The 70,050-nt window shown below is 44.5% G+C and overlaps 5 protein-coding genes across 10 annotated transcripts in view; 2 read left to right on the top strand and 3 right to left on the bottom strand.

Annotated features, from left to right (window-relative positions):
- The window catches only part of LOC144125400 (uncharacterized), a 21,007-nt gene extending 6,468 nt beyond the window's left edge, over positions 1–14,539 (top strand). For 3 of the 6 annotated variants that reach the window (XM_077658755.1, XM_077658752.1, XM_077658756.1), the window contains exons 4-15: positions 1–459; positions 2,166–2,206; positions 2,297–2,375; positions 2,651–2,796; positions 2,916–3,065; positions 3,330–3,446; positions 3,540–3,607; positions 5,218–5,352; positions 5,641–5,846; positions 6,643–6,788; positions 7,443–7,503; positions 10,941–14,539. The exon at positions 1–459 is cut by the window's left edge and continues 97 nt beyond it. In XM_077658755.1, the coding sequence (XP_077514881.1) occupies positions 1–459; positions 2,166–2,206; positions 2,297–2,375; positions 2,651–2,796; positions 2,916–3,065; positions 3,330–3,446; positions 3,540–3,607; positions 5,218–5,352; positions 5,641–5,846; positions 6,643–6,788; positions 7,443–7,454 (1,559 nt within the window). In that variant the 3' untranslated portion in view covers positions 7,455–7,503; positions 10,941–14,539. The remainder of the gene's footprint in view (positions 460–2,165; positions 2,207–2,296; positions 2,376–2,650; positions 2,797–2,915; positions 3,066–3,329; positions 3,447–3,539; positions 3,608–5,217; positions 5,353–5,640; positions 5,847–6,642; positions 6,789–7,442; positions 7,504–10,940) is intronic. The other 3 variants (XM_077658753.1, XM_077658751.1, XM_077658754.1) reach the window with 1 other exon arrangement.
- Positions 14,540–21,275: 6,736 nt separating this feature from the next.
- Pa1 (PTIP binding protein Pa1) lies at positions 21,276–22,356 on the bottom strand. Its single transcript, XM_077658750.1, has one exon. The coding sequence runs from the start codon at positions 22,232–22,234 to the stop codon at positions 21,731–21,733; it is 504 nt and encodes a 167-aa protein (XP_077514876.1). The 5' UTR covers positions 22,235–22,356; the 3' UTR covers positions 21,276–21,730.
- Positions 22,357–22,545: 189 nt separating this feature from the next.
- LOC144125398 (SH3 domain-binding protein 5 homolog) lies at positions 22,546–51,824 on the top strand. The gene is made up of 9 exons (XM_077658749.1): positions 22,546–22,646; positions 25,443–25,505; positions 26,918–27,046; positions 29,518–29,685; positions 32,502–32,632; positions 33,953–33,995; positions 35,174–35,381; positions 39,604–40,067; positions 44,079–51,824. Exons 1-8 carry the CDS (start codon positions 22,602–22,604, stop codon positions 39,993–39,995), a joined length of 1,179 nt encoding a protein of 392 aa, XP_077514875.1. The 5' UTR covers positions 22,546–22,601; the 3' UTR covers positions 39,996–40,067; positions 44,079–51,824.
- Positions 51,825–54,342: 2,518 nt separating this feature from the next.
- LOC144124250 (progranulin-like) overlaps positions 54,343–70,050 on the bottom strand; it is a 343,413-nt gene continuing 327,705 nt past the window's right edge. The window contains exons 2-5 of the mRNA XM_077656892.1: positions 59,579–59,684; positions 56,755–57,598; positions 55,780–55,883; positions 54,343–55,130 (exon numbers count right to left, since the gene is read on the bottom strand). Of these exons, the coding sequence (XP_077513018.1) occupies positions 54,478–55,130; positions 55,780–55,883; positions 56,755–57,598; positions 59,579–59,666 (1,689 nt within the window). The 5' untranslated portion in view covers positions 59,667–59,684 and the 3' untranslated portion in view covers positions 54,343–54,477. The remainder of the gene's footprint in view (positions 55,131–55,779; positions 55,884–56,754; positions 57,599–59,578; positions 59,685–70,050) is intronic.
- Positions 61,405–69,780, bottom strand: LOC144125397 (uncharacterized). The gene is made up of 7 exons (XM_077658748.1): positions 69,491–69,780; positions 67,873–68,037; positions 66,270–66,342; positions 66,110–66,178; positions 65,983–66,015; positions 65,833–65,895; positions 61,405–65,748 (listed from the first exon to the last, which is right to left on the bottom strand). The coding sequence occupies exons 1-7, from the start codon at positions 69,772–69,774 to the stop codon at positions 64,702–64,704; spliced, it is 1,734 nt and encodes a 577-aa protein (XP_077514874.1). The 5' UTR covers positions 69,775–69,780; the 3' UTR covers positions 61,405–64,701.

Genomic DNA, 70,050 nt, shown 5'->3' with positions numbered 1-70,050 from the left:
CGCCGTCACGCATCTTCTCGCAGCAGGCCTCGCCGCAGCAGCAGCAGCAACACCAGCAAACCAACATAGCTGCCGCTGCAGCTGCACTCCTCTACCAACAGCAACAGCAGCAGCAGCAGCAACATCAGCAACAACATCAGCAACAACATCAGCAATACCAACAACAACCACAGATGCATATTCGCCCGAGCGGAAGCACTTTGACCTTGGAACCCGAGACTGCAGTGCAAGCAGTGCAGCAGTTGCTCGAGGAGAACAGTACCTTGAAGGCAGAGCTGGACATGTACTATGGCAAGGTGTCGCGGTTGCAGCGGCTGGAGCTGGAGTTGCAGAAGCTGCAGGGCGACCACGACAGTTTGGTGCAGTCGACAGAGAAGCGCGAGCGCCTGCACACAGCCATGCAGTCTCGCCTTGAACGGGAGCTCAGCAAGTCTCAGGAGGTGGCACGTCGACTCAAAGGTGGGCTTGCTGTATCTTTAGTTCAATGGATGGGTGGTTGCAAGCGTACCAAAATTCTGTTTCTGCAGAGCAGAGGTTGGCTTATGGGACTAATGGCAATGGACTGTGTTCAGTGCAAAGACGACTATCTAATGTTTGTCAAACACTGCATACCTCACCACAGGGAGGAGGTTTTAGGATTAAAGCGGGGTGAACACACAAGGATTCACTTGTATGAGCGTGAATTTGACTTCTCTGGTGGTTCTGTGCAAACATCGTTACCAGTCTTGTTTCACAGCATGTGTGTGTTGTAAGTGTGAATGGTCTTACAGTGAATGGCCTAAGCTAGAGCCTTGGTTTTCTGTTAAGATGTCGGCATGTTGCCGGCTGTTAAAGCAAAAATTTTTGTGGTACTTTCATTTTTTTTTTTGCATAAGTCAATGTGTCGCTTTGGTTTTGGTCCTACGAAAATATTGAAGCTTACAGCTTGTGGTCATGTCCCTGTGCACTTTATCACCTTTAATGTGCTGTTAGGTTATGGTTGAAGTGGACAGAGCTTCTCTTACAATGACAGTATTGAACAGGACATTACAGGTTAGAGGAATTTCAATTTAAACTTGGTGCAGAAAATTGTGCTGAGTGTAACGAAACAATGTTCTGCGATGAAACTGACACCGGCAGCTTATTCCCGGCATACGGCTGCACATTTATCGTTAAATTTCATGCATTCCTTTTCTTGTAAGGTGCTTGCAATGTCTAGTTACTTTTTGAGGGCTGTTCAGTACAGCCTTTGATGTAAAAAAAGTTTATGCTGGAAAGAGGGCCAGGAAAAACTAGACGAGTGGAACAGCGGCACCTCTATAGCATGGCAGCCCATACACTTTTGTATCCATGCATGCAGGAGCACTATGTACAGTTGTGAGCAATATGAGAGGGAACGAAGTTTTCGCAAGAAATTGCGAATTTTCTGATTATTTCTGCACTAAATTTGAGAATGACTTTTGGACATTATATGCCAAGAGGAAGACCAGTTAGAAAAAAAAAAAACTGTGCTCGTCACATAATTACACAGTAATCAATGAATGAATGCTCAAACTTAGTTCCGTCTCGTGTTGCTCATGATTGTGCTGTCATGCTCAGTATGACTTGCAACATTTCAGGAGTGAACCTGTTGTGGATTCCGCTTTATAGTAAAATAATGCGCCCTTTATACAGAGCACCCAGGTTGCTTAAACATTTAATGCGTGTTGTTCTTTGGATAAACGGTTAAGTGCACAAATTCCCAGCAGTGCTGGGTTGGCAATGCTCCTGTGTTGCAGTTCATATTGAGTGCAATAGTACATACTTTTGGGCAGAAAAACAAAGCAGTTGTCCATCTGCCCTGCAGCTGAAGTCGCATGTTTCTGGTTCTTTGTATATTTCCAGTGTGCAGTCACTATTGCTCTCATTTATCGTGTTTATCTTTGGAATTGTAAATGAAAAGTGCATCTGCAGATTACATAAACATTTTTTTCTGCCATTTCTGAGGAAACTTGCATAATTGGGCGCTTTGGACAATGTGCTTTCCTTTATGGGTAAAAATTTCGAAGCCTTAAAGCCGGTTTGCAGTCCCTTGAAGTTGTTACACTTTTCATACTTAGTACATTCACACTGCAGTTCAGTGCTGACCTATATGGGCAGCTCTTGTCTAGAACGTCCGACTGAGACATTTGTTTTCACTTGTGCAGAACAATTGGATGCTACCCTGACACAGATGTCGATCCAGTCGGTGAGTAGCGCTATCACTGTCAGCAGGCAGTCTTGTCTTTTGGCAATTTTCGAGACTCCTCAAACTCATTAAATGTTTTGAAACTTGCAGCTGCCAGAGCACAGCGATGCCGAACTGAAAAAGGAGGTCGGCAGAAGAGACGTACTTATTGCACAGCTCCTTACGCAGAGTAAGTGTGCTTATCACGTTTGCCATGCCTATCAAATTTAATGCCAACTGAGTAAGTGTTATTCCAATGTCCACATTTTGGAGCGAGTGCTTGCATCCTCAAGGCCTATTCACTGGCATCATGATGCAATGGACTAGACTACCAGTTAATTAAAAGAAATTTTTGGTACCCTTCAAGTTCAGTTTATTGGGAATTGACTGCATTAGTCTGGTCGACGTAGATATCCAATAAAGCTTCAAATGCCACTAATTCTTTTTGTGTCTTCGTGTGTGCAGACAGAGAGCTTACGGCGGAGAAGGAACGCAAGGAGATTGAACTCCAGGCACAACGAGCAACACTGCAAGAGCAGCGCAATCACATTGACATCCTCGACAATGCCCTGAACAACGCACAGGCCAATGTGGTCAGGTTGGAGGAAGAGGTGAGGACCAAGTTTTTGCCAGAGTGCCTCCACACTTGAAACATTTAAATTTACGATGTCACTATGCACTTGGGCTTGAGAACACGTGTCATCATGCTTGTTTTACTTCCTTTGCCCAGTGCCGCAAGAAGCAGTTCTATGTGGAACGGGCCGGTCAGCTGCAGAAGCACCTGGCTGACATGCAGATGGCAAGCGAGCGGAGACTTCAGATGGAGAAGCGCTTCCGAAGCCAGCTGGAGAGAGACGTGGAGAACCTCACGGCTCAGAAGGTTGGTCCCGTTCCGGAGACAGCAGTTTGAGAACATTGTTTGACGAGCGATGTTTCGAGAGTTTATGGCAGATACGATACCTGCCATAGTATACTGTGTGTTATTATAATGCTGGCTCGGTTTACCACTGGTGTCTCATAATTTGCTTGCTGCTGAAGAGCAGCATTGTACATTTTACCTGATGTCTTCTAAGACATCTCCATAGGCATTTCGGCTGTGTTTAGATGAGCTGAGTGTAACTTAGCTGTGTATGGGCTTTTTCAGATTGATGGTAAATCTCAGGGGAATTCGAGAAAGGAAGCAGAAGACATGGAGATGCTTAGGAAGACCTTGCGAGAATATGAGGAGAAGATCATCAGCCTGGAAAACGAGGTTGCAAAGGTGAGTAGTTTGCTCAAAATGTGAAAAGGCTGTAGAGCCTGCCCGGTGTGCGATGGTATCTGAAGTCCTTGTTTTCTCTGTCACCTCTGTCAGTGGGAGCAGAGATACCTGGAGGAGAGCACAATGCGCCAGATAGCCGTAGACGCTGCCTCGGTACCCAAGTGAGTATTTTCACTGTGTCGAATCTTGTTCTTGCATTTCCTGCCCCCCAAGTTTCAATTACGGTACTTTTCAAATTTTTAAAGATGGTGAAATAGGATGTCCTGTGAACAGTTTGTTTTGGTTGATAGGCAGAGCTGTCTTTAACTAGCCCAACTGCTGCTCTATTACCGTCTTTAAAATGCTTGTTTCATTTTGCTATTCTGGGCTGCACTAACTTGTCATGTTCTTTGCACCAGTTTGCAGTACCGGTGCTGTTTTTGCAGATTAGCCATTTCGGTGTGAATCGGACATTTTAAACACTCTTACCAGCCCTTGACAGCTGCATGCATTGGTTAAAACAGAAGTGGCCAATATATATACACGGCATTGCTGTCATTATGTTTATTTACTTATTTGAGATACCTCGGGGGCCCTTAAAGTTGAGGGCTTTACATGCGGGGTGGGCTTTTTAACATGATGTTAATGGAAGAGTGACTCGGTCTCTGACTTGAAATGAACCGGGTTTGTGTGAGGAAATGAACCGGGTTTGTGTGGGCGATGGCACTTTTGGTAAGATTGTTCCAGTCCTGGGCTGTTTTGGCAAAAAAGCAGTGAAGATTGGTTGTGGTGCAAGCTCAACATGAATAGACGGCCTTATGGTGGCCTGCAGTTGATGCCACTTCTCAGTTAGTGCTATAATATTAGAATCTGCTTAGTGGACTAGGTTAGCTGGAGTATCGCGTTCTAGCCACCAAAACATTCACTTCAGAGGGAGACCGTGGAAGTTGAACGAAAAGTGCTTCGCCTTGTGCCACTAATGCAGTAATGACTGTGAGGAAATGGGCAAGAATAATAGTGATCGTGTATGTACACTGTTCAAGCAAAATTGTGGCAGAAAATAGGAAGGATGTGAAAAAAAGGAAGAGGTCTTTGTGACTGAATGTTGGGGTGGTGAAAAAAAAGCATCTTCAGCAACGTTCCCACTCAGGTGAATTTTCACTGCACACTTCAGCATGGCAGTACACTTTGCTGCTCTTTAAGAGAACCCAGCTGGTGCAATAGGAACTTGCAGAATGATGGTTTTCGATGAGGAATCTTGATAGACACATATTTAAGGCAGGAAGCCATGTGACCTTCAGCAGGAAGGGGATGGAGATGCTGGCAGCCCAGGCCTGTTTCAGTCTCTGAAGCTTGAATATGCCTTGGCATGAAATTTTGAAGCTGAACTTGGTTTTACGCCTAATTCTATGGCCTGCTGAGTAGCGTATAACAATAGATGCCCCAAAAGTTTCGCATTTAGTGGTCTAATTTGAAGTATGCTTACCAAAGAGTAGTGAAAATCTGTATAAGAATAGCAGAAAAAGAAAAAAAAAAGCTTTTTACTTAGTGCAAATATGTCTGTGGTCCTTGAGGTGCAGCATTGTGTTGTACTTCACTTGTGCTGAAGCAAGTCGCTGAAGGTAACAGCAGGACATATTGTTTCGAACGTCTTGGCACTACCGAGGACATTCAGCAGTTTGACGAATTTGCAGGCACCTGTCGAAGCAAAAATTAAGGGATGCACTGAAAATGCATTTGTGACTGTGTAGTTGTTGGCCTTCCTAAACCCTGCTGTTCTCTGTGATTGCAGGGATGCCAAGATAGCAGCGTTAGAGCGCACCTCCCAGGAGAGCGAAAAGCTGATTGCACAGGTCCGGTCGGAGAAACTCAAGCAGATGGATGAGCTCTACGCCTCGCAGCGCAAGTGTGCCGAGCAGGAGGGAAAGTAAGTTTTTCCTGCTTTAGAGTCTCCCTACATTTGTTTGTCCTGGCCGGTGCAGCCAGCATAGCAATCGCTGTCACTTCTTCATCCCCAAGGAAGGTGATACGTCTGGGAAGTTTGTTTCCATCAGCAGGCTCGGTATTCTCTGCTTTTCTGTCTTTGGTACATGTGTAAGTTGTAAGCAGGGAGGAGTTTGTGCTAGCAATGTGGGAATTAGTGGTTTGATTCTTCTCATCCTTACCCCTGCTCTCTCTTTCTCTCCCCTCTGCCCTTCTTTTCCAAAACGCTTAGGCTGAAGGATCTGGAGTCCCGGCTTGCGGAAAAGGACGCCATGATCAGGGTGCTTCAGCAGCACTCACAGGAAAAAGATGCAGTGCTGCAAAGTGCGGTCATGGGGCGGCCGCGGCATGCCCGTGCGGCTTCTTCTGTCACCCTGGGCTCTGCTGCGGCAGGTGCAACAGCAGCGCACCGCAGGACGGGCAGCAAAGATGAGATTGGTGAGGACGCTGTTCTCTCTGTGAATGCATCAGTTGGAGATGGCCTGCAGAGGCAGCCATTGTATATGGCAGCTTAGAATTCAAAACGCGTGGTCCACTGCCGCTGTGATGTCATTAGTTTGACGAATCTAAAGTGCATTTCTTAGTAAAAATCTTTCACTGGGATGTCGGGGGGGCTGAGCGAGAGCAGATCCTGAGTGGCAGTGTTGGAGCTAAAGGCTTGCGGAGTTCAAATCCAACTTGTGAAATGCTTGTGCCGTGGGTGTAGCACAGTCGTTTCAGCTCTAATAGAGCCATATCAGTGTCATTGAATATTGTGAGCCCAAGATTTGTTTTAGTTTGTATTCTCCATCCTTCCATAATTCTAGCTTGTCTGTTTCACTGTTAGCCCGCCACGATGGTTCAACGGCTTTGGCATTTGGCTGCTGATCTCAAGGTTGCAGGATTGAATCCCGGTTGCAGTTAGATGAAGCTGATATACAAAAATGCCTGTGTGCTGTGCAATGTCCGCGCACATTAATGAACCCCATGGGGTCTGAATTAATCTGAATCCCTCGGCTGTGGCATCCTTGATAGCCGATGTGCTGCTTCGGTACGTTAAACACCACATACCACATGTTCGTTTCTGTGCAAAATTTTACCCTGTGAGTATTTGCGCAATAATTTGTCATCTGTTCTTCCCGCATGTATTTTCAAGTGTGCCAAAGAGCGATATTTAATTTCCCCTGTTTGTTTGTCATTGCTTTCCACTGTGTTGCTGTGAACGGTGCTGACAGCCTCACTGATTGATTTGCAGGCTCTTCTGGTCTCTCTGCCGTGGTTGCAAGTGAGGCAGCAGCTGCTGGGGCCACAAGCGCTTCGGTCTCGCAATCGCAGTGCTCAGATTCCAAGAAGAGCATTGATGAACAGTTGAAGGAGTTTGGGTCCCGACTCTCCAACAAGGTCAGCGGTGTTTCTTTATTTTTTCTTTTACTTCCTGCTCCAAGTTGTTGCTTATTGTCCTGTTGATGCTATTTGCTTTTTGTTCAAGCTCCAGGTTAAACTTCCATGTTTTGATGTGTCAGCCTTAATTAGTTTGATGATATTATCTGCAATGGCACAATAGAAACCCTGGTCAGCGAGTTTTGGGAATTACTATCATAGGAGCTCTCTCTTTGGCTCTTCTTCATATGCTGGTCAAGTCAACATGATGAAGCTAACACGATGAAAATGGCTTGCAGACTGTTATTGCATCAGGCTATTATCTGGTACAAGAGTCGATGGCATTGCCAGCAGTCTTCCATGTTCCCGCACTTTATAAACAAGCGGTAGCTTTGGTACATGGCTGAACAGTCCAGTGCTGTCTTAGGAGGGCCTTTCTAAAACATACAGCCATAGTGTGAACATCAGTTTCCTTTAAGGAGCTTAAAACGAGAATCAAACATCATAACATCTAAGAGTCTCCATGCAGTTTTTCATCCCTACTAGCCTTCTCTGGAAGGGAAGTTTTTCTGCCAGTTGCGTCAGTATTGTTCCAAGTTTTGCAGCAGCATTGATGGTGGGGCTGCAGCTTGCTTCTACAATACCATCTAAGCGTCCTTACCTTTTGCATTTCAGTTTTTCTTTTAAAACTACGGCAACATTGAAAGGCATTTTGACTCGTGTCGAGGGAAATGAGGTAATTTGGCATGGTTATGAGGGGTGAATGACCAAGCCCCGGTGTGTGTGTCTGCTTACCTGTGTGCCATTGTTATGTGCTTTAACAGCCTGAACTGCTTACTATTTTTTACGCTACTTTTTTTTTGTGTGCGCTTGTGTGTGTGTGTGTGTGTGTGTGTGTGTGTGTGTGTGTGCGTGCGTGCGTGCGTGCGTGCGTGTGTGTGTGTGTGTGTGTGATGTGTTGTGTGTGTGTGTCGAGATTTGTGGATGCAGTGCATTCTAATGGTGCAACCCTGTTTGTTGTGTGGCAAGGAAGATATGCTGTGTACAGGTGTTCAGACCTTTGCTTTTCTAAGCTGAGAAAGCAGGAAACTAATTTATAGCATGAGCTGCACTGTTCCCTTCTATCGGTCCTACCATTTGCATGGAATTTGCTTTTGTTGTTGAATAGGACTGAATAGTGTCTTCTGCATTTATTGAATAATGAAGTGTCAGAATTATCAGTTTCATGTGCGAGCCATATGTTTGGCTTGTCATACTAATAACTTACCTACATGACTAGAATTTCTGACAATGCATAAAGGGGTGTTCTGTCTGCACCCAGAGGTGTAGACTACTTTACTACGCTTTTATCTGAACAGTTCGTGAAGTTGTTGGCCCCGAAAAGAAGAGCTTATGCAGAACACTTTGCATGCAAGCATGACAGCTGGTTTTAGCCCACATGTGTTTTACTCATGCCCAGGTAGGCTTCACTAAGAAGAAACAGTGGTACTGTTTTCTAGTCTTGAAGATGTGAAACACTCTTGTTGGTAAGATGACAATGCATGATTGGCCAAGTACCGCATTTACTCGAATGTAACGCGAGTTTTTTTACCGAAAGTAGAAAGGAAATGTCACCCCCCACGTTACAATCGAATACTAGGTTTAAAAACTCGAAGAAGAGCACCAAACACACAATATTAAAATCATTTCCTGTGTCAAACGTGAGCGTTGATCGTACTGGTCATTTGATCACTCACTCCAGCTCGCCGGTCAACCAGTACGCGAACCACAGGTCACAACTACTAGGACAAAGCGGCAACCTAATCGTAAATGTAAAAAAAAAAGACACCAGTGAGAACAAGCCAACAAAAGTCGACGCCAACTAGAGTCACTGGCGCGATGAGAGGGTACCACTTCTTGACGAATGCTCGCAACCTGTTGCGAGGTTGTGTGGCCTCCGTGACCGCAAAATGAAACAGCCATCTCGGAGGCACCGAGCGCTCGCAATCGCCGCCAAGACGCCAGCAAAGGAGCGAGCGATCCCACTGCCATCTGTCTGTTAATCTTTGCAACTGATGCAAAAACGTGGCCACATGACTAACAGGCAGCAGGGCATGGAGCAGCGCGCTTTGTTCGCTCTTTCTCGAGTGTAGTTGTGTGTTCCGTGCTTCGAGTCTTAGGCCTATCCCCATCAAACGGTCGAGTTGTCTTCAAGCGGAATGGCGTGCTCACGCGCTCAGTATACAGCTGGCTTCAAGCGCAACGCTGTTCTGCTTGCTGAGAAAGTGGGAAATTCAGCGGCTGCAAGACGTCTGGACGTCAACGGATCGACGATCAGGGGATGGAGGAAACATTGCGAGGAATTGTTTAACTGCAACAGCCTGCGAAAAGGCTTTCGGGGGTCCAAGAAAGGCCGCTTCCCGGAGTTGGAGCATCGCCTTGCAGAGTTCATTAGCGAGCAACGTTCCTGACTACTTGGAGTAAGCATTAAAATGCTTCAGTGCAAAGCACAGGAGCTTGCGCGGGACACGGGTTTGACCCAAAACCAGTTTAAGCATCACGAGGCTGGGTGCAGAAGTATATGCGAAGGGCCGGGTTCTCCCTTCGACGCACGACTTCTATTTGCCAGAAGCTGCCTGGGGACTTCGAATCAAAACTTCGAGAGTTCCAGCGCTACGTCATCGACCTTCGTCGCTCTACCAACATGCCACTTGGACATATCGGCAATGCCGACCAGACCCCCGTGTATCTGGACATGCCTATGTCCAGAACAGTGCACAAGTCTGGTGAGCATGAAGTTTGCCTTAGAACCACAGGCAACGAAAAAAATCGGATTACCGTTATGCTGGCATGTTTGGCTGACGGCCGCAAGCTCCCTCCATTCATCATTTTTCGCCGGAAGACGATCCCGAAGGAAACTTTCCCGAAAGACGTTATCGTGCGCTGTCACGAAAACGGTTGGATGGACTCAAATCTTGTCATAGATTGGATTCAAAGCGTATGGGACCGAAGGCCAGGTGCATTGCTGCATCCGGAAGCACTATTGGCTCTGGACTCTTTCCGAGGTCACCTGACACCCGGCGTCAAACAAAAGCTACAGTGTGACCGAACGCATCTCGTTGCTATACCGGGTGGCATGACCTCCATTCTCCAGCCTCTGGACATTTGCATGAACAAGCCCTTCAAGGATCGCTTGCGACAATATACTGGTAGTGGATTGAAAGCGGATCAACAACACCTGCAGGTAGGCTGAAATGCCCAAGCGCATCTACCGTTGCCCACTGGGTTTCAGCAGCTTGGTACGGGCTGCCTCATGATTTGGGCTACCGCGCATTTAAGAAATGCTCAATTTCAAATGCTCTAGATGGAAGCGATGACGACCTGCTGTGGGAGGCAGCTAGTGACAAAGAAGAGTCGAGCTGTGATGATGACAGTGACGGCGACAACTGCAGGGAGGATGAGGGTGTATAGGAATGCCTGTTTGGCTTGTATTTCAGTAAAGTTGTCTTTTACCCTCAGAACTGTGCGATGTCGGTTCCTCGTGTCATATTTGGGTTTTTTCGGTTTTTCTGTCGCACGCCCGAAGTCTACCCTCGCGTTACAATCGTAGCTTTTTTTTTCCCTTTTCACACCCGAAAAGTCGACCCTCGCGTTACAATCGTGGTCGTGTTACATTCGAGTAAATACAGTATCCCAAACCACCACATGTGCTGCACCATGCCTGCCTCTGTAGATTAAAGAATGTTGGCTGTACACTGTGGTATCAATGAATATCTCACAGGCAGAGAGTAGTAGTGTGGTTGCCAAAGGATATTATATATTCTTATTTATTATATATGGTATTATATCTCCTTATTTATCCTTATGTATTAAGGATATATATATATATATATATATATATATATATATATATATATATATATATATATATATATATATATATATATATATATATATATATATAAAGGATATTAAAGAACACTGTTTTTTTGCAGTGGTCATGCTTACAACATTCTTGAAACGCTCTTCAATGCTCATGCTACTGCTGGAATGAAAAAGAAAGAAAGACAGGCCTGCAATGAACCTCTCGTAATGGAGTGTGATGCATATCCAGGGGGGGAAGAAAAAAGTCGGAGAGGGCTTGCATTTTTTTTTTTTTTTTACCGTCTTCATGTTGCACATTGCTCTTTTCAGGAATCGATAATAGACACACTTCGGCTTGACAAGGAACATACTACCACCCGGCTTTGGAGGGTCTGAGACAGAGAGCCATCTTCTAAAAAGCCTGCCAACTGCTGCCATCACTCACTCATCTGCTGCTCATTCCTGCCTCATGAACTTTTTCCTCTGCACTCACATGCCTTCGTTTCTTGGGAATCACTCCACATTGTGCGTGCACCTTCTCGTGATGATCCCGCCTGCTGCACCTGACAAGGCTGGCTGGCTGGCCTGCCACTTCCACTGGTTGGTCTAACGAAGGAAAACAAAAACGGGCTATCTCGATGATTTTAAGTAAAAAAAAAAACTTGTTTTTCTTTTTGTTATGTTTGTGCAACGAGAGTACTCTTTGCAATAGTGTGCAGAGTTCCTTGTTTTTCTCTGTCTTTCCATTTTTGCATTGCACTCGAGTTGTTTGCAGACATGAATGAACACTCCACTGTCCAAAGGCAGTCTTACATTGCCCTATACTGCTGTCTTCGTTTTCTTTTGTTTGCTTAATTGAATTACTGTCTCCTTTTGTGACAGTTTCTATACTGCGTAGTCTCCCCATTTTCATGATAAAATATAGTGGATATGCGAGGTCCCAAATTTTATCAGGATGTTTGCATCACCTCTAGAAGAAGATAATTGAGGTAAAGACTGCTTTGCACCTTGCTTCTAAAGAGGCATGCTTTCTTTTTTGGGGTAGTGCCATTAGACAAACTTATGACAAACATTTTTGAATGCTTGACTTGTCGCATCCTGGCATCAGCTGCAATTTTAATGAACTTCTGTGCCTTTGTCGCCCCTGACTTAGCGTACTGTACAAAAGATGCGTTGTTCTGTTAAGGTGGGTACTGGGCTGTGGCTTTCAACGGTGTGTGTGCCTTTAGTGTGAACTGGTGCCTTTGCTCTAGAAACGAAGAAGCTAGTCAGTGTTTCTTGGTGCCAGCAAAAACAAAAGTGCTATGATACAAATGTCCCCCCCCACCCCTCGATCCTAACCCTCCCTGTGCTTCGGAAGTGGATATTCGTGGTCCATGTGTGCAACCTTCTTTTCTTTCTTCTTCCCCGGTGCTCTCCCGCTTTTAGCCTGAAGAAGAAAGCAAAAGAAACTAGTGTTTGGCAACAACCATTTTTTGTTTGTTTGATTTGATTTAGCTTTAGTTGCACATTCTTCATTTGTACCTGTGGTGAAGAGATTGTGTCAGCATAGTAGTAGTGCATTGCAGATCTGCTGCCTTGAACAAGCTGGCTTTTTATGGATGGAGGCCGTTTCCGATGGACAAAGAGCACGGGGAGGGGCTTGCATCAATATTGATTGCCTGTGTTTTTAATAAGCTGATCAGCAGTTACCTGCACATACTCAGTGGCCCCTTTTTGGTGTATTTAATATTGCTTCTTCTATTTTCTAATAGTCCTTTTTTTTTTTTCCTGGTATGATGTGTAGTGTGACTGCATTGATGCATATCAAGAAGCGACAGATTGGTGTCTTTCTTGTGCCTTTGCATTGTTGACAAATGTTCTACAGAATATTTTAATATATGACAAACAAAAGTCTTACTTTGTTCGAGGAGACTACATGGTTACCTCTGTCTGTGGTTACTCAGACACCGTAACAAAGCAGTTATTGCTATTCACTGTAATATAAGCCAGTGTGCTGGTGGTAGGGCTGTCACCTGTTTCACGCACAACGTTTGTGGCAGTCACTTTTTAAAGCTTACATTTACTAAGTGCCCATGCCATTTCCGGTGACATACCCTGCCGTTGAGCCTTCAGGCAGTGCTGGTTGGCGTCTACATATGTGAAACAGTTGTGGGTGTCATTGCACAGCAAGCACTGAGGTATAGCAAGCATTTCTTGTCCTGAACAAAAGAATCTCTTGCATATTTTGTCTACACAGCCGTTCCATTCCCCAAGCTGCTTGTGTTGACTGGTGTACTGGGTGAAGAAACAGTGGGTGCTTTTGCACTTGGGGAAATGCTGCCCCCTCCCCCTTCTTTTTCTGCAGGAATGAATGACTGACTGTTGTCAAGTACAATTGTGCTGCAAATTTTTATACAGTATTCCACTCTTGATTGTAATTACCTCTCTGTGGTAAATTTTTTCTGCAAAATTTCAAAATGTTAAATCGTGCACCAATTTGTCGTGCATGTATTTACATGTGTGTGTGTATGTGCACGTGCGCACACTTTTTATTCTTTATATTGTAGTCAATTGAGTCTCAAGAACAAACTGTTGAGCCCTCTTTGTTCAGGATGTTTCTGTAATCTTTGCTTTTGTTGCTAGTTTTTTTTATCTGGGAGCTCTTTCAAAGTGGAATACTGTAAGGGCTGTTGTGCTTAGTGGATTATTTACATTTGTGAGCCAATCAAACTGCGCCGGCACGTCTTGTCTTTAGCAAAGTTGGACTAGGTGAGCCAGTCTATTGTCTGGCTACTTTATTTCATCACCTTTTGGAGTCTGCATGTACTTCCGACAATACCTTTGGAAGTACCTTGTTGCTCTGGCAAAGACTGCATCTATATTATTGTTTGGCTTTGTGGTGTATATAGAGTACCTTGCGAATATCTGTGTGAAAATGTGTGTGCGTATGGATGGCGTCGATAAAAGAGTGGCTGGTGTATCGAGCGCTGTGTGCTGGACGCACGTGCTAAGATACCCAAGAATGAGGAGAGGCATCTTTTTTTTTTTTGAGTGTGTGTGCGTGTGGCATAAACAAGCAAACGAAAATACCCCTGTACTATTTTTATTCTTTGGAGCGTTCTTTTGCTTTTTTGTTTTATCTTCTAAAAGGGAAACAAAACCGTAGTGTAGTAGCACCGGTGATGTGCACAAAAGTAGCAGTGTCAGAATGGGCTACATTGTTGTACTGAGATGTATGTGAGGTGCTGGGAAAGGCTAATTGCAACTGTGTAGTCTCTGGAGTGCTGATCATGTGGTACAATACCTTGAAGAAAGCATCAGCGAAAACCCAGGTTGGCTGTTCTGCATAGAATTGTTTTGGCCGTTCTATGGACTGGAGTCGGCACTACAACTTCTTTTTTGTACCACCTGACACTGTTGCTGCTTGTGCCGCTCGAGCTGGTGTGAACGAAAAGAAAAAAAAAATGCCCTCCTTTCCACACATGCCCTTATACTTTTGCACCTGGATGTGTTCACTAGCGGGGGCTTGTTTACTGACCTGGCATCTGCGAAGTTTTGTTGGGTGTTCACAGCCCTGCTTTCTTTGTTTTCCTGTAAAGCCCCATTCTGTTTTAATGATGCTTTTATGCAGTTCAAAATTTATATTTTTTTAACCTTGCACTCTTACAATTTATTAGTATGCCTGCTGTGCAATGTTTCTGTTGCTGCAAAGAAAGATATCTTCTAGTCCTGGTGCCATCTACGATGTTTTGCAAGTTTTTTTGTTGTATTTTTGCTCCAAAGTTTTTTTTAGCACACAGAATGTGGGTCATTGGCTGTCTTATTGTTTTAGCAAGGCCATTTTGTGTATAGCGAATATTCTGCACTGCTTCACAATTTGTTCAGTTTGTGCAGAAGTTAGCCTCTTTATATATAGATTTGTGACAAATAAAAAATGAATAAAAGAAGCGCATTCTCCTGCTTCGTTACATAGCAATCCTTTTCCATTGCAGCCTTGGTACAAGCACCTCATAAAGCACTCTTGCACCACTTGAAGCCTTGTGCGAGTCCTTAGGGGCTTGCAGCCTTATGTGCTTCTATTTGCAGCGGTAGAAAAATACAAACTGAATGCAATGCGAAAGTAGTTTGAACTGCATGGTGCAATTCTGCTCATGTGGAAGCTCTCAATAGCCCTTGTAACAGTCATTGACAATTACCCTGCAACTGTCTTCTTGACCAGTACACCCACAATTAAGTACCCTGAAATCCTGAGCACAATTAAATTTAACAGTCGATCTGTCTTCAAGAGATGGAAGAGCTCTGCAACAATCTGCAACTGCAACAACCTGCTTACACTGGTTGTTATGCCACCAGAAAACTGGCAGATGGTTTGAAGTATTATTCCAAATATAGACTGGCATCACATGAAAGTAATTGACTACAATAAGTCAAAATTTGGACAAAATTGCGCTACTTCCGAAAGCAGTTTCATATCTTCAGTGTGGCATCTTGCATATTCCACATTTCTAGCGCATTGTGTGTAGGGAAATAAAACTACAGTGTTGGTGGCTGCTAGTTCTGAAAGGCAGAGAGTATTATTGCAATTGGAAAAATTCCTTGAACCATTTTGAAATGCATTACTGCTTCCTGCTGAAGACATGCACTATGCCAGAAGTAGCACACATTATGATCCATAGCGCAGTAACAAAACGGGACAAACACAAGCGCTAAACTTCCACTAAGGCTTTATTTGGTGCACACAGAATTTATACATGAAGAAAAGAACGATACCTGTCAGATTAGACAACATAATTTGTGAACAAAAGCTTAAAAAGCGCATGCAACACATTTCACCGGTTGGCATACAGCTCAGAGTCCAAAAATGCCATGTCTTTCTTTGTCAGCGACAATGACGGACTGCTGACGCACCTTTCAGGTCCAGCTCTTTCGATTGCGGCAGCCTCTATAATTTCCCTTGTTAATCTATCCGCATTTCTGCCAATCACCTCGCATTCTTTAAAACCAGGCTTGCATTTATGAGCACGACAGTGCCGTGCCAAATTTCTGGACAGTGCCACTGAGCACGGCACTGTCGTGCTCATAAATGCAAGCCTGGCTTTAAAGAATGCGAGGTGATTGGCAGAAATGCGGATAGATTAACAAGGGAAATTATCGAGGCTGCCGCAATCGAAAGAGCTGGACCTGAAAGGTGCGTCAGCAGTCCGTCATTGTCGCTGACAAAGAAAGACATGGCATTTTTGGACTCGGAGCAGTATGCCAACCGGCGAAATGTGTTGCATGCGCTTTTTAAGCTTTTGTTCACAAATTATGTTGTCTAATCTGACAGGTATCATTCTTTTCTTCATGTATAAATCCTGTGTGCACCAAATAAAGCCTTAGTGGAAGTTTAGCGCTTGTGTTTGTCCCCTATTTTTGTTGCTGCGCTATGGATAATAACGCATACCCACTAGCCCGAACCATCACCTTGTTAAGCACACATTAGTATGCCTTTGAAAAATTTTTATCGCAAAGGCTTTTCCAACAGTTGAAAATAAACGTAAAATGCAACCGCTGCCAGCTTGTGCATCAGCGGCCTTCTGATGCATGTACATAGAATAATGCCAGGAAATGCATGTCCATCCTGAAGATGTCTTGCTGTTGACTTGTCAAGCCTAGCAATTCATCAACAAGCCAGCTTGATTTAACCAACAGCTGATAAAAGACAGCTTGAACTCCAGCTAATTTTTGCTCCGAGTTGTTAAAGCAAGTGTATCTAAGCGTAGCAGCAGACATCTCTTTGATCATTCCTGGATTGTCTTCAGGGTGGCCCTGTGGTTCAGGCTAGCCGTCTCTACACGCTGCAGGACAGTGCATGGACGGAGCTAATTTACTTGCTTCCGCATTGTTGGTCCATGCTGTGGCAATTTATTGCTCATACTAGTAAGCACGAACTGAGGGTTCAGTAAAAGTTTAACTTTTGTAGAGGGCATTTACAGCGAGAGCCGTTACTGGCACCCAACCCCAAGTGGTTGTGTAACAACTCCGTAGCAGTTGTAGAAATCCGCAAGCCAATCTAAAAGAGAAGAAGCATAGAGGGCAAAAGCCAAGCCAAGAGTGAGAAGAAGGGGGAGAAATGGAGGCGCTTGTTAAATGTCTTAGCTATGCTGTGGCGTAGTTTAGCCAGTCTTTTCTGTACTAAGCACCGCAATTTATAAACATCATGTGGAAGTAAGTTTGCATTAAGCTTAAATGGATGCTTACGAAACTATTGCCCAATCAAGAAAAATACGAAGTGTTTTCTTAGCAGCATCTATTATCTACAGCTTATTCCTCTCACATGTCCAAGCCAACATAATACTAAACAACACTCGAACATAATGTATAGGCACAACTTTGTTGAAAAAATTTGATATCAGGCACCAGCCACCCAAGTCAATAAAAGCCTCTTCAGGCGCTGCATCCACAAATGTGGACGAGACCTAAACCTAACCATATTCTCGTACATACAAGCCAAACTTCCACCTTTATATTGCACACCCTAAACATTAAGATCCTGCCTGTCCTGTTTGTGCCTCCATCTCTTGCAGCTGCAGTTAAATGTGTTTGTAAACAAGAAGTAAAGTAGCCGTCTGCATATTTTATGACAGGATAAAAACTAGCTTTTACTTTGACATAGTGTTTCAATTGATTGCGAATGATGGAATTCAACAAGTGAAATGAGTAAATAAGTCGATGTGCAAATGACGTTCCAATATTTATTGCGGCAGAGAAAGGAAAAGTGTCATAGTGGACTTTCAGGGTTTTGCATCCACTATTGTGGACAGGACACCTTAATGCCTAGAATTTTGAAGTGGTGTTTTCTTGCCCTAAATGTGCAGTTTTTATGACCATGCACTGCACGAAATGCTCTTATTTAATTGCAGGCATTCAAAATCATGCATTTCAAAAGAGAAAATTGGATGATTTGAGCTCCGACACTTTGTTCGTGAAGATCATTAGTAGAGATATCTCTGTTGGAGGCTTTTCAGATGATGAAAAACATAGGAATTACATTGAGTGGTGCCATCAGGATGAATTGTTTGCATGGTTGTTCAGCTGAAGAAGGGAGAAGGAAGCTCTCACCAGAGGATTGATGAATATCATTTCTGAAAAACGGAGACGTTCTTGTTCATTGACAAGAGAATGATATTGCCAATGTGGTGTGAGCAGTCATGCGCAGAGAGAAAGTTGATACAGTTCGAAGATGGAGAGAAGCTGTAAAATCCTTACTGATATTGAATGCCATCAATAAGAGTTTGAAGGGGGTGCATCGACCAGCTAATTTTTTAATTTAAAAATGAAAACAAAGAACAATCTCTGAAAAACCACATATTAGACTTCCTTGCCTTTCAAACCGATATTGCTAATAGAGTAATTGCCTGCAAGAAATCACTTCTATAGAGGTTCGGGAGACTGTGCAATGGATGCCCACATATGGTCCCAAAGCCTCACAATGCTAGGCTGCTGCCAGTAAGCGCAATGTGCTGGGATGGGTGCAATAAATGGTCCCAGCCTGTGAGCACACCAAACGTGCAATGGTGCAGACATGAAGGCTGCCCATCCAAGAGACGTGTTCGATGCAGGAACTGCAGAATCTTTTCCTGTCTGCCCTCACAAAGCAACTGTTTCTCTCTCTTTCTCTAATGAACAATTCTGTGCACTGTATCCTGTCATAAACGTTTATCAATGTCTAACGTTAAGTTAGAGAAGTGAAGAACATGCTGGATTGCTTTCGTAACAAGACCAGGCAATGAGGATTTGCCACTGAACTACCTCCCCATTTTGCCGAATTGTATCCCTTGTAGATTCACAGAACATGCTATTTGTTCTCAGGTGGTGCAATATCTAAATTCCATTAATGTTTTTGTTACATCCCAACATGGACGCCAAAAAGGTCTGTCATGCAAGAAGCAGCTAGCTATTTTACTTCATGACCTTCATTCCAATTTTGATGCTAACTTACAAACTGATGGCATTTTTCTAAACTTTGCCAAACCATTCGATAACGTACCTCATAAATACCTACTCTTAAAGCTTTCCCCAATAAGCTTGCATCCTAACGCTGTTGCGTGGATAAAGAAATTCGTAACAAATCAATCACAATCCGTTGTTGTTAACAACCAGTCCTTTAAATGCCTACCAGTAACAGGCGTTCCACAAGGAACTGACCTTGGTTCCCTCCTATTCCCAACTAATATTAATGATTTGCCATTAAATGTACCATGTCGTATTCGTCTTTTTGCTGACGATGGCACTATTAACGCAATAGTGTTAAGGATCCTATTCAGTGGAAAACTCTCCGTCGACGGCATTATGAGCGAAAAATCCCTAGAGAAGCAACCTAGGTGGCAGATGGGCCACCTAGGTCTCATGACCTTGTGACATCATGACAACCTGCTCATCGCATTGTGAGAAAACTGCCCACCATATTAATGACCGGTAGCAAGAGGTTGCTCGGGAGGAGCAACCTGGGTCTCACAAGCCCCAATGATGGCAGCACCTGCCACCGCAGGGCAGTGGCGCATCGCTTAACCGCTGCACCACCCACTGTGCCAGGAGTGGAACAAGGACTGTAAGTAACCTACGAATGTAGAGAATGACCAATTCCACAGATATGGGCATTAGCCTATTAATGCTATCAAGTCATACCCTTAAGGTGGAGCTTAAATGTCCCCTCCAGTTTTTTATACACCAGTTACTAACAATGTTGATAAGCAGTTCCTTCAGGACAACCTTAACTGCATTCAAGCATCCTGTAACCTCTGGTTGATGACCCTCAATCACAATAAATGCAAGCTCGTGCCTTTCCATTGCCGCCGCAACCCCATTTATTTGCATATATGTTTTCTGATCTTCCTTTTGAACCCGTCCAGTCCCATAATTACCTAGGCATCACTATCTCCGAAGTCTCATGCCAGTTTGCCCGTACGGCTTCTTCCATGTCATTTTTCCTTCAAGGAGCAAGAGACAGGAATAACCTTCCTCACGAAATCACAGCCATCACCTGCCTGTCAGCCTTCCAAGATAAAGCGACGTTTCACCTTTTATCATGAAAAAAAAAAAAAAAACGGACAGGACGATAACGAGACCCTCGATGATTACTTTTACTCCAAGCCCAGACATCACACGTGATAAATTTTTGTCGAAAACTAAAATGGGTAGGTGGTTGGACAGCCTACTAGCTAAGGGGGTGGGGTGGGCAGGTGGCTAATGCTTCTGAAGGGCAGCTTGCTTTCCCACTGCATGGAGGGTGACCATGTGATGGATGTTTGGTGGATAGCACCACTGGAGGGTGAAGGTGGGTGGGGTGGGGAGTTGGATTTAGAGTGGGCAGCCCCTTAGCAAAAGGGGCGCAGTAAGGGTGCTTCTGGAGGGTGCAGGCTTCACTCAGTGAGGCTTCACACAATGCCAACATTTTTGCCAAAGGCCACTGGTACTGCTTTCACAGTAAAATGATTTAGGTTCTTATGTTAACCCCACTTCTTATGTAATATCCCCCAAAAAAGGGGTCTTTAAGGACATAATAGTGAAGTGAAGCAGCGTTTGGGAGCACACGTTACAGAGTGATGTGTGCTTGTAAGTGTGGTTTCAGTTTGACATGCCGGAAAGGTGAGAATTGTTGTATCTCAGCAACGAGCAATATCATGTCTTCAAAATTCTATGAACTAATTTTCTACTGCTATTGGTCAGACAGAATTGCAACACTTTCCTTTAGTTGGTTAGTGATATTCCCTGTCTGTTTTTGAACGCGTAACACAGCTTGGGTGTTGGAGTCAGGTAAAAACGGGCATTTGCAACCAAGGGACGCAGTTTTTGGCGACTCCTAAAGTTGGGAGGCTGGGGGGGGGGGGGGGGGGGGGGGGGTGTCACATTTGCATGATGTATTTATATGACTTTCTATGACTTTTTTTGTCAGAAAAGTGGGACTTTCAATTGTTTTTGCAAAGAAAATTCCTAGCTGAGAAGAGGGCGGTCAACCTTCCCTTGTGTCAAACTCCCATGGTTGAAAGTAACAGCAAAAAGAAAAATGGGAGAAAGCCCGTGCCTAACCCAGGATTATAGCTGACATGAACGAATTGAAAACAAATGAACAGGGGCAAAACGCCCGGACAAAATTTCCAAACAAAAGCCACTGAAAAAGTGGGGGCACAAAAAGAAAAGGTGTCCAAGTACGAGCAAAGCAGATCAGAAGAGCCCCAGTATGAGCGTGCACGGAAAAAAGAATGAGTCAGGAAGAGGTCGACGTCCATTGTGCTTAAGGACTTAAATACTCCCTGGTTGCTGGCAGAAGGTGCAATCTTGTAAATGGAAGGAACAAAAAGAAAATGCAATAAAATGTAGGAAAGAACAGAGCAGGAGGAAAACAAATGGAAGATACTGCAGGGGGAAAGATAATAGGGTAGGCATAGAGGAACCTTCCCTTTAAATTTGCCCCTGCTGGAACCCCATGCAGAAAGCAGCATGTGGCTGGGTGGAATTTGCAAGTATGCGAAGCTCAACTCTGGCACTTTGAAATATGTTACACACAGTAGTATTCTAGTGGCAGAAGACAAGCTTTTTTTTTCTTTCAATTCAGTCTGACAAAGCAGAGGCTAACGTTTGTAGAATCTACAGGCGCGAGCCTACAGTTTCTACCACACGTGAGTAAACTGACATGTGCAGGCAAAAACATTTAAAGATTTATTTACAGTTTACCTCTTTATGACAGTAAATTTAGAGGCAGCTAACGAACGTTCCGCAAGGAAAACAAAAGAAAGTAACAAGCAAGTTCTAACGAGCAAGGACCCCCTTCCAACGTTACTTCGTTGAGCGAAATCTAAAAGAATGAACATGGCGATCGATATCGTAAATTCACGTACAAAAACTATTTCGAGATAAAAAAAAATACGCCGAAAGAGCGCGTGCACGTTTTGTTTTCGACAAATGCAAACGCAATTTGATTACAGATCGAAACGTCAGAAAGGACAACAGCCGTCTCGCTGTACGTATGCAACGGATCTAGGTAAAATGTTGCGCGCGCGCGCATCTTGCCATTAATTATAACATGATTCAGCGCGAGGCGGGCGCTGTCCTCACGCATCAAAGCCGAGGCCAAATGTCGCCGCCTTTACGCCTTGCCATCACCGCTTGTTAGATGCGCTCTCCACCTGCTGAGGCTGTCGGCGCTGCTCTATTTTATCAATAGCATCAAGTTCGCGCTGTCTGCGAACGTCAAAAACGACCTTGTCAAACTTTGCGACCCGCTTCTGCGCACTAGTGGCTGGCGCAGCTCGGCGCCGTGGTGTAATTTTGGGGCTGCAGTTGGGATCCGGGCCTTCGTCATCAAAGTCAAATTCATTCGGTTCGCTCGTCTTCGTTTCGTTTTCTTCCACGGCACGCCGGTCAGCTCCGTCGGACTCGTTTGAATGGACGCTTGGAGAGCGTCGTCCGGGGCACTGCCATTCGAGGTCAAGCGAACCTTTCTCGGCCAATGTCGCGTACAACCGGGCGATCTCCTCGGGCTTGGGCTCCCAGTCCGAACAGCCAAGGCCATGGTCGTCACTAGGCGGCAGGTATTTTTCTTCATCACTGCAGTTCACTTTCCAGTCTTCCTCACTTGCGTCCATAGCAGCTGTTCCTGTCATGAGGCGTGCGCGAGGTGCGGTATAACGGTTTCAGCATTACACGTGCGATAAACAGACGAAAAACATGAGCCCGGGCGCGAAACTAGAAACAGGCGCCATAGCCGCCATAACCAATACGAAAATACATTGCAGTAACGCGCATTTTCGCATTGTTTTTAACACTGATGCTTAAATGTTAAAAAATGTATAATAATATGCATTTTATTTTATAACCTAATAGTTAGTTTTATTTATAGGTTAGTTTTGAGCATAAATTGTCAACTTACGTGTGCAAATATACGAAACTAAAAACTTTTGGAGAGGAGCTTCAAGGCTGTAACCATCCCTGGGCATCAATGGCTGAAGTGGGTTTGGTCAGTGGCGGCGGATGGCTGATGACGCTGGAGAGGAAGCCTTGGATCCCCGTGTTCAAGTAATGTATTTCGCTTTCGAAATACTTGCTTAGGGTATGGAAGAATAGAACTTCGCCCTGTGCAGCTAGGTCGTGCGAACGCAGAACGGGGCAGGGAATCTAGCACCGTCTTTGCAAAGTTGTTTGTAAACAGTGCTGTAGTGCGGGAATTCCTGATGTGTGGTTTTGTTTTGGAAAATTGTCAAAGTGCTGAGAGCATTGTTGTGATGACTGCATGCCCGTTCTCTCAGATTTTGCGTGATGCGTTTGGACTGGTGTCCTTTAGTGGTCTGCTTTGGAAACTAGATGTTGGTGTCCGACGACGCGTTAATGAAAATAACCTCGTTGACCTTTCGGTCACTGTTCTGGTTTCTAGCGTAATGTGGTCAGGTATTCCGGCTAATGCGATTACCATACTTGACCTGCTCTGTACCGTTTAGGAGCTTATCGATTTTCTTTTCTTGGTCGTCGGTTCTAGCGATTCCGAAAATAGACCGCGCCGCGCGGCTCGAGGAAGTGATCGATGCTATATACAGCATGTAGCACCTACGTGAGCCCAAATCAAATTTAGCCGCTCAGTGCTATTTTTGTTTTTGGTGCTGTTCTCCGTTGCATCCCGTGTCTCTGCTTCAGACAGCGCTGCTTCCCGAGTCCGCGCGGATACATCTCGTGGAGCGCGCAGAAGCTTCAAGGCTGCGCGTTGCGTAAACAGGATTCCGCGAATGGAGCGTGCGTAGTCGTCCAGCTATTACTCAGTCGCGAAGGGAATTTACGCAAAGCGCACGTGAACAGTTGCGTTGCTCTTCCCTTTTCTGCCCGATCTCGCGTCGTGCGGATCAACTGAGCAGCGCACGAACCGCGCGCTTTAGGTTTCGCCTTAATTTAGATGAATGCCTGCGGCCGTGAGCATCCGTAGGCCGCGTGTAAGTGCTGCTTTCGCTTTGTATGGGAGCGAAGGACGCTGGCATTTTCCTCTCTGCTTACTCACTAAGCGCTGATAAGGTCGACAGAGGCGCCCAGCTCCAGCTTGGTTTCGACGCCATTCTAATACCATATATATATGCTCAACCCTCTCTCGATATATGCTGAAGTTTATGATTGGAGATGTTGCGTTGTGCTATCTGCAATAAATCTTATCCTGTATCTGCGAGCCTACAGAAGAGGGAGAGGGGGGGGGGGGGGGGGGAGCACTTCGTCTCGAAAAGGTCGAGTGGACCATGCTGACTGTCAGATTTTCTTGGAAGGAATTTGCGATCGACAGCAACGCGAAATGAGTTCATGCTTGTGCTCATACTTGCCTACGCCACGGTCACGACCGAGTACGTCTTTTAAGGAGGAGCGTTGACAGAAACACCTCCCGTCTGTTTGAAGCTCCCCCCTCCCCATATTACAATAAGTGTTATGTGGCCTCCAGAGGTGTAGTGTGATGGAAGCTTTGAGGTTTTAAAGAATGCGAAAGCTGCAATCCCAGGTAAAAATTAAGTTTCGTGATTTACTGCACAGATTTTGATGAGATCTGATTCCTGGCCACAACAGCTTTCGCACCGTAGGTTAGGAAACAGAATCACTTGTGCGGGCACTGCTATGCACACGCAGTTTGAGGTTATCTTGGCCTGCTTGAAGCCTGTGCTTTATAAAGGCTTTTGCAAGTTGAAGCTGTCACTCACTCAAGTGGGCAAAAGGGCCTATATGTTTTATTCTTGCACATCAGTGGTGTGCATATCAGCATAGCCTAAATTAGTCTGGTTTCTATGACGTGATGCCTTTGTAGATTGCAGCTAGTGCAGCCACTAGTTTTTAGTTAAGTGCATTTCCAAGGGTCAGACGGTTTTACATTGCCTCTGCTCACTGCTGTCAAACAAATTTGTTCCCTCCCCACTTCCTTCAGTGATGACCTAATAGCATTCCTCCAACTGTAGGATGTCAGAATCATTTATGAAGAGGAAAGCATCAGGCAGTTGTGCAAGTTGATGTGAAGTGATTGGTCATATTCTTGATATTGATACTTTTGTATTTAACTTGTGAACATTGTTTTTATGATGTGATGTCAGTATATTTGGATGTTCACTACAAGTGTAGCATTGCATGTTGCACTAATGTCATAGCACTCTGTTAATTTTTATTGTTTTATCACGTTAAACGTAACACGTTTTAGGAGTACGCAATTTTTTTAGCAATTCAGCGGTAACATCTGATTGATGTAAAGCTTGCTTTTGGTGTACAGGTATCAGAAAAATAAGGTGCTATCCTAAATGAAAGCTTTTGATTGCAATTTGGCTATCTTTATGTTGTATTGTTTGATCGAGACTGTCATGGTGTTATAAATATTTGATCCATGTGTGTAGTTTTATTTCTGTGCAGAAATATCAATTTCCTGGAACTTAAGTTGCCTTTCAACCGATGCAAAAATGCAGTAAACATTTTCGTTACTGAGATTTTCTTTAATTGCTCATGTTCTTTGCATATGCACAAAGCAAAGCTTCATAATTAAATGGTATCTGCACTTCATGTTCTTAATTTTCCCATTCTTGTCTTCTCCCTGGGTTGCTAGGATTTCTCAATACAACGTACAGATAGTCGCAGGGGTGATGTCAAGATAAGCATTGCCTAAGGCACCTGGCCCTGGCCAGCGCAAGGTATTGCTTTCAGTTAGGGCAAGCCATCTAACAGAGGCCACATGCTTCCTGTTTGCCTAGCACTTGAAAAACCAGCCTTTCTCGAAGCTGGGAGCTGATAGGGTTCTGGCATGAGCTCAGTGCTGCTGCAGCTGCTGCCATGGACGTGTCTCATAACATTACTGCTGTTCGTCTTACGCAGATCCAGTTGGAAAAGTTGAATACCTGCACGGATGAAATCAACCGACTAGAAGTTGAATTAGATGTGAGTACTACTTCCTATAAAGAGGAAGCCAGATTTTTTTTCACTATTTGCCTTGCCTTTACAGGCACACCTGCTGCAGACATACTTTGCCTGAAGCTTCAGTGGAATGTGTAAAAAGTCATTGTATTTCGACAGCATGTTTTTTTTTCTCTCTCAAAGCAAAAGCATTTCTATTTTGGGAAGCAATGTGAGAAGGAGGGGGCATGAGGGGAGATCTGATTTGATGCAACGATGGGTACCGGCATCTCATTCTTTTCATGCTCTCTGCTTCATAAAATGAAACATTGACTCTTCTGAACATAAACCTGGTTTTCTGGTTGCAGATATTGCTTTCTTTTAATATGTTAGGAGTGACTCATGCAACATTAGCATTAAGCCCAGACTTGTGCAGTTTTTGTAATTGCTGCACTGTACCAATGCTGCTCTCTTTTAACCAGCTTTTGTTTGGCATTATCAAGGGTACCCATAATGAAACTCGGTATGGGTCTAGTTGATGATGCATTGCTTCTAGAAAAGTAATTCAGGACTATTTTTTTTTTCCAGGTGAGCACATAGACAGATGTGATGCAGGGGCTTTTGGTGGAGACGTGATAACTGTTGGTAGCCAGCTGTTCAGACTGTGCCAGGGCAATACATTTCATTTCATGGTATTTTGTGGGGAGGTAGAGTGATAGAGCTAGCTGGATGGCATTGTACGTTGCGTTTGTGGCTTTTTCTATATGCTGCTGATTGTTTCCGCAGGCTTTCAGTTTTCACGTGCTTTCAGAGTGCTGGGGTAGATAACGTGTTGTGATAGTGGTTTGGGGCGTAAGTCACAGAATTTAGTGCATTTGCTTTATTTAGATGGATTGTTCGGCTCAGATATCTGTGACCTTTAGCACATTTACGAGCGTTGTTTTTGGCACAAGGTGAGAAGACACTTGTGTTCTGTCGGGTAACCTTTAAAGAAGAGAAAAAAGAGCAATTACAATGAACTTTCATGCTTTTCATGTGCTGCTGCAGGGAGTCTTGGAATGCTTGGATGAATTTCTTGTGTTTCTTATATCATTTTTTTTAAATCTTGCAGTGGCTCCTAATACAGAATTCCTGCATATTAAACATGAAAATGGCATTGTTTTCAGCATTTGAGATGGCATCAACTTCTCGTTAATGAGGCTGCAAATTCATATTGAGGTTGGTTAGTTGGGGTAGATTACTTGTATCTTGTAGGGTCTTTTATAGATATCCCTCTCTTAAAAAATGTGTTGTTTTTCACGAATTGGGGAAAATCTGGCTCAGCTGCATTTAGAAAAATGGGAGCCAGTTTATGATAGTGCAATGAATGTTGTTTATTTACATTTTCTTCAGTCATTTGACAGCAGCCACGCAGTGGCCCATCTTCATTGCAACGTGTCATATATTGGGTTTTGCAGGATGCCAACTCTGCCTTCCGAGCAACTCTCAGCGAGTCTAGTCACAAGCTGCGTATTTTGGCAAAGAAGCTTGGAAAGTCAATTGAAGCAGCCCGGCCATACTATGAAGCCAAAGAATATGCACAGAAGGTAAACAGTACCACTTTTCATCTTGTATATTGTTCAGCTGTTATATTGGAACTTGGTAAAAACCAGCAGCCGAAAAAAATATTTAATGATTGTTGTATCTTTTCATGCACCATTGTTTGGGTTAGATGCTGCAGCTGCTCCAGATTTACAGGCCGTGGTCAGGTGGCGACTCTTTGGTTTTGCTCTATTATGTGTATAAAGTACAAACATCAGTACTCTTTAGGTCTGTGCATTTTGTATTGTTGTAGGTTTTGACGTTACAAACTCTCAAACCTGCTGCTTCATTACTGGTACAGAGCACATCTTCTAGGTATCACATAGCTAAAAACATTCCTTTGTGGTTTCTGTCGGTAGGGATTCTTTAGCAGCATTATTTAGTCACCATGCATTGGCCACCCTTAGTCTTCAGCTCCATGCTTTTAAAGGGACACTGAAATTAATTTTGATCACAACTGTGTGTTGTGGAGTAGGCTTCATTGTACACTGTTGGGGAATTTAGCTATGACCCAGATCTTTTATCTTGGTTCATCATAACCGGCAGTAGAGGACACCTTGCAATGCCATCAATGCTAGCAAGTGCCCAAGTGGTGTACTGATAATTTACATGATATTTTGGTCATGTAAGCCTTAATATGTTGGCTTGGACTTGTGGCACGAGCCATGAAATAAACCAACATGACCATGTAGATTGAAACAAATAGACTTTGTTATAATAAATACTGCTGAAAATTAGTGCATCAGGACATTTTTAAGGATGTAAAGGAAGATGTTGGTAGTTGCATTGAGAAGACAGAAGACAAAAATGGTTTTTCTTGAGATGCATTTCTCAAAGAAAGTGTGCCTTTGGGGCATGAATGGATGAGATGTAAATGACACTTGATGCATTGCCACATAACTGCTGTCTGGAAGCAGTACACTGTTGTGATGCTATCTTCTGATCTTTTCTTAATTAGATGCCTGTTTGTAAAAAAATTGCCTCACATGCACGCCAATGCTTCGGAGCACTAGTGTATATCATGCATACAACAACTTGATGCAATTTCATGATGGACAGTGCCATTGCAGTGGGGAACCCCAACTTTTTACCTTGCTCTGTGTCCAATTCACCCCTGCAGACCTTTGAGTGGACCCTTTTCTTTCTCACTGTTGAAATAGCATCTTGACTGAGGCTAGCTGCGGGCCCATATCTTATCTCCACGTTCTCGCCATGTTCTTAAGAAATTTTGCATTACCATCTGCCACATTTTATCTGGATTCTTCATGGTTTTCATTCTGTCCACTGATCAATAGGTGGTACAGAGACATTGTACTGTTTTGACCAGCTAAATTTTTTCACTTGCAATTTCATGGCAAGGTACTCTGCAGATGTCTTCTTCATTGATAATTTCACAAGTTTTCAGGCAGTGATTTCTGCTAGTCATGGCAAGGATCATCTTGGCATGTCATCACCTGTTGGTGTGGACAGTTTACCTGGCCTGGTGTCACTGTTCAACCTACTACTATTTCCATGCAGTAGAACCACTATTGGTGCAGATTTTGGCATGTGCAGCCGTCACAAACTCACACACATACACATACATTCTTTGGTACCATCACTGTCACAATGTCTGTAATGCAGTGGAAGCATTTATATACATCAAAACATTCAGTTGGGTAGTTGGTACGGATTCATAATAAAGCAGCACAAAAGACGACTGACCAGAGAAAGGAGCACACAGGACAAGTGCTGACTCGCAACTAAAGGTTTTATTTTTTAAACCTTCATATTTATAGGAACACACAAAGTCATGAAACCAAAAAACATAAAAACACAACAGAAAAAATGTCACGCAAAACTGCTCACACCCCCTCAAGCACTATCGAGAAATGCAACCTTCTTATCGCACAGAAAAATAGTTGGTTTGCTTATGCAGTTCTGTTGGTCTTTTACGATAAGGTGAGCCTCAACCACATCGCTTGTTGTCTGGTCTTTGTGTGTGTATAACACACCTGTGTCATGAAACAATGCATTGCATTTTTTCATTTTTCTGCTCAGTGCATATACTTTGAATACTGCTCATAGCAGAATTGCAGTATTGCATAGCAGTCTTGCTGACAATTTTGAACTGATTGCCACAAAGCGGCATAGTGTGCAGTCTGTAGTGACTAGCGTGCCGTTTGAAAAAAATTTGTATTTTAAAACCCTTGGTAGAACACAAGCATTTTCGGGCTTTTTTTTCCATTGGTGTGTATTTGGCATGCCGTGCGTTTGCAGACTTATGTTTTGAAGATGACCCATTCTGTTTTTTTCCTTTCCACATGTGTATGCGACATGTGTATACCACATGTGTATGTGACATGTGTATACCACATGCATATGCTACATGTGTGTGCCACATGTGTATGCTACATTCGTAAACCTGCTTGAAGCATGTGGAGTGTACTTGCCCCACATGCTTCGGTGAGCATAGAACTTTGTGGAATTGGTGCAGGCGCAGCTGGAGTGCCAGCGAGCAGCAGTGCAGTACCAGCGGGCATCTGAAGTGCACCAGGCAGCCAAGGAGACCATCTCGCTGGCGGAGCAGCGCTTTCTCAGCAACCAGACACAGTGGGAGTTTGACAACGCTTGGCAGGAGATGCTCAACCATGCTACTATGAAGGTGTGTGTGTGTGCATGTTTGTGGGGCCTGGAGGTGGACAACTGAACCTTAACAGTGGTGTGTCTGGATAATTAAAATTTGGTTGATTCTTTAATTAGGTTTTGGTTAGCTTGCATTGTTTTCAGAGATTTGTAAAAATCCAGCACACTCAGTTAAGACTCATTGTTTTTTGTGCTAACTGCCAGAAAAGATAACATGCATATCCAAAACAGTAAACCATAGGTATATTTGTACTGGATAATACCGTAATGTTGCCAGTTGAAATTCAAGGAGGAGGAGCACTTCGGGAATGCGGAACAAAGCAGCAATTCAAATTGTGCAGTCGTGACAAGCTGACACAGAGTATTGTATGGCAAAATTTAGGCATAACCTGTGCATCAAGTCTGATAGTCTTTTGCCCCTCCCCCGTTTGTAACCTTTAATAATACATCTCAACAGAAAGCATAAGATTCTCTTTATGTATAAGTGTGAAAACATGCTGAAGAAAAGTCATTTCTCATTCTTATTATAATGCTGTGAAGAGAGCGCAGTTAAAAAAAATTTGAATTTTAAATTCACATGACCTGATTCAGAATGGCTTATGTAGCTGATGTGCCATAAAACATCACATCCTTATCATCATCACCATCTGCTGTAGAAGAGTCTAACTGGCTGTCATGGATGAAGCCTAATTATTTGGGAGGAAACATGCAGTGGCATTCAAATATGTCTCCAGAACCCTGCTGTCAATGATTCTGAGAGCTCAAAACAAGGGTATAATGCCCATGTTGCACTTCTTGTCTCCAGTTTTGATCTTGTCTTCAGTCGTTTCAATCGATATTCAGGCAGTCTTAGATAATTCACGCTTTTGAAATTCCAAGTGGTTCCAAGAAGTTTCGAATGATGCGAGTTGACTGCATGTGACCTTATCCTCATGTATGCCAGCTTTGCTGCTGAGTAGATGAAATGGTGCTCTTAAAGCTACTTGGTTATGTTTAAGCAAATGTTGTACATTTCTTAGATATAGTGTCGTACTGCTTTTGTGTAAATATCGAAGGGACCATGTGGACTACTGTGTAAGCATTTATGGCAGCTGTTGCACAAATGCAATTTTGCACCTGACTACTTTTTAGCACAGATCGGTCTTTTGGGAAGCCTTGAGTCATGTCAATGCAAGACCGAAGGTGAGCAGGGTGTACACTGGTAGCTAAAATAATAGCAAGGGTAACTCGGAGGGGTATCTTGGCATCTGTCAAAAAGCATAACTTTGAATTGAATGGTTTACTTGAAGTGCTGATTTAAAGTCGACAGGTGTGTAAGTACGTTAAGACAGTGCCTTCACCTGAAGATTCCCGTGAAAACACACAGGGGCGCTGTGCTTTTCTGGCCACCTGGCTTGTTCGCTCATTGCAAGTCCTGGTTAGGGCACTCTGATATGCAGCTCCGTGTGCAGAGGCCCAAGCTCTCTCGCTGGTGTTGAGGCATCTTAGCCAGAGCACTGTAGCAGAAGAGTCTGTTATGTGAAGAAACTACACATGGACTAACTAAAGGATACAGTTGTGCCTGCTACAACAGTGTACACATGAAAGCTAGAAGCTTTAGTGGTGATACATGGTAACTGTTGTCAGTGGGACGATGTCAACAGGAGAGGAATGGAGCAAGATCATCACCTCATGCGTGCAGGGAAATAAAGTTTTACAATGGACGAATTGGTAGCACTTTGGCACAGCAGATAAGGTAGGCACACGTGTTGAACTTTGCACGCTGCCACAGCGTGAATGGAAAGCAGCACGGAACACTCCTTAGTGTGCACATTGGTTGCATTATTAGATAGTGCTGTATTGAAGGAGGGGATGATGTCTCTGAGATGCTTGCTGGTCTATTGTGGCACTATGTCGTGCCCACTACTTTAAAAGCTTGTTGATACGTTCCCGGTTCATACGCTCAAAATCGCTGACATTAAAAATGTCCGATAGAGTTACACTGTATTTTTCCCGGTTAATACATTCCCGGAAAACACAATTTCCGGTTACTACGTTTAAAATTTTGACAAATTGTGGTAGTATAATGCGCTTATTGACCAACCGCACATGTGCAAACATACAAGTTGGCTGAACGAGAGGGTACGCGGCATGTTTTTTGCGGCAGTCACCCGCCGTGCTGGCTTCTCTGCAGTGCCTCGATGCGACGAGGCGAAGCATCACTGCCACCACCAATACCATCACCACCAAGAACAAAAAATAAAAACTGCACGCTAGCATTCACGATAGCCATTTCTGCGGGGACGCGATATGAAGAGGAGAAACGCTGAGGTTTCTTTGCGGTGCATAAGGGAAAGGAAGCGAAGCTCCTACGAACTACAGTGATGCGCTTATATACTAACGGGCCGAGTCTGCGAAACACAGTTTAGAAGCGGAAACACTGCAACAATCAACCGCCGCAGTGGCTTTCCCACAGTACTGGGGAGGAAAGGAGCGAAGCATCCAAAAATGACAAGGAAGAGATTTTGGTTACTTTCGTCACTGCCGTCGACGGACCGGATGCGTTACGAATTTCCTTCCGCGCTAAAGAAAGTGTGAACGCGGACTGAATTCAGCGAGCTCTGGAATAGGATCTGTTCAATTCTTGTGTCAAAAAATACAATCGACATTTTTGTTAAGTGAAATTGTCAATAAATGTCTTTTTATCTCATTCAGCAGTTCAGCAGGCTTTCTCTTTTCCTTCTTTTTGTCACAGTTCAATTTTGTTTGGAGCAGCTCTTTTTTCTGTAAAGTATGCTTTTTCATGTGCCCATTTCATGAGGTTGCCGTTTATTGTTGCCATTTTCTCTGTACCAGGTGATGGAAGCGGAGGCCATGAGGCTCGAGAGTGAAAGGGAGCATCGTAAACGGGCAGCCTCATTTACGGAAGCGGAACACAAGGTCCACTTGCTCGAGCGAAGACTCAAGAAAGACATAGCCAAGTCTAGGTAAGTCTGCATTTCATTGTGTGTTGGGGCCAAATCATGCATTATGAACCTGGTAGTGGCACGAATGTGCAAGTAACCTCAAAATTTTTTACCAGGTTCTGGAACTGAGTCTGCTGGAGACTAGGAATTCATTTTGCACGAAATAATTTGTCACAGTGTTTCCATCAGTTTTTAAGGCAGCCAACGAATGCCAGCTTGGGAAAAAGTTCATTAATCTTTGCTATAGCTGCTTGAATAATCCCAGTGTTCTCATGCCAATGTCTTTTCATGGCTTTCTTGAGCAGTACACAGTGTCACTATAAGTGTTATGCAAGAGGTTCAGTACTTTAGGCGTGCTTGTTCCAGAGGCACAAAAAAGTGTGATCCCAGTCTTCCATTCATGGTCTCCCTGCAATGCAAGGAGCCAAAGACAAGCAATATACATTCTGTGCCTTCTGCCTAGAGGAGTTAGAACACCATCAATAAAGCAGGTGTCCTCTGGAATGCCACTTTACTCGCATATTGAATGCCACATTATGCATTTGCCTTCACTGAGGTAACAATAGTTTCGGAACATTTTGAGCAGAAGTTGCATAAGGCAGCAGACTATTGCTGCCCTGTCCCTTTGTAGCTTTTTTTTAAATCCTTATGATTCATTGTTTTGAACAGAGGGCTTTGCCTTCATGTTTCTTTTTTTTTTTGTTAGGCATGCATGTATAAGCAGCAGTACACCTCACCTATGGCATGCGTTCCTTACATTGGAAATGTGGTTTTATTGCTATGTTCATGCCTACTTTCACTGCGGCTGCGTCTTGGAGAATTGAATAGTACATAGTAATAAGCACGCATTGCTGGTGTAATTTGTTGGGTGCTGTCAGGGGATGCACATATCCATTTAGTTCCCAGAAAATTGGGCTGAAAGTGAAACATACTTACCGGGCCTGCTTTCATGTTAAAATTTACTTCGAATGCTCTCTGGACCATTTTCAGGCTTCCAGATTAACGAATGTGTGTCTTGACAGTTCACACTTCCTTCTGGGTTTTATAGGTCTCCATTCTTTGGTACATGAAAACTTTTGTACTGTGTGTGCTTTATGACTGCTACATTACATATGCCAAATTTGGTTACATACACTCGTTCATTGCAGACTAAAATCAGACCTGGTAAGTATGTTTTGTGCCACCTGGTATGTGCAGTATTCTTTAGCAGCAATCAAGATATGACATAGACTCTTATTCGTTTCCTTTTTCTTAGTTTTTAGTTGGGTTATTTTTCATATTGGCATTATTTCATGCACTAGCCACAATTCACTCATTGTGTGTCACTCTCCCGTGTTCCAGGCTCTACTTTGAAAAGAAAACTGCCTTCCAGCAGAAGCTTCAGGTATAAACACTTTCCGGGCTCTCATAATTGCATGTCACAAAAAGTTCTCGGAGGTGTACCTCAACTGTCTGTTGCCTGGTGCAGCATCACTTGGCCTGCAAAAGTTGCTTTCATAATGCAGCTTGCATAAGGAAATACTATTACTTTTCAAGTCTGTGCTCCAGTAGGATTTTACAAAATCGTTGCATATGTGACCATGGGCCACAGTAGAAAGTGTCACATCTTCCTGCTGCTTTATCACAGGAACTGCAGTACATCAGGTTACACATTCAGGACATTTGTGACGTGGTGTCAGAATTGTCTACAGTCTAGGAGAAGCTGACTGTAAAAAGAAATAAAGGCCTCATCATTTGACTCTGCTTTATGTGAAATATGAGCTGTTAAGCACAATGAGCATGCGATTCTTTGCTGAAATCAAATGAGCTGAGGTCTTTTTCTATTCTGCAAACGGCTCCAAATGTTTTCGTTCTTTCCACTCTTTCCTGGCAGAGTAATTAATGCTCATCGCCTCAGAAAAATTCAGCTCATTAAGGCTCGGTTTACAATTGGAAAACAGGGGTTTTGCTTATAAAGTCTCTCAAGCCTGCACGGATTGCATTGCTGTTTCTTAAGCCAAGCTAGCTGTTGTGGCTGCAGAAGCTGCAGCAACAGGTTTTCATGCTGAAAGGACAGCTTTCAGCAGGTACGGCGGCTTGTGTTAGTTAACATTATATTTTTATCATGAAATTTTTGGCCCTAAACCGGCTGATATTGTTTGACATTTCTGTCATTGTACAGTGAAAGCTCGTTAATTTGAACTTCAAGGGTCCAGAAAAAATATTATAATCATCCAAAAGTTTGAATTATTGAATGACCCCGAAAAAACTGACACGCCACTTGCATCAAGGTCAATTTATTCGGTGAAAGTCTGGGAAATCATTGCCTGCTTTTGAGATGTGAACAGCAGTCATTGTTACACTGTTCTCATTTCCATCAATGCTTTATAGCATACACTGTTCCAAAATGGTGAGGGCCTCCTTGGCATCCTTAACAGTTTGATGTGGTAGAGGTCGAGCTCCAATGCTACCCCGTCACAGCCCTTACAAGCAGCAGTGTCAGTGTCATGTGTAAGGAGGCTTCACTGCACATTTTGCAAACATTTTGCAAACATTTCCATGATTTCCTTGTTGACTTCTTAGGAAATCAAAGGCCAGGTGGAAGTGTTGCGCAAGGCAGTGATACAGTCCAAGCAGGCATACACGGATGCCCTGCACAGCCTGGAGCAGATCTCAACGGAGATCCATGAGCGACGCAAAGCCCACCTGCCTGCCCGCGAGCCTGGGGTTGGTGCAGAGCATAAGCCGCCATCTGTGCCCGCTGGCGGCGACTGCTTGTCTGGCAATCCTGGTGTGTGGCATCCCATTGTCGCCGGGATTTAAAATTCTTGCTTAAAATGTAAATGAAGGCCTGTGCACAAATTCCTGTTTCGAATGGTTTTGAAGATAACAAGAGAGTCTATAGTTTCAGAACTAGTAGATGTGGCAAAATATGAAGAAACCGAGATGTGATGACACCCATTCGCTGTCATATACATACTTAAGAAATCCAGATTTGACACTGACTTTCAGAATTGCGTGGTGCTGCTTCACTAAAATGGTTGTTATTTTATTATTTTTATTTATTATTTTTATGGCAAAGCTCTCTCATGTAGTATGTTAGGCAGACAGGCTCATATGCTCTGATCCTGCAAGTATCAAATGATTGCCAACAATATTTTTAGAGTTTAGTCACTCATGTTTCCTGTTAGCTTTATAAAACTTCTCTCTGAACTAGTGGGTTTGGTCTTTTTGTCCTGCTGCTGTTGTCTTGCGTTCGTTTTGAACCTGTTCATGGTGGGCATGCATGTTGGATGGTGCTGAATTGGGAATTAGCCTGAGGCTTTTGCGCAGACTCATTCTTCATGAAAGCAACAGGGACAAAAATGGTTTATGAACGACAAAAAACTGCAAAGCTTATTGTTTTATGTTGAGAGAAAGACTCAGCAACAGCCATCCCACTAAGGCTCTGCCTAGGTCTTGTGGCTCCAGTCCACAGTTATCTTTATCATTTACTAACATCCGAAGCCTACTGCCTAAGCGTGAAGAGGTGTGTTCTTTTCTGGACGATTCTGACGATGATATTGTGGCACTAATAGAAACTTGGTTGCACCCTGACGTAGCGGATAGCGAAATTTTTCCCAGTAAAGATAACTACAACGTATATCGCTGTGATCGCTCCGGTAGAAAAGGTGGTGGTGTCCTTATCGCCATCAAAAAAGGATTAAAATCACTCCTCATTAACACCGGGTCTTCACTTGAAATAGTCTGGGCTGCTTGTATTTTGGCATCGGTGAAGGTACTGGTTGGTGTTTGCTGCCGTCCGCCTGATTCAGATCACTCATTCGTTTCTAAACTCCATAGCAGTATTACTTCAGCTATGCAAATATGCCCAACTGAACTCATTTACCTGGTTGGTGACTTCAATTTTCCACAGATTGATTGGTCACATTTGTCGTTATCTTGCCACGCCTCAACAGAACTTATCAACATTATGTTAGATTTTAATTTCTTTCAGGTGATTAACCAACCTACTCGCGGTTCAAACATTTTAGATTTAGCTTTCTGCAATGCGCCCGAAACGATTAACGAAGTCTTGCTCCTTGACGGTTTTAGTGACCATAAGCTCATTCATCTACAACTTAATGTCCCATTAGCATTTCAAGGTCTTACATCCACGAAAATTCGCGATTACAATAGAGCTAATTATAGAGATATGAATATTGCACTTAACGATTTTTTTATTCAAACGTTCTTGCCCTCATTTGCGGACAGGTCCGTCGATCAGAACTGGGTACTTTATAAGATCATGATGTCCAATCTAGTTTACAAATATGTTCCCTTGGTTTCAATTTCAAACGACAAATCTAATCCATGGTTCACTAGATCTCTCCGTCGTCATCGAAACAAAAAAAAGCGTTTGTACAGAAAGGCTCGGTTGGTATCTACATCGGGTGCTTGGCAAAAATACAACGATTGTCTGAAATCTTACTGCTCGGCCCTCCGGGCATCAAAGAAAAAATATTTTTCCCATGACCTACCCGCCCTCCTAAAATCTAATCCCAAAAAGTTCTGGCGCGTGATATCTCCTGACAGTACTAACAACCAATTTCCATTATGCAACGACGATCACGTGCAGCTTTCGGAGAGTGAATGTCCCCAAGCATTTAACAGATACTTTGCGTCAGTGTTCACTCGGGAAGATCATTCCAACATACCCATTGTTCCTGATCATGATTACCAATTTATGGCCCCTATTACCATTTCCGCTGAAGGTATCGCTCGTCTCATTTCTAATCTTAAGGTTTCCTCATCAGCAGGTGCTGACAACATGAATTCTAAAATACTGAAAAACACCGTGTCGATCTCCAGTGAAATTCTATGCCTCATCTATCAGCAATCATTATCATCCGGTTTACTTCCTACAGATTGGAAAATTGCTAAGATCGTTCCAGTGTTCAAAAGTGGGAACAGAAATTCACCGGAAAACTACCGCCCCATTTCGCTAACCTGCATTTGCTGTAAATTACTCGAGCATGTTATCGCTTCTCACATTTACTGCCATCTGGAACTTAACTCTTTCTTTTTTCCTAATCAGCACGGCTTCCGAAAAGGTTTTTCTTGTGACACCCAACTGCTAGAATTTACGACTGACTTGCATTTCAACATGGATGCTAACCTTCAAACTGACTGTATCTTTTTAGATTTTGCTAAAGCCTTCGACCGTGTTGCACATTCCCGCTTGTTCTCAAAATTGTCTGCTCTGTGCCTAGATTCTTTAACACTGTCATGGCTACGTAACTTTCTTTCATTTCGCCAGCAGTTCACTACAGTTAACAATTTCACCTCCCCACTCAGTGATGTAGAGTCTGGCGTACCCCAAGGTAGTGTTCTTGGCCCCTTATTGTTTCTAATATACATTAACGACTTGCCAACAGACATATCTTCTTCTATATGCCTCTGCTGACGACTGCATCATTTACCGGCCCATTAATTCTATGCATGATCACCTTGCCCTCCAAACTGACCTGAACTTAATTTCAAATTGGTGCAGTAAATGGCAAATGATGCTCAACTCATCTAACTGCAAGGTCATCTCTTTCACCCGCAAGCGTACTAATTCTAATTTCTCGTACTCCATTGAAGGTACCGCAGTGTCTCGGGCATCATCTTATAAGTATTTAGGTATTCACCTCACAGATAATCTTTCATGGGCCCCACACATTCAATCCATCTGTGCCAAAGCTTCAAGATCACTTGGGTACCTGCGCCGGAACTTGCGAAACGCCCCTAATAACGTGAGAAAAGTCGCTTACTTAACAATCGTGCATCCTCAACTAGAATTTGCTTCACCTATGTGGTCCCCTTATCAAAATTACCTGATCAACATGCTTGAATCCGTACAAAATAGAGCCGCTCGTTTCATCACACAAAAGTACCACCCCCAGTCCAGTATCACTAAGATTAAACTTGATATCTCCCTCGAACCATTACATATTCGTCGCTCCATCGCTCTTTTATGCTTACTTCATAAATATCGTCATAGCACCAGGCCATCTCCCTTGCCCCTCGAAGAGCCTTCACGCATTTCAGGCCGCCTACATAATCAGTATAGCATTACACGCATTTACGGAAGAACCTTAGCATTCAATTCATCTGCACTTCCACGTGCCATTATTCTTTGGAATGATCTTCCCAACTGTATCGCATCTATCGGCAACCACCAATCATTTCAAGACCAACTGCACAAACATTTTCTTTAACGACATTGTGTCTTGTTTCAGGTTGTTCTGTGTCCTTGGTCCCCTTTTCTTCTTGTTGGTATTTTACAAAGTTTTGGTTTCTTGTGCAATTTCAGCCATCTGTATGTTTTTTATGACTACTGCTTTTTCCTTTTGATGCCTATTGGGCACTCGCGATGCATTCTTGCTACTAATTTAATTTTTGTTGCTCGCGGTGATGTATGTCTTTTAGTTACGTTTTGCCCTGTATATTTATAATTGTGTTTAATTTTTGCCTTGTATCACGCGTTGTTTTTAATTTATTCTTCCTATTTGCTTAATCTATTGTTTTGCCCCCCTTACTCAATGCCCTTCTGGGCCCTGTAAGGTATTTTGAATAAATAAATAAATAAATAAATAAATAAATAAAGAGCACTGTTGCTATGACTCTCTTTAATTAAGTTCTGTAGCCTATTTTCATGGAAGGCTGAGATTTGTAAGTTTTTTGACCTAGCAACGGGAACCTAAAATATGCAATAAGAATGCACATGTCCACAGCTGTCCTCTGAAGGGAAAAACTTCAATTCTTGCGCATGTGATGCTCAGTCACAATTGGTGCTCTTTTGAGGAAGATTTATTGCTTGCTTCCTCTCTCTCTCTGTTCCTGTTTGTAGCTTCCTTCTGCTTTCAGAGTAAATGCAATGCATGAGTTTAAAGGCTATGCACTGTAGTTTGGCTGTATAAACAAATTTCTTCAACATTCTGCCAACCTGCATTGTTTGTGTAACATTTTTGCATTTGTCGTGTCTGCAGCTGAGCTCCACTCTCGAGTGCTGGAGGCTTCCATGAGTCTGCTCCGGCAAACAACCTCACGCCTGCTGGACATTCCCGGTGGTGACGGGCCCTTTTCCAAGGCCGAATCTGAGTCTTACGGCTCCCTAGGCTCTTCGCCATCCAATGGCAGCACCCTGTCGTTGCCGACCGACTTGTCCAAGACCGCCATGAATGATGTCCTGATGGGACTCAGCCTACAGGAGTCATCGCCAGTGTTGGTCGAGGCCGCGCGACGAAGCCCCACACTGCGGGCTAGTCTGTCATCTGCGGAGTCCTGCGTTAGGCCGGCACTCAGTGCGGCCCGTGCTTCGGCACCGCCCAGGATTTGTGGTCCAGACGAGTTTGAAGAGGTGGACCTCAATGCAGACTAGAAGCTGCTTCCTCATCGCTGGCTGTGAAAGGGGAGCAGTAGCGAGTGGCGGCTGAGCCTTGACCAGAGTCAGGTCAGTGAGCGTATGCCAGTGCTGCAGTAGATGGGTACAGTGACGCAATCCTGTTTGGGCCTAACTGTACTGTTTCGGCTAAGCAGTGCTAAAATGCTCTTATTAGGCATCTGCACCGGTTTAAATTAGGTTTCATGAATTTTAAGGGCAGGAATGTTTGGCTCTAGTGGGTCACAAGAGCAATATCACGATGGAAGCTTTCACCCTCATGTTAAAGATTGTGCTGAGAGTTTTCTAACTTCAGCGTTGCAGCTGTGCGTCGCAGTAAGAACACATATTGAAATTCTCTTTGCCGTCATGGAGTTTTGCCTGCCTGGCAGTAGTCTTGTGTATTTTAACGATTGTTAGTCATTGTGATGGAAACCTCAAGTGCATGCCCAAAAATCACAGAGAAACCGACAAATAAGCAAATACCGTTTATAAATGCTTAGTGAAATATTATGGGGGCCATACTCCTGCATGTGTTAATTCTTTAAAAACGATTCGGCTTTGTTCAGAATTGTTCATAATAGTTTCCTGAGTGAAGGCCGGTGTATATTAAACCTGTGTATAACAAAGTTGAGAAAAGTCTGCAATTTTTTATTACATGCAGGTTTTTGTTGCGTCCAGCTTTCGTGTGATAACTCTAAAGTAGTGTGCAGAATTGAAGGCATAATGAAAAATAAATGCAGTTGATATGGTCTAGCAAACATTCACAGCAAGGACCCGTTACTCATGATCATGTTACATGATCATGTTACTCATGATCATGTTACAAGGGGAGGCATTTCTTGATCACGTTGATAACGCGAGTGCAGCAGCAGCTGCCACTGTCTCCACCGCAGATCACACAATGAAAGTTACGGAGCTGCTCCACGTCAGGTGGGTAGAGTTGGGAAGGCAGGGGAGTCAGAAGCACGCGCCTCTTCCTGCATGCTCAATTAAAAACGAGAAAGTCTTGTAATCTGCCTGTCCGTTGTTGCTCTCATCAAATTCTCTTCGCCTTGCGTTGCCAGCACTCTCCACCATCTCCATTCCAGCGGCACCTGAATTTCTTGAGCAACCAAGCATCGGCAATGGACATGCACTGCTCGTCTTGTGCCTTCTTTGCTAGGTCCAGTTGTTTCGTGCTGCTTTTGGACATGAACTGTCATAGTGCCTCTTGGTATGGTGCTACTGAAGCGATAGCTGTGGGGTCTTGCGTTTAGTGTGGAGAGGCGCCGATTTTGCAGAGCACGGTGCGTTGTCATCTGCATTTGTGGTTCGTGTTTTATTGTCGTGAAGCTTTTGCACGCTTTGGCAGAATTTCGAGAAATCCAGCACTAGTTAATGAACAGTCAGCGTGGCAAGTATTTTATATCGAGGTCGACCGCAGCAACACCTCTGTTACATAAAGTTTGCAAGTACACACGCTTCAATGGGGGCAGCTTCGGGGAATTGAGAAACTTTGTAATATCGAGGAATTTGCTATAAGGAGGTTTGTTACATCCAGGTTTAACTGTATTTGCCACATATCTTGCTGTCTTGTTTCTGGTACCTTTGGCTTCGTTAGGTTCATGAAATGAACTTTCCATGTCTTATGATGGAGGAACTTATTTGTTCTTCTCATTCAAATCATTTTTTCTATTATTGAACTTCCGTGAATCAATTCCATGAAACTAGCCGCCGCGGTGGCTCAGTGGATATAGCGCTCAGCTACTGACCCAAAAGACGTAGGTTCAATCCCGGCCACGGCGGTCGAATTTCGATTGAGGCGAAATGCTAAAGGCCCGTGTACTGTGCGATGTCAGTGCACGTTAAAGAACCCCAGGTGGTCGAAATTTCCGGAGCCCTTCACTACGGCGTCCCTCATAGCCTGAGTCACTTTGGGACGTTAAATCCCCATAAACCAATTCCATGAAACCAATGTTGAAGATGTCAGCATAATTAGCCATGGTGCCAAAGTTTACTAGTTGACTTTGGCTCTGGGGGGCAAAGAAACAGGTGTGAGAAATTCATGTTGGAAAATGCCTGAAGATATGGCACTATGAGTACAGCTAGAAAGAGTCAAATGCCTAGAGGTTTAGCCGACACAAAAGAACTCTTGTGGGTACTGCTATATTGTTACATGGCGGCCAGCCGGAAAAAGAGACGCTATGATCGATGGCAATGAGATGATTTAATGGCCGGTAGCCTAGCGCGAGCGCTCCTGCCCGCGCCACTGCACAGTTCGTCTTCTTCGTCACACTACCCGGGGCCACCGAGCGATCGTCTCGATCGGTGACAAAGAGACGCGCGAAGTGGTTACTGGCTTAAGAGGATGGTTGTACAGGAACGAGAAAGGGGTGAGGTGCTGGCCGCCACGATGAATAAGATGGCTGAATGATTCCTGGCCTTGAAGCTTCCGGGCCGCAGGTCGCCAAGAGCTGACGGTCGAGTTCCCAGGACGCGCCGAACGGCCTGGGCAGGGGATCGGAGTCTTCAGGTGTAAGCGTCATCTCGGGTCGGTGGGGTCGATAGGTCAGGTCCTTGCGTCAGGTTCAGTTCGTCGTGTTGAGTGGTCGGGGCGGGGGACGGGGCGGGGGGAACAACGGCGAGGTCGGTTCGGGTCTGATAGGCTGGGGCACGGTTGAGCGACGCACGCCAAGAACTCACGGCTGACGACCACGGCTGACGCAGGACGCCGAAGCTCCCCGGACCAGGATGTCGATGGTACCCCGCACCTCCACCAAATGTTACGTGGCGGCCAGCCGAAAAAAGAGACGCTATGATCGATGGCAATGAGATGATTTAATGGCCGGTAGCCTAGCGCGAGCGCTCCTGCCCGCGCCACTGCACAGTTCGTCTTCATCGTCACAATATATACCGGAAGTTATTTAAAGCAGTTGTCCTGCTAGTACTCTCCAGTGGGCCGAAATGTGGAGGCTAATGAAAGGGCTTGAAATTAAGTTGTGGACTACGCAGCATACTCTGGAAGCAAACTGTAAAGGCAACATTGAGATGCAGAGAGCTATGTTGATTAGAGAACAAACTTGGGTTATTGATCAACATGGGAAAAATCGGCGTGGTTGGAACATGTAACTTAGCCAATAGATAACTGAGGGTCTCTTGGTGTAACAGAATGAATTCCAAGGAGGGGAAAACGTAGCTGGGGGTGGGTGGAAGTCAGGTGGAGAGATGAGATTATGAAGTTTTCTCTAATAAGGGGGGGGGGGTGGGGGGGGGGGGGGGGGGGGCACGTTTAAGAAAACGACACAATGAGAGCACTGACCAACTGTTATTCAGATCTTTTGTCTTTATTTTCTAATGTTCCATCTCTGCGCTGTTTTTTGGGGGACACTGAGAACAATTCTATTGAATTTTTGTTTTCAGTAAAAGTTGATTCTGTGGTTCTTGCTGGGTTTGCTGATGTTTGTTTGATGTTAGAAGAGACGTTTATTGCTGAGAAAATTGCATTTAATAACTCTCCCACCACTCGGCTCAAACTTGTGACGTCTACATTGAAAAGGACCCCGTGAGCATCATTTTTAAATGGATGACTATGTAGCCAAGCCTCCGAGATCTGTGCTAATGAAACTGTACCGACACGCTGGAGTTTTCTTGTGAAATCAACTAATGATGGCGACACCTTTTCTTTTGCCTTTTCTAGCTTATAAATGTTTAGTTATTATTAAAATATTAGTGCCTCTGATTTTAGAATGCTGTGATTTGTTGATGCAGACCAATTTCAGTTTGTCATCACTGTCCCTTTAACGTAATCTTGCACCAGCTAATCTAACTCGACAAAGCTGTTGTCAGATTTGATAATGCAACAAAGAGCGATTAGGATGCAACAGAAGCCATGAAACACAGCAAGGCTTTGAAAAAGGTGTTAGGAAATGGCTCGCAGGACTACTTCAGGGCCCCCATAAAATCCTGTTCTTTTGAAACCATGTTTTAAGGCACGGTACTTCAGTCACAGTATTTATCGTGATCTCTCAGTAGTTAGTCTCTCCATGCAAAACTGCAGTGTCAGCAGAGGTGCTTACTGTTCTTCTGTTTTTCTCCCTGCAGGGTGACCACATGCCCAGTTGCTGCTTCATACAGGGCTTCCTTGAGAAAGTGAAGTACCATATACCTACTTCACTGCTTAGCTCATCCAGCGACATTTTAGCGCATAGGTTTTATGAATGATGCATTGCACAACTACCAATGATCGAACATGGCAGCAGAATCTCTTCACTTGAGCGCCATTACCTTGCTGAGGGTGCACATTTTTGTTTCGCGCTCTGTATAGTCGAGTGCATTCATTGTAGGTAGTATTACCATTTGCGCCGTGCTCATGATTTTGAGTTGCTTGTTGATTTGTAGTTTTGTATGTTTTTTGGGTGCCATCAGATGCCTTTTTGTATTTCTGTCGTATCTTTCTTTTTTTTCCTGCTGCATGTGCTCATATGTTTTGAACTCATTTCTTAGGGACATTTTCATTCGGGAGAACTGGCAGCCACCGGTTTGGTTTTGGCAGTGTAATTCAGATTTGCCACTAATGGGCAGCATAATGGGCAGGTTCTGCCCGTGTGCTTAGTTTTTATTTTCTTTTTTTAGTTTTGGTTGCACTGGTTGTTATGGGTATCGCAGTGAAGAGCACAGAAGGAAAACGAGAATGCTGCAGGCTTTGCCGTGGACTTTTGCTTTTTGAGTCTTTCAAGGTATGAATGTTTCGTTGCTTCCATTGTCTTTTGAGGTGGCAAAAAGTGGGAAGCATGGGACAGTTGTGTTGCTCTTTATTTCGACATTTTATGTAATGCATTCAGGTTGGGAACTGGGGACAACTCAGAGCAAAATGCACAACTGACTCTGAGGTGTGTGCCTGCGTTTGAATGGATGTCTTTTATTCTCTGTGGTTTAGAAAACATGCTTAGGGCATTTTGGCAGTTTGAAATATTTCATTTTTAGCACTTTAGGTGTTCTTTTAATAGCATGTTATTTTGTGGAAGCAGCAGGAAACATTTCAATTTCATTTTTTTACATTAATCTCTTCATTCAATCCATCTTTTTCTTTTTTTTTTTGCTTTGAAACTGGCACAGTTTAATTTTTTTCATCTTTCTGCATACATTTTTTTTAGCAATGGCAGAATATGTTTGTCATGTGAAATTTGAGTTTTTTCTGTGAACAGCTTATTCAGCACCTAGTGTACAGTTTGTCTTGGACATTATCGTAGTGCAAAAAAAAAAAATGGTTTGGCTACCTGCATTTGAATTTTACAAAATGCTCTCCTACCTCTTACTTTTATGTGGAATGCTGTCACTACCTTCTAGTCTACAGGCTTATTTGAAAAACTTAACTCAGATGCATTACTTCCCAACATATGCGTGGCGGACGTAGCGTATGTTTTCTTTAAATTTTTTTTCCGATTTTATTGAACTGCAGTACTGCACATGCATGTTGTCTTCAGTGAGTAGGCTGGCTTCCTCACATTAAGTGTTCTTTTACCCAAGCCAGAATTTCAGTAGTTCTGACTGCTATGTGCTACTATAATGTCAAGTGCCGAGGCTGCCTGCAGTGTCGGTCTGGCCTATTTGATGGGGTGATGACTGTTTTTGTCTCATACATGAGTGTACAAGGAGGACTAGCAAGGGGAGTCTTGGGGTCTTGAAAGACATACTATCGTGGTTGTCGTTCAGTGCCCTCCAAAGGACAACTACCTGCAGCAAGTTCTGCTGCAGAGCTGATGACATGTTAAAATTTGTGGTCAGATTGCACTAATGTTAAAGCTACATCAGTTCATAATTTGTAAAGCATTATATCTGCTGCTCTCAAACTGAAATACCCCTAGTGGTCTGGCGCTGTAAAAAATTTATTTCGGCTCTCTTAAAGGGACCTTGAGTCACTATTGTCAGGTCTTTCTATTGTATCTTTTTGCCTTCATCCTTCATCACACTGGCATTGTGCTAATGATGTAGTATGAAACAAAAGGTGACCAATGACAGGCTTTGTCTTATGAGATTATAATACAGCCATGGAGCACATTGTCGGAATAAAATTAAAAAAAACAAGAAAGACGCAGCATACAAACATTTGTTTAGATAGATCTTAAGAGCATTACGTGTGGTGGCAGTGCCAAGAAAAGAGATCATTGAAGACAAAAAGAAATGGGAAAAAAAAATGAAAATTTGATCTGAAGGTGTGCAGCGTCCCTTTAGAAAGCTTTAGAATTTTTGTTTGCTTGTGTACAAGCTCCTCTTTGTTGCCCTCATTTTATTTTTCTGGCTTGGCCTGTGCTGGAGCAAGGATCTGAGGCATGCCTTACTAGGTGCTCACTCAGCTTTATTGCGCATGGCACAGCTGTGTGCTTTAATATGTATTAATGGCTTCTGTTTGAATGTCATCACAAGGTACCTGAAAATTCTGCATTCAAGCTTAATTTGGGCTGCCATGTTTATCGAGCATTGTTTGTCATGACTCCAGCCAATCTAGGCACGGCTCCTGCAACGCAGAGCAGCTTTTGACCTTGGAGGAGTTGAGCAGTTTCCACAAATTATGAGGTGTTGTGCTCTCCTAAGCTTTACCTTTTTTACTGATTGTTGTTTAATGACTAGGATGCTGTTAAGGAAAGTGTTTATGGCAGTCTTGTGGACATGGCAAACATGCTGCTATGCCTAGTGAGCTTTGCCTGAACTAGTGGTATATATAGGAACCTGGTATATAACAATGTTTATTCAGACATACTTGCAGAGAAGTTTTTGCTTGATTAGGATAAAACCCGTACGTGTGACAAAGTCCTTTTAATTTCTAAAAGCAAAAATGCTTTGTTTTTTGGTACTGTGGTGTTGTTGGCATCTTGACTTAAGAGATGTGAGCTTTTTTGTTGAGTATCAAAATTCTTTTGCACATGCTATGCTAGATCAGTTGGTATGCTTTGTCTCAGTATCCTTCGTAGTATGAGCAGATTGACTTGCCGCTAAGTATTTGCACAATTAATGTGCTCAAAAGTTTGTTTTCTATGATTCTTTTTCTCACAAGATGAAAATGTAGAATTGTGTTCAGCTGTATACTGTCTTGAAGATAGCTGTCTAGTGAAAGCTCTGCAAGATGGGTAATGCTGGATGTGCGGGAGCTGTGCACAATATACAGGATACAGCCTGGTAGCCATTTGTTCTTATTGTCGGCTCTCCCAGTCTGTGTTTCACAATGTTACAGCTTGACATTGTTGTTAATTTAAGGCTTTTTATTTTTAAGTAATGGCATCCAAATTTCTGCTAACTACAATAAAATAGGTTATTTCACTTCATTATAGTTGACAGGAACTGAGGTGCAGTGATCTGAATGAAAAGTTTCCCTCTGCTTAGCTATAAATATCATGTTACTGTTGGCTTTCTCCACTGTCTGAGCCAGTCTTAGAAAGCATGCCATTGTCCACCAGTTTTCTCATCTTTATGTGTTCGTAGGCATGAATAATCTTTGACATGGCCTTTGGTGATTTGTGAAATTTATGCTCAACCTCTCGTGTACTACTGTGTGCTTTGCATAACTGTGTACTGCAAGGACCCTTGTAGTGGGCTGGCTTGCTACCTCTCTGCCTACACCATGCATCCCCTGTAGAGTGTGTATTTGCTGAAGAACTGTGTAGTGCAGATTCTTCTGTCTAAAGGCATCGCAGGTGGCATCGCTAATGAGTTTCTATGCCAGTAGAGTGCATCATGGCATTTAGAGATTGTGATGGTCCTGTAAGTGAAGTCATGCATTCAACTTGATTATTAAACTGGTGCTAAGGGCACGGCAAAAGCTTTAAATGGACACTGAAGACAAATTAAAAGTAGCCTGTACCAGCAGATTATAATGTTCTAATGACAATACCATTTTCACTGAAAACAGCTTTTATAAGCCATAGAAGGTAAAAAAATAAAATACATTTGTCGCCACCATCGGCTGCTTTCTCAAGCAAGCTGTAGTGCATAACGACAGTTTCTTGCGTATGGATCACTAAGTCTAGACTACACGGCTATTGAGTTCCGAATGGGGTCATGGGGTCAGTTTTCTTTTGTCCGGACATCATGAGTTTGAACTGAGTAGCAGGAATATTGCTAAATCCAAGTTTCTCGGCTATAAACACATTTTTTGGTACCAATCAAACAGCAGCATAGCCAGAAAGAGCCAGAGAATCGATTTTTATGAAGAGCAGAAATTTGACTCAGTGTCTGTTTAAAACTTTATGGCAACTGTGACAATGCACAGGCTATGTGCAGTCTAGAGTTGCTTGATGATACTCGCATGCATTTGAGACAAGAAAAAAAAAAAACAGCGCTGTAAGTAACCTTCGCACATGGCTTGGGTCTGACTAGCCAGGGAAGAAATCTCAAGTAAGCAAAAAAGATCTCCATTGTTTGGCTAGGGGCAGTTTTTGTGGTGCCTTCCATGGCATCTTGTGGAAAGATCTTAAACGGACAAGCCTGTTAGAATATTCAGTCAAATAGTAAAGTAATCAATTCGATTCGGATGTTTTGTATTTCGAGTCTCATAATACAGACAGTAAAACCTCGTTGATGCGTTCCCGGTTCATACGATTCCCCAGTTCGTATGCTCAAAATCGCGGACATTAAAAATGTTCCATTGAGTTATTCTTCCGGGTGAATACGTTCCCGGAAAACACGATTTCCCGGCTACTACGTTTAAAATTTTGACAAATTGTGGTCTTATAATGCGTTTATTGACCAACCGCACATTTGAAACATACAAGTGGGCCAAACGAGGGGGCTCGCGACGTTTTTTGCGGCAGTCACTTGCCGTGGTGGCTTCTCTGCAGTGCTTCGATGCGACGAGGCGAAGCACCATCATCAAGAACAAAAATAAATAAAAACTGCGCGCTAGCATTCCGGCGGCTGTTTCTGCGGGGCGCGATATGAAAATAAACGCTGAGGTTTCTTCGCGGTGCATAAGGGGAAGGAGGCGGAGCTTCTACGAACTACAGCGATGCGCGTGTATACAAACGGGCCGGGTCTGGGAAACACAGCTCTGAAAAAGCAAAAACACTGCGACAATCAGCCGCCGCGGTGGTTTTTCACAATAGTTAGATGCAAAGGGGCAAAGGCGAAGCATCGGAAAATGCCAAGGAAGAGATTTTGGTTACTTCACTGCCGTTGACGAACCGGATGCGTTATGAATTTCCTTTCGCGCTAAAGACAGCGCGAACGTGGACTGAATTCAGCGAGCACTGGAATAGGATCTGTTCAGCTCTTGTGCCAAGAAATAAAAATCGACATTTGTATAAAGTGAAATTGTCAATAAATGTCTTTTACCTCATTCAACAGTTACATTTCTCAGAATCAGGCGGTTTGGATCGTACGTTTTCTCGGATAATACGTTTTTCCCCGCAATTAAAAAAACGTATCAACGAGGTTTTACTTCGTCTCAAGCGAATAACGTCGTCTGGAATGCCTGCTTCGTGTAGTTTCGGGTCAGCGCACTGTGGCTCACGCGCAGCCAAAGCCTCAATCCCATGGACACTTCCTAGGCGGATGCCCTACTGTGCACATGCACTGGAATTGACACAACGGCGTGCATCAACTGGAGGAAGCGCAGTGCCTGTGATTTCCACAGAACGAGTCTGAGCTGACTGCCGCAGCCGCTCTTCTGTGAATGAAATTTTCAAATCAAGCGTGGCGGCGCGAGCACGAGAGGCAACTAGCACAAGGCACGTGGTGACAAGTGCTACTTTCTGGTGCCTGACACGGGATGGTGGCACTAGGCGAGCAGGTGCATGGTGCATACGCCTAGCAAGTGTCCATGCTGGTCCGCATAGGTTGACTCTCCCATTTTGCAATGGACATTTTTGCAGAAAGTCAGCACAACTTCAATGAATGTGAGAAAGCTTCAAGACACTGTCACTTTACTTTAAAAAATACATCGTTTTAAATGTGCGTATTGAGCCATTCAACCTTTGTTTGCTAGAAGTGTTTGAAATGTTTGCTTCAAAATTATTAAAAGAAAATTACTGTTCGCTTCAAACCTAAAAATCTCTATTCATACAAGCCTAGAAAACTAAAACTGTCTGTACACTGGGTAGAGGTTGGTTAGGAAAGTTGTGGATACCTTCTGTGTTGCCATCATCGGGGCTGGTGACAAGCATATCTTGTAAATGCCCGTTGAAGTTCACAGCTGTAGAATACTGAGACAAATTGCTACTCTTGCATTCTGTTTGTGAACTCTAGGGCCATTAAATGTGAACGGGGGCTGTATTCTGAAACGATCATTTTTGGTGATGCTTGCACTTTCATTTGATTTGATGTGTTGCTAATGCTAACATTATTAACTTTCAGCAGGTGCTCTCCGCTTAATGCGGCATGTGCGATGCATTGTACCAAGCTTGCTCCGAAGGTGTCATTGTAACTAGACGAGTGAAATGCAATGAAACTATGACAATTATTCATGGTGGAGGGACCAACGTATAATAATTTGTAATTTACAAATGGAGTGTCACTTGGTTGTTTCCAAAGAAACTTGCAACTTTTTAATGTAGTATTAACTCTTTTGTCAAACTAGTATTTACAGAAATGCACTCACCCACAGACATTTTCTCATGTCCAGTTGCAGCTGCAAATTATTGGCGTGCGATGAAAATGCTACTTAGCCCCAGAAATGATTGTTGTGGAATACAGCCGCAGGTGTGGCTGTGCGGTGACTGAATGGCGTCCATTTTGTCTTCGAATGTATGTGGCGTGAGTTGACAGCGGCAGAGAGAAGAAACCTGCATTCCAGCACTCTGTTTTTCTGATTTACACAGAGAATTTTTTAAAACTTTTCTCCGGCGACTGGGCCTGCGTTAAGAGTTTGTCGTCATGTAGCGTTGAACTGATTCTTCTAAGATGAATGGAATCCCTTTTAATGAACCGTACATATATTTTTTAAGTTTTACACTCTCAAACGAATATCAGTGTAGTGGTTGTACTCACTGTTACAAGTACAAACAGTACTCTTTGTCCACCATTAATAATAGCATCCTCTACTGAACTTTGTGCTCACCTCTCCTCTCCTGTCCAGCAAAATCATCTAGAGATGTGTATGTTTTACGTTGCCAAATATTTTATCTTGGATGTTTCAAGGCCATTTTACTGCGCTCTTAGACAGCATGTGCCAGCAGTGTGAAAATGGGCCATGAGTTGTGCGTTAATTGCGATCCACTGCAGTTGAGCTATTGGCAGTCAACGACGGGTTAATGCAAAAGATAGCCTGAGGTTGTCACTCCACGATGTGGTGTGCACAGAATGTATTTTTGCAAATGTGAATTTTCAATGTTGTCCTGTTGCCACACTGCAGCTGTTACAGTCTCACTATGTGAAAAGGAAATGACTAACATGTTGAGAAGCATATTGACAGGAACTGTAAACAGAATATCTTTTGCTGCACTTTAGTGCATATTACATCGCAGAAACTACTTAAGTAGTTTGAATAGCACATTATATTACTTTTTTCGTTTTTTATGTTTTGATATCAGCACGCACAACTAGGCTTTAGGTTTTAATGACTGTATTTGTAATTTGTGCATGCCTGTTTTCTTAGATGCATGGTCGCAGGCTCCAAATACATCATTGGGAGCAATAAACCAATATAGTTTTGTGTGATGTCGTTAGTTTTAGTTGGGGATGCCTGCAGTGTGCAACATTGCGTGGTTACACTGTGCAGCAGTGAAACGCACAATCCACCCACTGTGCACTGAGTGGTAGGGGACCCTGCTTCCCGCAAGTCTTGCGAGATTTTTTGCCGTCCTCTTAAAGGGTGAATACAAAGATGGTCTTCTTGACTAATAAAATGGTGCCTTTGAACTCCTCGGTTTCTGTCTGGTGACATTCATCTGTCTTTTAAACAACTACTAGATTAATAGAAGTGTGCTTTGTGATTTATGTGTCCAGCTGAAAATCTTTGTTTTACTCAGTGCTTAAAGCCTGGCTCCATCAAAGGGGGGGGTCTCTAGGGATTCGAGGTCAGGTGGAGAGGGAAATAGAGAGAGAGAGAGAAAGTGGCTGGTGGCCTGTTGTTTCATTTGAAGGTGAGAACTTATTTTTAAACGTCATTGTATGCTCACTTAATGTCACAGACCTGAAACAAACGATTTCCATGCTCTGCCAGTGTGCTCGTTGTTGTGTAGCCATGGAGCTGAGAGGCCAGCTCTGGACTGAGTCGTGGCGTGAGGGCACAGGTTTCCTTTTTCCTTCCACCCTTTGTGTTGTGCTGCCAACTATCTATTTTTCTCAGTCTCTGGCTTTAGAAAATATTTTAATGATCCTTATTAAAGATCGCAGCAAAATTTTCGAAATGATAGAGCAGAAATGCTTTGACCACCACTGCCGAGAAGAATACAAAATGGTTGCATGCTTCGGATTCATGCAGTCTCTGCACTCTAGCACGGAGGGCCTCGGATCCCTTACCGGTACTGGTGGACAGTTCTGAGACCCGCCCAGGCCCCCCTAACTTTAAGAACTGGTTTTACTGCCTCAAAGATTCGCAAGTTCAATGTTCATGGTTAAAACCTTTTTCTTGCATTTTTATACTGCTGTAATACTGCTGACACTATAGGATACTTAGATGGCATGTTCTGAGGGGATCGGACAACCACTGGGTGCCTTAACAACCTAGTTTTTACTTTTATTACCGTAGAATGAGTAGCGGCTAACAAACAATGAACATAAAGCAAATAAAAAGCACAGACTCAAACTCATAGGTGCTTCTGCATTTCAAATTTCTCGTAGCAGGGTAAGTAATTTGTTCCTCGGTAATGAAACGGGGAGCGGCACGAAAAGCTTTGTTGATGTACCTTCAGTTCATAATCATTGATGAAGCTGACTTCCTTTGCTGAAATAACATGTCGTGCGCTCTGAACTGCAGTGCAGTGCCAGCATTGCTTTTGTACCCAGGTGTTTTTGATACTGGTAACTTAAGTGCCGCCTCTTTGCGCCCGAGGCTAATGACCAGAGTGCCGTTCTTGTTTGTAAATCTTTCATAGCCTCCTGTACACTGAAACACATCAGCACAGCAGCGTCTGTTGTAAGAGCTGGAAGCAGTAAGGATAAGACACGCGCCAGCGGTCGCGCAATTTGTCAGCTTTGTATTTTGGCAAATTCTAATGGGACACTGAGGACGAATTCAAGTTTTTATGTATCGGCGTTGCCATACTTTAACGACGAAGACGCCACTTATAACTGAAAGTTGAGATTTTGTAGGCTTTAGAAGGCCAGGAAATGAGACGCAGATGTCATCGTCATCAGCCAATTTTGTGCGTAAATTACATGCTTCGACGCCGTTTCTCAATGCGCGAATAATTGAGGCTAGGCTTCATCGCCATTCACTAAACAACAATGATCACTGAGTCCAATTATGGTGTCACGAGTTATAACTGAGTGGCGGGAAAATAAGTTATACATGCGGTTTTCTCAGCAATAAATTCGTCATTTCCTGCCCGACAAACACACCTAGAAGGAGGCATAGAGTATTTTTACTACAGTCTGATACAGCTCAAGAATGAAGTGGTAAATTTTCCTCAAACGAGGCCCTCCATTCATTGGCATTGGCCTATATTGGCATCCCTTTTACTAGTGCTAAGTTTCAGCAGCACACAGAAGTGCTTGGCCCTGTGTTATGGGCAAAATTGCGAGGTCTATCCGCTGCATGTTGAGAGTACTCCAGCCAATGTAATGTATGGTCCACTGTTAAAGGGAACATGCGGTCGCGTGTCGTTGGCTTTCCGCGAGGCGCTGCTGCGGAAAGCCGGAAAGAATGCCGCGCTGATTATGGACCGGAGTTTCTTTCGGCATTCTGTCCCCTTGCATGGATCTCATTTTTCACACCCACAACGCATCGATTACCTCTTCTCGCTGCTGAATTGGCTTTTTGCATTCTGTGGTCGCGTTTCGTGTGAAATAAACATTTTCTCCGGTCTAGATTAGTCAGGTGTGAGTGCCTTGGTTCATATGCCGCTCAACGTGTACTGTAAACCATCGCTTTCAAATGGGCCGTGGTTTATTTCTCACGTTTCAAAAAAGCTACAGTGAGCCGAGCCATCATTGACAAATGTCAGCAACAAGTTTGGTGGATGTGGTTTCGCGGGGAAAAAAAATTCGGTGCGGTCGGGCAAAGCAAGTCAATGAAAAACAATAGGATAAGAGGAGACACGCGTGCCTTATCATCGGAAAAAATATGAGCCGACTGTCTAGAGCGGAAACGCAGAAATAAATTTTTGACCGCGATTCCGCATCCCGTAAACTTTTGCCTGACTGTATACATACCCCGGAGCGCGCCGTTAGAGCGCTCTATAGCGGGCATGTGTAGAATCACTCTAGGCATGTGTACGGAAGTCAGTGGCACTGGACGTGCATGGTCATCGCAGTACACGGCGCCTTGCAGTGGATATCAGCTCGGCGATCCGGAATGCGAATTACAGTACGGGGTTAACGTGGGTAATGGGACATGCCGGCGAGGCACCTAGGGCACGACAGCCCCCATCACAGAGCTCGGCTTCGGCACGCATGCGCCCGAGAAGGTACACAAACAGCCCACGTGGCAGCAGTAAACACTACTGTACGGACACTGATAGTAATCCGGTGGGCATTCGCCGGTGTTCAATGCAGGACCTCTATTGCAGGGGCTGTCTTTTAAGGCTTGAGCAAGTACAGTTTTCATCGACGTCTGTGTCTTGCTGAGTTGCGTCGCCAGCCCAAGCCTCGTCGAGCTAGTCCCCGCCACGCACCGCTCCGCAGTTAAGTCGCAGGTCGTCCCTTGGGGACAGCAATGCCTTCCGTCTGAGCAGCACACGGCGTCTTTGGACGGACAGCAGCTGTGGTTGGTGGATATCTCCAGACCCGTCGTGCAGCAAGTGTGGCTGGAGGGGCAGACTGATTCACCGTGGTCACCGCAGAGCACGTAGTTTAACCTACTGGGCTTGTTGGTGTTGCCGAGCGCCCGCGACAGAAACTCTGCGTGTGCCACTCCATTGGTTCCGGATGGTTTGCAGGCGTCCGTCTCGCTGTCACAGAGGTAACCCGACGGGCAGCAGTGTTCTTGGTCCTTGCAGCAGACGGCATTGGGCAGAGGGCAGCATGTGTACTTGCTGCTCCTCAACTTGCAACACGTGTCGCCTACAGCGAAGGCAAGAGTGAACGGAAATTACATGTGCGATATAATTAACATTTATTGCCAATTGATTTGCAGGTGTTGATTGATAGGCAAAGATTGGAAATTGTAGGACAGAAAGGGCTGATCAGGGGCGGATTTATGGAAAAAAGGGGGAGACGGGGGGGGAGCCGCTGCTACACCGTCTCCTCTCCTCCTCCACTGGATTCGTCCCTGTAACTGATGATATCGCAGACCGAAAGACACGATGAGAAAGGATAATCACTCAGAGTTTTGCTGTATGCAGTATTCACCGTTTGCACTGCACCGCTATAAGTCCGGTGTAGTAAAACAGTAAACGACACGAGAGCATTACGACTGCCCCTGAGCTTCGCATGACTTACTCTTTAGTTCTGCAAATGTTTTCCCGTTGATATAATTCGTCATTTATGTGCCTTGAGGCAATAATATCCGCTAAAGCTTTTGTGCCTTACGACCTCTGCGAAAATAACTGCATATATACCTCCAGGGCTTTCCACCTGTGTCAACACATGCAGGGTATAAACGAACTGGGCCGTCACAAGTAACGAAAAGCAGAAATGAATACCGCGTCGATTGCTGAGAATGTAACCCTACAGGCGATGAATGTAAGCACGTTACTTGTGTCTTTCTTACCAGTGTTGCAAAGCGATCCATCTGGGCAGGTTTTCTGACTCGCGACGAGTCCCGCGAAGACAACGAATATGTAGATCGCTGGAACCATTATTTCCTGTTGCCAGCGTCAACGGACCGCGCCTTGATGGGGTGTTTTTGCTTCCTCGGTAAATCAAAAGCTGTCTGTCGCGTGCGAAGGCGAAGCTGTCGTCTATCAGCGCAGTCCCGTGCTTTCAAGCTCAGATAGTGCGACTTTGATAGCGCCGTGCAGGCCTGCGGCTCATTGTTCCTCCTATTTCCACGGCCCATGCGCTACGTTTTAGAATAGGGGAGCCAAAGATAGCACGGCACCGTGGGACCTCAGTGTCATTGTGCGGCGTGCCAAGAACGCGAGCAGATCCCTTTCTTTTTCAGACTAAACATTTTCCGCGCCCACAGGGGAAAACGAAGCTCGTTGGCGGGACAGACTCACGGGCTGAAGGCATTTATTGGTTATTAATGTTGTTTCCAGTTTTACATGGCGGGCGAACAATTGAGATTGAGCTGTGTACGCTGAGCAGAGCGCGAGGAAAAACAAAAAGGTGGCAACAGCGAACGCTTGTCGGTGCGCATACATAATTTCTATTAGCAATTAATTGTCGCCCTGAACTGCAAAAAAAAATGTCCCCATGTGTGCATCAAGAAAATGGTTGTGCCGCCGTTTCAAGCCACATGGTTGCTGCTTTAGGCTTTCGCAACGCGTACATTCTTTCGCGTCAGAAGTCTTTCATCACTGACGTATACTGAAACCTCCCCTTCCGGCTTTGCCTCTTGTCGGAGTCAACTCGTCGCTCCTCGCGCCCAGCCGCCCGATTTTAGTCAAGCCATAGACCATGCATAGAGATCACATAGACTGTTTATTGAACATTTTGTGAGGCTGGAGCTTCACTGTCTGTGCAACGCAGGTGGCAGCTACTTTAGGAAATTCAAATCTGCATCTCTCGACGAGAACTCTACGAGACAGTGGCGGGAACCTTAATACTCCAGGGCACGTGCTCAAGGCCTGCCTTCTGACAGGCGCCGCGATCAGGATTACACCGAGTGCCCTTGGGACAACAGTGGATGTAGTCACCGCAGCACACGGCGTCTTCCAGTGGACAACAGCTGTACGATCCATCGGGTGCTTGGCAACACGTGTATGCATCGGGGCAATGCGACTTGCCGTCACGGCAGGGTACGACAGTTTGCTGTACGGAACGGGATCCCGGAATGCACCTATCACCTAAGCACGTGTTGGTTGCGGGACAACAGGAGACACCGTCTGAACACAAGACATCACCGAGCGAACAAGGACCGGCATTGTAACCGGCACGGATGGCTTCCGCAGACGCCATCTCGTTCTTGAGCGGCTTCGCCTGGGTGAGTGTCAATGTTCTGGTTTCTGGTACATCAAAGGCCTCGTTGTGGATGCAACGCCCACCAACAAGGTCGCAGGCCGTCCCTCGAGGACAACAGTGCTTTCCGTCCGCGCAGCACACGCCGTCTTTGGACGGGCAGCAGCTGTGGTTGGCGGCTCTCTCCTCTCCCGTCGTGCAGCAGGTGTGGCTGGAGGGGCAGACCGCTTCACCCTGGGCACCGCAGAGCACGTAGTTCTTACGAGGCTCGCGCCTGGTATTCCCGACCACCTGCGACAGGAACGCCGTTTGTGCCACTCCTATGGTTCCGGCCGGTTTGCAGGCGTCCGTTTCGTTGTCACAGAGGTAACCCGATGGGCAGCAGTGTTCTCGGTCTTTGCAGCAGACGGCGTTTGGCAGAGGACAGCAGGTGTACGCGCTGCTACTCAGCTTACAACATGTGTCGCCTGACGGGGGAAAAAAATAGAGAAAACTGTAATCGCATCGTTTTGTACGTATAGTGAGCCAAAATTAATGAGCGATATTGTGCTTTTCACCCACAGAAAAAAAATTAAGAGGTTGCAGCAGGACAAATACCTCTAGAATGGCCTCGTATATGCAGCCTAAGAGGCAAGTAGAAAAAAGTTTGTTTTTACTAATGGCTAGGCACACGGTGTACTTGACTCAACGCCGTCCCCAGACTTAATAAGAATGTTCGAGCGCGCGGCTTGGACTGACAGCGCCACGCAGCGTTGGGTCCTAGGCCGTTGAAGAGGTAGATGAAGAGTACCTGCTATCGTCAGCCGCCGCAAACACTGTCAATCAGTGCAAGCCACGCGCTAGAGCATTCGTGCTAAGTTTGTGGGCGGCGGTAGACCTGTCACACAGTGATTTAAGCACTGCCCTTCTCCAGACTTATTGCACCCTCTCCCTCATCCCCCCAACGCCTAGTTTTCTTTCAGAAAGTCACTTCTAGCGCTTGTAAATTTGTCTCACTTTAGCAAACCCCGATTATCTACTTTATGTTTGCGTGTCGTGCACGTGTGATATGCGGTTTAGAGCGGGAGCTCTACTCTTCCCGTGCAAAGCCTCAAGGTCATGTCGCTCTGAAGAATGAAGCGAAGAAGAAGCGGGTGTCGCTGTGACGTCATACCATGTGACTCGCCGCGCCTCTGCGCAGCTGCGGCGCGCGAAGCCGTCGGAAGTTCGCTCGCCTTCGCAACTGCGTTGAACGAAGTGATTCAACGCTCTCCTCGCAGAGTTACGCTGAACCACGCGACTCGCCGTTCATCTGATCAGATAATACAAAAGCGCGAAGCGTTGCTTGACGTTCGCAGATAGCCACGGAGGAGTCGCGCGCTGGAACCAGTGCTTCGGCCGTGTATCGTAGACCAGCAAACCGTGTCTGACCATGATTAATTGAGCTTCCGCTCCGTCAGCTAGGTTCAGCCGGATTGAACCCCAGCCAATTTTTACTTTCTGTAAGCGTATACTGTTTGTAGGCGACAATATTTCATGTTTATGAAGCAAACAATAACAGCAATAATAATAATCCGGTGCACGCATGGTATATAACAAAACTGCAGGCGGTCGAAAATATAGTCGGGTACAACTCAAGAACGAAGCGGCTTTTCCCTGACAAAGGACCTTCTTCCAGCCAATGGCGTCGGCCAATCCTCGTTAATAGTGTGACAATGCGGGGAGGGGACTATTCCCTTTCTTTCGCCCCTCCCTGCACGCTAACAGGCTCACGAGAACCGGCCGACGCCATTTTTTGGAAGGGGGTCCTTTGAAGGGGGAAAGCCGCTCCATTCTTGAGTTGTATCAGACAATAGGCCGCAGCCCTCCACACGGCATGCCTCACTGCTCGCAATGCTGCTTTGGCATGTAAAAATTCAGCCGACAAACATATCAAGCATAATAGCAATAATGACACGCTCACTGCTGCTGAAAACGAAAGTGATGAGCAAGGTTTTTTTTTTGTTTTCGCGCAGTCGACAAGCACACAATCGAAGTAAATTCGAGGACAGATGATTTTGTGCGCGTGATAGCAGAAGTGTAAGAAGCGCACAGCTGTTAACGCAACCGGAAGCACAGGCTAAGGGTTAATGAACACGGACATTTGCATTAGCCTTGTGATTGGAAGGGCAGAGGGAATAAATAATTGAAAATGACAGCGCTCTGTGTACCATTTGCGGTTGTCCTTTTCTCATTTTACATAACGTCAGCTTGTGTGCATGCGTATGTAATGGCGGAATCAGTTGGCGCGGCACGATGCCTTGACCCTTGATTTTAGAGCTCATCTATACACACATTTAACCCTAAACTGTTAAATTCTGTTTTACAACGGCGCACTTAGCTTTTGTGCGTCGGCTGGCGTTGACATCAATGGCTGCCGACTGCTTTCGGCTAAGTGTATGAAGAATGACGTAAATATATGGGCTTACCAGAGTGGCACAGCGATCCATCCGGGCAAGTCTTCTGACTTGCGGCGAGCCCAAGGAGGAGCGCGAATACGTAGATCCCGGGTGCCATTTTGAGCCAAACTAACCGTGCGCTGTCAGGGCGAAAAACTTTCCCTTCGTCCGACGGGGTTTATCGGCACAGTCTCGTGGCTGCAGGGAGCTCAGATAGCGGTCTTGATAGTCGGGTCGGAGGCCTTCTGAGCTCTTCGCGTCTTGTACGCGACGCCTCCGCGATCACCACGGGAGAGCGGCAGATAGGAACGACGCCATCCTGTTTTATATATATATTTTTATCTCGTACAAACTTGGACTCTATTTGAGCACCGTGCATTTCTTGTGGCGCGGGATGGTGTTCAGCGCGATTTCTTGAGATCGCGACGCACCCTCTCGCTCTTTACAGAGCCAGCTGCACCGTCGGTCTTAACCACGCTCCGTGGTCTTGGCGGCAGATGAAGGCCCTCCCACCAATGGCGTTGACCTATTGTCATGACGTCGCGGTCAACCCTTTGCACGTGGCTAGCGTAGCATCGCAAGTGCAAGCTTTTTCGACTGCGATGTCTTCACAATAGGTCGACGCCGTTGGTTGGAGGGCCTCCCAATGAGGGCCATTTGTCTCTTCGTTCTTTAGCCGTGTCCGACTGCTATTCAAAGTTTGCTAAGTTGTTTCCCAGATGTCTTGAAGCGAATAATTTAACACGCGGCACCTTTCACTTGAGATCAAATGACGTCTCACAATAATCACCAGCCATTTCTTCTTTCGTACGTGACGGCCATGCCCCGCAGACTTCGGACGCTGCCCGCCGTATCACCACGTGAACGCAGCCATTTAAGACACACAAGTCCAGCTCTCTCGGGCAAAAATTTTGAAAATTGGCGCTGATATGTGAGACAGATACTGCGCCATTTTCTTTCCCCCCAAAAAACCAAAAACCAAGCCAAAATTGTGAGACACTGTTATGTAAATATTGACGGTAATGATCCATTATTCTGATATGTTGCAAAATATTCTTCTAAAGTGTTTCCAGGGATTGCACCGAACAGTTAAGACTGCCACAGAAAACCAATAGGGAACGCTTTTGACGATAGCAAAAACGTGAATAAAAAAATACAAGACTGCCGTCGGGTGATCCGCGGTTATATTGATTGCTATAGTGAACTCTTACATTATATGAAAAAAAAAATTGCGTTCATAAACGGTGTCCCGCTCAAAAATGCTTTTGTCCAGAATTGCTGCAGGTATGACATGCCCTGTGCAATTAATTACCTACGAAATGATGCAGTATAGAGACCAGACAGCGTGCGCTTCACCATGCGCAAATTGCGCAAGCCTCGTAAGGTCTCTGACCCTCAGCAAACCCCACTTGGACAAGGCGTAACCTCTATGTCAGCGGCAAATTTTGCCTCTGGCGATTCTTCTCGTCAATAACACATTTAAACATGTGCGAAAACACTACACAACTCGGTAGTGCTGGTGGCGTCAGCCCGTGTTCGGCACGTGGCACTTAGCTGCGGTAGATTGAGGGTGATATTTGTTTCTTTTGCGCGGCAAATGCGTGTTCGGAGTGTAGTTGGCGTTTCGGATTTGCAATTGGCCTTTGGTTCGGCCACGGATACACGTCTCAGCCCTTCAAATATACGCTCCGTGTAGAGGCCTAGGTTGTTTCAAAATCTGACCATGGCTTGGTAAAAATTGTGAGGTTTGCTCACACTCCCTCAGTTCAATTTTTTTTTCGGGCCATTCTTAGTTTTCTAGTGTACAACTATCCAGCAAGCACTTGCCTGTTTGATTTTTCTCTGAGCGAATATCTATAACTAGAGTTTCTTTTGTCAATAATAATTAAGATTCCCATTCTTCGCCTACTTCGTCTTGTGCGAGCTATGCATTTGTTGTTTATGGTTTTATGGGGCTTAACGTCCCAAAGCCGCTCAGGATATGAAGGGCGCCGTAGTGAAGGGCTCCGAAAATTTCGATCACCTGAGGTTCTTTGCCTTTTCACGCTGTTTCGAAGCAGTGCGTCATTATTCGACCGAGAACTTACCTGTCAGGTGCCGGGAAACGGAACCCAACGAGGCCGAAATGGACGTTCCTGAGTTACCCACGTTCTCCGACAAGCTATACCACTACCGAACAGAAAGGAGAACTCTCCCCGCATACCACCCTAACCTCACCAAAGCGGAGAGGCCCGCATCTGGCGACAAATTCCAAGCAACTGCCATCCGAACTTCTACCACAGAATCCTGTTCTTCCCCACTCAACACCCACCCCCCTCCACCAGCCCCATATGCGAAAACTCCCAACCATCTATACACCACTCTTTATGACAATCTCCTAACCCACCAGGATTCCCACCCATCGTGAAGCACACTCTCTCTTCATGGGAAGTGCCCGCGACGAATTGCCCGGCCCTGCAACAGCTCACCGACAGCGGGCCTGTACATAGGGTCAGGGCAGCTGTCGCAGCCCTGGACTGAGGACCCCGTCCGTGGGGAGCAACATCACAGCCCTCCTTAAGCTGAATAAAGTTTTTGACGCACTCATTATTCAGTGGCAGCCCCAATTCACTAAGCTACAGAGTCGTCGTACCTGGGTTCAACCTCGGCCGCGGAGGCCGCGTTTTGATGGAGGCGAAACGCAAAAGGCACGCGTGTGCTGTGCGATGTCAGTGCGCGCGTTAAAGATCCCCAGGTGGTCGAAAACATTCCAGAGTCCTTCCCTACGGGCAGACGTACACTCCTCTTTTATAGCATTTAGGGCCAGCCATTCCACAACCTCCTTCAGAGCATGGATGAAATTTTACTCTTGCCTTGATTTTAGCTATCAGTCAGGTAACCTCCGCTTGGTTATTTCTACCCGTTTAAAGTCATTTTCCCTCTGTCGTCCTTAAATAACCCCAATGCTTTGAAAGAAAAAAAAGTGGAGGGGACACTTCAGCTTCGCCTTGAGGGTATGACGCAATAGCGTTAATGCCCATATACGCGGAATTGGTAATTCTCGACTTTACATTCATAGATCGCTGAGAGCCCTCATACCACTCCTGGCAAAGTGGTGCAGCGGTTAAGCGATGCACCACTGCCCTGCGATGGCAGGTGCTGCCATCTGCTATCGCAAGAGCTTGCGACACCTAGGTTTCTCTTTCTGAGCAACCTCTCACGAGCAATCATTAATTTAACTGCCACCTGCTACGGTGCTCAGTCCACTCACAATCCGGTGGGCAGGTTGTGATGACACCATGTCACATTGCTTAGGTGACCCACCTAGGTTGCCGGAGCGACCGGTTGCACCGTCTTCAAACGGTCGACACCGACCAATTTTTTCTGACATCGGGGGTATTAACGCTCTCTGGCAAAAAAAATTTTAAAAATTTCTTATGTGATCCTTGGTGTATCATTCGAATGCGTTAGCAGCCAAATGTTCGTTATATCCAAGGCTGACAAACTACAGTTCGTTATATCCGAGGTGGCGCACTTAGGTTCGTTACATCTGAGGTCAACACATGAGAGTTCGCTGTATCCGATGTTGCATACTTATGTTCATTAATCCAAGGTAGCGCACGAAATTTCGCAATATCCGAGGTGAACGCATGAACGCTCGTAATATCCGAGATTACTACAACATAGTTCATTATATCTGAGGTGGCATACTCTTTATGTTCCTTATATCCCAGGTCACGCGCCAAGTCACGCGTGATGGCGTCGCTGTTTCTGCTTGCAAGACCCTTCTAATGCTAACACAGTAATAAGCCTCGTTGCTGCTAAGTGTAGAGTGATGTGCTTTACAGAAAAGAATCAAGTGTTCAACCGTTTCCTCCTCTTCACACGCTCCATATAATGTACCTACTAACTTGTGACTGGCTCGGTATGTCTTAGTCCACAATACTGCTGCCATGGCTTTTAACAACAAAGAGCTTCTACTTTCTGCTAGAATTATCGTAGATATCTTCTTTGGCAATTTTTTGCTTCAACATTTTGCATGTTCGCAGTGCCGATTTTGTCTGTATCCCGTTTTCCTCTGACCCCTCTGTTTCTTTAACTTTTTTCTTAGAGGATAATTCCTGGTTTGCCTCCTTACTGCTGTCCAAATATTTGAATGACAATTTTTAGTTCGCTTTCTCCATTTTATGTCGATATTCCTCATGTGCCACCACAGGGAGGCAGCGCCGTCTAGTGACATACATATATTGAAACCTCGTCTATCGTTCCTTGCAGTGGTGCATGGAACAGGCAATGTAAAATACAAGAGGGTTAATTCTTGGGCTGGTTGCTAGCGCGCACTGATGAAGGTGTGATTGCACGAATTGGCAAGGATCCAAAATGGGCAGCATACGGCACTAACTTTCAAGTCTTGAACATTAGCATCGTGTGCTGTCCCCGTCTGGTAATGACCTTGTTAACTCGCGCTAAGACACCTTCATCAGTAAAATAAAATTACCCTTCACTTACTTCCTTAGCTAGTGGTCGTGTCATACATTTATCATTCATGGATTGTCAACAGAGCAGACTTTGCTAATTGGAGAGCTGCCTTGCGCACCGAGGCTCACAATGTTTGCGCTGTCTCTGGCTCACGCTCAAAATATTGTCATCCACCAACATCATGGCGAAGCCACATACCCACACAGATAATGCAATACTGCACTTTAAAGGACATTCATCAAAGGATGTTTTTCAACTCCGTAGAACGACGTTTGTGCGGCAATAAGTATAGCTATGCAATAGTTCCAACCATTTAGACAGAAAACAATAACATTGCAGCTACCAACATGGCAAAACAACATTCCTGTTTATGTTCAACAACAACAAACAGATAATAAAACATCAACAGTTTTATGTTCCAATACGCAAGTTCTTTATTTTTTGGTACACTGCTATGGCCCTACAGCCTGAGATCATTCACACGTGAAAAACTTTTTCACGAGTTTTAACATTTTGTTACTGTGGTGCACACAACGATGGGTAACAAGCTTCAAGACTGGTTACCAACAAAAATGCAAGAAACTATGCAGTACACACTAAGTTCATTTGTACAAATTTTTTTAAATTAGAAAAAGCTTTTGATGAATTTGTTTTGTACACTGTACAAATGACAAAAAATGTGTATGTCAGAAAAACTACTCAGAATTTTTTGAAATGCTACTCTGCAAGTTTGTGAGAATGCAAATAACATGAACAATTTGCTCAATATGATCATGAAGATCAGATGTAGGCTGAAGATTCAGGATGTTGAAAACTTTTAGCCTGAGAATCATTCGCTCCACATGATTACGAACACTGGCAACAGAAATTATTTCTGGTACTTCCTCATCGTTGGAACTCTCTCCATTTGGAGCTGGAGCCCTTATCAGGATTGCACTGGTCTGTGCAAAGTCAGCCCGACCAGAGTGGCCACTAGGTTCTGCAACAATATACCCTGTCTCCAACATAGAAGCAACATGCATGTTTGTTCCTGTAGAACCATCAATGGTCCCTCCCTCATAGGCCTTCAAGAACATCAGGGCACCATTTGGCGCAATACCAAACAAAAACTTTGCTGAAAATGTTCCTTTAGAGTTTGAGTACAAATTTCGAATCTCTACTGGTGCAGGCCGCTCCACTCTGACCTCTTCACAGTCAATGACAACTTCACATTCTGGATAATGCACCTTGAAGAAGTCAGGTGTTGTATCCAGTACTTCACTGTCCTGGTACCACTGTATCCAGTCCTGTGTTTTTACATACAGAGTGTTGAGAACACTAAGAAAGCATCTAGCTGCTGTTGTACGGTGAATGCCGAATAAAGCACCCAAGGCGCTATATGTCAATCCTGTCTTTAGCTTCATGAGAAAAAGGGCAAGCCGATCAGCTTTGCTCAGCTCATATGTGGTCCTTGTATCAGGAATAATGCTCATAAGTAATGTAAATACTGCATAGGTTGCTGCACAAAGACTTTGCATAGCAACACTATCTCCCTGCACTGTCTGTGCTCCAGCAAAGAACACCAGCTTGTGATCCGGCCCTACCGTGATGCTGCGTTTTATTGCAGCTTCAGTCTGTATCGACTGCTCAGAAATATACTTGGATGAGGTTTGCGTTGAAGCTGAGGTGCCATCTGTGAAACTAGAAAAGCTGCAAGGTCTCGAAAGACGTTCACCAGGACTGCATAAGGTAAGTGTGCCAATCTGAAACAGAATCAGTGCGTCATGCCAAAGTGCAAGCACATTGCGAACATATTTGATTTTATTGCAGCAGAACAGTGTGCTTACCTGCCGTGTCTTCACTTTGCGACGTTCACTGCGAACTTCATCAAAAGGCGTCATAGTGGCAACCTAAAACCAAGTCAACGAAGAGATAGTGATGTCAACTATTATATAACATCTGTGAGTCAATCTAAAGGACAATAAAAGTTCACATACCTCACGAACCTCACATGATGTCATTGTGCCAACCTGAAATGCAGTCAATACATAATAGTGATGTGCACGAAAGTTTTATGCACTACACAAAAGTCCACAAAAGCACAAAATTAACAATCAACTTCACCTCACGTGTTTTTACTTGGTGCACTTTATTATGAACCTCTTCACCTGTGCGGCAGCCAGGACTAGAAGACTAAAGGAGACAAAAAGTTGGTATCTACAAGCAGCTCTTGCTAAGAGTGCAAGCATCATACAGAGGATGAATTTGTCAAGGCCAATAGTACCTCACTGTCATCTTCATCGTGACTTCCTCTGGTAGAGTGGAGCTTAAACGCACATGTCCGTCTTTCTTTGGACCTGTGAATTCCAAGCAAAGTTAGAAGTGCAATGTACAATGCCGTGCAGTGAGTCTGGTTCATGTACATGGAAAAACCTACAAAAAAAGAGCTGGAATGGGATGGGCACGACATTCCAGAACTATTTCTAACACTACACTGGATAATATACACCACACTGGATATGAACATTTCATTACAATGCATGTACAGTTTTGATTATCACATAAGCAACACAAGAAGAAACTATAGCGCATGTTTTACAGCCAGAGTGCTGCGTAGTTTTCATGGTTCATTCCAGAGCTACATTTGCCTAACACAAATTAAGTGCAAACAAAAAACTACCTAAACTGTTCTGCATGAAAGTAAGAAGTCACTTAGCTTCAAATGCTAGTGATACATTGCCACAGCCTTGAGCTCTGCAGTTAGGCAACCAGCTTTTTTTGAAGGACCTTTTCAACTAAGTAATACCCTGAAATCAGCAAAACCAAAAACCAATGATTTCTGGCAATTCTTAAGGAAAGTCAGAACTATTTCTCAGTGGCATGGTCCCTGCTTCTTAGTAAACGAAGAAAAAAGGAAAAGGAAACAGTCGTGGGAATGGCATATAGCATTTTGAAGCAGGCTTTGTAGCAGGAAAAAATTCGTTCTGCAGCAGCTTCCATGAGAGCTGGAGCGCTGGAGGGCTTCCGAAACCTTTCTTGCGGTCTTACACTGACCTTATGGGACACATGACGGTGCCGGGCAGAAGCCCTATAAATCTAGCAGGACCCGAATTCAGCACTACCTGAGCCTCTTAAAAGACATTTTTTCTTTGCATGTGCAATCACCGCGAAACGGGACGCAGTTGGATTACGTTCGTCATCTTTCCCCTCACGTATAGGGAGAAGGAACTAGAATCATGCCTCTGCAGATTAGGTGGTAGCCTGTGCACATTGGGCAGCATCCCCAGCCTCTTCGCATTGAACGTAGCTCTTGGTTGCTGAAACATTTTGCGCAGCCTAGGAGCAATTTTATCAAAAACCACCAATTTATAGCAGCACGTTTAATGAAACGGTACAGGTTCGTGCAACTGGTGCAGCATTCCCACCACTGAGAAAAATAAAGAGCCAAGCCCCGCCCTCATGCAGTTACCCATCGATGCAAAGAAAAAAGTACAGTTGTGAACAGAGCACAAGTTGGGTGCTCGGTGTGAAGCTGCACTGAGTTACTGATTTACTATAAAGCGTAAACCTCAGTTGGTTTGTTCCAGACGTGTTGCAGGTGATACTGAGTGCAAAGGTACATTTGTTTTGAGTGCACATATTTCAAACATCTTTAAGTTCTCTGCAGAATATCACCTGGATAACAATAAGATTTTAATTTATGATCAGGACTTTGGCATCTTGATAAGACGTAGCACCAAAATACTAAAACTTTAAGAATGTGAACGAATGCCAAGCTTGTCCAGCTTTTGCCTGTAAACACACACAAAAAAAAGCTTGGACTAATCAAATGCTTCATTATAAATAAAGTAATGAGAACCAGAAAACTGCATGCTGTCACTTAGTACCTATGAGAACCTTGAGGTTGAGATGTAGATGGCCTCTTTCTCTGGCCTTGTGGGAAAACTGTTGGGTTGTAATTTGGAGCCCTAGGATCTTCAGACTTTCGATTTCCAGCAAAGTGATGACTGCAGATGTGTGAGCTCTGTGCTGGCTCCCAGGCATCTTCACCCCTGAAATTAAATCACAGTAAAGTGTGGCTCCACATGCAAAATGAGTGCAGTAATGCTCGTTCTTTCCTTGACGGAGTTAACAGCTGACTGCTGAAGGTTTATAATACAGTGTGGGTAGATGTTCTAACATCCCCCCCCCCCCCACTTCCTCCCCCAAAAAAGAAACTCTGGTCAAATATAAACACTCATCCTAAAGAAGCAATGGAAGTTAAGGGACTGTAGGCACTAAATTTTCGTTGCATGTTTTTATTGTTATAAAGATGGGTAAGGGATAAGTAAACAAGGATCATTATGTTGTATTAGCCTAGCTGTGACCTGTAAATAATGTACAATCTCGTTTTTTTCTCTCATGCTGTTTCTTTAACAGCCAAGCAATGTCTGCGATATCAAGAAGACACAAAAACTGTGATATAATTAATGCTCTTTTGTGCCTTCTTCAGGGGTCAATGCACCTCCAGCATTCATGTGGCACAGCAGAAATGCCTGTCGTCACTAAAAGGTGCTTTGATGAACATATGAAACCAACAGTTTTCGAAGGAAGGACACAACACACACACGATGAGTCTCGAGTTCAACGCAAAAAAAAAAAAGTACGATTTCTCTTCTTTCAAAACATTGTGAACCAACTGGCCCCGCAACATATGTAGTGTTATATGAAACAGAGCTGACAACTGAACTTGATAAATGTGAGCTTATGCACACCCATAAATGTGCAAAGTATTTGCGTTATCAGGACCTTGCATTTCAGGCTCTTCTTTTTGAAGGCAGTAATTTTGACTTTTCAAAGCACTACCGCAGCCTAATGACGCCCAAGAAAGTATGAGACACCTTTTTATATAATTGAAAATGGATGACAGTAGTTGCATATCGTTTACTGCAAAACCTAAAAAATCGGCTCTTGAGTGCACTTGAACGCTATTCACTCCAGTGATGTTCTCGTTGTGCTCGGTGCTACTTGTGCAGTATAAGTAAAAGTAATCAGAAGCGAGCAAATGCGGCACCTTCCAGGTGCAACTGCAAGAATAGAGATATCCTAGAATAACACCCACGGTGATAACACCTGAAGCAAAGAGGCTCAAAGCAAACGCTAGTGCAAGTGGCGGCGTCGCACCACCCAACCGAAAGGCACAGTTCAGCACTGCTTCAGTACGCGCACACTGCTGCAAAACTGGAGGCATTTTGAAGCACCGAAACAGCTTCCTTCTCGAGGGCACACAGCGGACATTCTCGAATGTGCAACGGGGCGGTCAGCAACGAGAGCGCTGACACCAGACTGCTTCACTTCTGAGGAATCACAACCAAATGGGGGAAGCACGCAAGATGGGTGATGCATATATGAGATTTCTTGCCGGGACAGTGCCGCAGCATCACCATAACCTCACAACATGATGTGGGTGCCATGTCGTAGAAGGTGCATCACTTGTCTGATCAAGTGAAATCCGGCGGTACGCACCTGTGCTTGCGGACAGCGCATATCCAGGCTTTCCGCCGTTCGAGATTGTAAGGCCGCGCCGGAAATCGGTAGAAGTGAATGGTCTCGCCGATGCTGGACATGTTTGCGTAGGTGTTCGTACAGCCGGTGACACAACATGTTTGTCTGGACTTCGAGTTCCGTACCATAACGGTCACACAGATCAGCACATTATATACGCAAATAGAAGGGAGGAGCCGCCGCCACTGTCTCTCAAGCTGTTTGTACCATGTTTGTACACAAGGTTGCACACTGCCCTTTGCCATGCCAACGCTTCAAGAAATGGCCGTGGGAGGGCGCCATTTGTCCAACTGTGCGGTAGAGTGACTCTAACTGTGCGGTGGTGTTCTCATGTGTCACACGAGAGTTGATGTGCTTGCTGCACTCTTGGAGAGTAGAAAATGAAAAAAAAAATAGGAAGGAAGGTCAAATGAGAACTTGAAGACGTAATAAGGGACGATCGGTCTGAAAATTTGCTGAGCCGAAGAACGCAGTATCGAATCCCGGCCGCAGTGGAGCTGAAATTCAAACACCAGTGTGCT

This window comes from Amblyomma americanum, chromosome 3, assembly GCF_052857255.1.
Source record: "Amblyomma americanum isolate KBUSLIRL-KWMA chromosome 3, ASM5285725v1, whole genome shotgun sequence".
NCBI classification, from domain to species: Eukaryota; Metazoa; Arthropoda; class Arachnida; order Ixodida; family Ixodidae; genus Amblyomma; species Amblyomma americanum.
The sequence above is the reverse complement of the archived record's forward strand: the minus strand, read 5'-3'. Positions and strand labels throughout refer to the sequence as shown.

Coding starts and splice junctions, on each gene's coding strand:
- Pa1 (XM_077658750.1), bottom strand. CDS start 22,234: ATGACAGGAACAGCTGCTATGGACGCAAGTGAGGAAGACTGGAAAGTG.
- LOC144125397 (XM_077658748.1), bottom strand. CDS start 69,774: ATGGCAAAGGGCAGTGTGCAACCTTGTGTACAAACATGGTACAAACAG. Junction 68,038..69,490: donor TGCGCTGTCCGCAAGCACAG/GTGCGTACCGCC, acceptor ATTTAATTTCAG/GGGTGAAGATGCCTGGGAGC. Junction 65,749..65,832: donor GCAAAGTGAAGACACGGCAG/GTAAGCACACTG, acceptor ATTCTGTTTCAG/ATTGGCACACTTACCTTATG.
- LOC144125398 (XM_077658749.1), top strand. CDS start 22,602: ATGGCTGATGACGCTGGAGAGGAAGCCTTGGATCCCCGTGTTCAA. Junction 32,633..33,952: donor AAAGACATAGCCAAGTCTAG/GTAAGTCTGCAT, acceptor CCCGTGTTCCAG/GCTCTACTTTGAAAAGAAAA. Junction 33,996..35,173: donor CCTTCCAGCAGAAGCTTCAG/GTATAAACACTT, acceptor TTGACTTCTTAG/GAAATCAAAGGCCAGGTGGA.